The sequence below is a fragment of the Salvia splendens genome, chromosome 2 (assembly GCF_004379255.2).
Source record: "Salvia splendens isolate huo1 chromosome 2, SspV2, whole genome shotgun sequence".
Taxonomy (NCBI): Eukaryota; Viridiplantae; Streptophyta; class Magnoliopsida; order Lamiales; family Lamiaceae; genus Salvia; species Salvia splendens.
This window is the reverse complement of record NC_056033.1, coordinates 32,410,851-32,479,325: the sequence shown is the minus strand read 5'-3', so window position 1 is coordinate 32,479,325 and position 68,475 is coordinate 32,410,851. Positions and strand designations below refer to the sequence as shown.

The 68,475-nt window shown below is 39.7% G+C and overlaps 9 protein-coding genes and 1 long non-coding RNA gene across 12 annotated transcripts; 4 read left to right on the top strand and 6 right to left on the bottom strand.

Annotated features, from left to right (window-relative positions):
- The first annotated feature begins 461 nt into the window (after positions 1–461).
- LOC121792240 (zinc finger protein JACKDAW-like) lies at positions 462–2,315 on the top strand. The gene is made up of 3 exons (XM_042190112.1): positions 462–876; positions 948–1,347; positions 1,430–2,315. The coding sequence occupies exons 1-3, from the start codon at positions 783–785 to the stop codon at positions 2,145–2,147; spliced, it is 1,212 nt and encodes a 403-aa protein (XP_042046046.1). The 5' UTR covers positions 462–782; the 3' UTR covers positions 2,148–2,315.
- A 2,353-nt stretch (positions 2,316–4,668) lies between these two features.
- On the top strand, positions 4,669–9,645 carry LOC121792233 (dnaJ protein P58IPK homolog B-like). 2 transcript variants are annotated; one of them, XM_042190107.1, is made up of 10 exons: positions 4,727–4,864; positions 5,794–5,889; positions 5,976–6,138; positions 6,593–6,794; positions 6,895–7,055; positions 7,164–7,257; positions 7,348–7,560; positions 7,720–7,800; positions 8,565–8,783; positions 9,262–9,645. In XM_042190107.1, the coding sequence occupies exons 3-10, from the start codon at positions 6,032–6,034 to the stop codon at positions 9,433–9,435; spliced, it is 1,251 nt and encodes a 416-aa protein (XP_042046041.1). In that variant the 5' UTR covers positions 4,727–4,864; positions 5,794–5,889; positions 5,976–6,031; the 3' UTR covers positions 9,436–9,645. The 2 variants fall into 2 exon arrangements, with proteins under 2 accessions (XP_042046040.1, XP_042046041.1); XM_042190106.1 differs by lacking the exon at positions 5,794–5,889 and having other exon boundaries at positions 4,669–4,864.
- Positions 9,646–9,694: 49 nt separating this feature from the next.
- LOC121792248 (fasciclin-like arabinogalactan protein 12) lies at positions 9,695–10,697 on the bottom strand. Its single transcript, XM_042190120.1, has one exon. It carries the CDS (start codon positions 10,546–10,548, stop codon positions 9,838–9,840), a length of 711 nt encoding a protein of 236 aa, XP_042046054.1. The 5' UTR covers positions 10,549–10,697; the 3' UTR covers positions 9,695–9,837.
- Positions 10,698–13,315: 2,618 nt separating this feature from the next.
- On the top strand, positions 13,316–19,194 carry LOC121792227 (dystrophia myotonica WD repeat-containing protein-like). The gene is made up of 11 exons (XM_042190099.1): positions 13,316–13,846; positions 14,483–14,797; positions 14,886–14,994; positions 15,083–15,176; positions 15,812–15,899; positions 15,982–16,065; positions 16,908–17,001; positions 17,093–17,180; positions 17,351–17,456; positions 17,839–17,931; positions 18,407–19,194. The coding sequence occupies exons 1-11, from the start codon at positions 13,658–13,660 to the stop codon at positions 18,788–18,790; spliced, it is 1,644 nt and encodes a 547-aa protein (XP_042046033.1). The 5' UTR covers positions 13,316–13,657; the 3' UTR covers positions 18,791–19,194.
- Positions 19,195–19,252: 58 nt separating this feature from the next.
- Positions 19,253–22,185, bottom strand: LOC121792234. The gene is made up of 8 exons (XM_042190108.1): positions 22,009–22,185; positions 21,141–21,575; positions 20,771–20,945; positions 20,217–20,505; positions 20,080–20,152; positions 19,902–19,992; positions 19,747–19,826; positions 19,253–19,649 (listed from the first exon to the last, which is right to left on the bottom strand). The coding sequence occupies exons 1-8, from the start codon at positions 22,081–22,083 to the stop codon at positions 19,443–19,445; spliced, it is 1,425 nt and encodes a 474-aa protein (XP_042046042.1). The 5' UTR covers positions 22,084–22,185; the 3' UTR covers positions 19,253–19,442.
- Positions 22,186–26,465: 4,280 nt separating this feature from the next.
- LOC121792244 (probable E3 ubiquitin-protein ligase LOG2) lies at positions 26,466–29,333 on the bottom strand. Its single transcript, XM_042190116.1, has 3 exons — positions 28,881–29,333; positions 26,858–27,335; positions 26,466–26,772 (listed from the first exon to the last, which is right to left on the bottom strand). The coding sequence occupies exons 1-3, from the start codon at positions 29,171–29,173 to the stop codon at positions 26,656–26,658; spliced, it is 888 nt and encodes a 295-aa protein (XP_042046050.1). The 5' UTR covers positions 29,174–29,333; the 3' UTR covers positions 26,466–26,655.
- Positions 29,334–30,808: 1,475 nt separating this feature from the next.
- LOC121792242 (probable tocopherol O-methyltransferase, chloroplastic) lies at positions 30,809–32,983 on the bottom strand. Its single transcript, XM_042190114.1, has 5 exons — positions 32,345–32,983; positions 31,752–32,026; positions 31,455–31,658; positions 31,280–31,382; positions 30,809–31,208 (listed from the first exon to the last, which is right to left on the bottom strand). The coding sequence occupies exons 1-5, from the start codon at positions 32,730–32,732 to the stop codon at positions 31,099–31,101; spliced, it is 1,080 nt and encodes a 359-aa protein (XP_042046048.1). The 5' UTR covers positions 32,733–32,983; the 3' UTR covers positions 30,809–31,098.
- Positions 32,984–34,200: 1,217 nt separating this feature from the next.
- Positions 34,201–35,183, top strand: LOC121792257. The gene is made up of 2 exons (XR_006048856.1): positions 34,201–34,673; positions 34,809–35,183. It is a non-coding gene; the product is annotated as an uncharacterized LOC121792257 (long non-coding RNA).
- Positions 35,184–35,257: 74 nt separating this feature from the next.
- Positions 35,258–42,148, bottom strand: LOC121792221 (origin of replication complex subunit 3-like). 2 transcript variants are annotated; one of them, XM_042190087.1, is made up of 17 exons: positions 41,991–42,148; positions 41,736–41,903; positions 41,483–41,660; positions 41,208–41,377; positions 40,964–41,094; positions 39,979–40,252; positions 39,790–39,867; positions 39,319–39,392; positions 39,137–39,227; positions 38,543–38,742; positions 38,199–38,268; positions 37,776–37,858; positions 37,265–37,354; positions 36,678–36,753; positions 36,080–36,207; positions 35,614–35,790; positions 35,258–35,521 (listed from the first exon to the last, which is right to left on the bottom strand). In XM_042190087.1, exons 1-17 carry the CDS (start codon positions 42,051–42,053, stop codon positions 35,416–35,418), a joined length of 2,157 nt encoding a protein of 718 aa, XP_042046021.1. In that variant the 5' UTR covers positions 42,054–42,148; the 3' UTR covers positions 35,258–35,415. The 2 variants fall into 2 exon arrangements, with proteins under 2 accessions (XP_042046021.1, XP_042046022.1); XM_042190088.1 differs by having other exon boundaries at positions 41,483–41,612.
- Positions 42,149–46,266: 4,118 nt separating this feature from the next.
- LOC121792246 (aquaporin PIP2-1-like) lies at positions 46,267–47,568 on the bottom strand. Its single transcript, XM_042190119.1, has 2 exons — positions 46,863–47,568; positions 46,267–46,713 (listed from the first exon to the last, which is right to left on the bottom strand). The coding sequence occupies exons 1-2, from the start codon at positions 47,448–47,450 to the stop codon at positions 46,453–46,455; spliced, it is 849 nt and encodes a 282-aa protein (XP_042046053.1). The 5' UTR covers positions 47,451–47,568; the 3' UTR covers positions 46,267–46,452.
- Between the last annotated feature and the right edge of the window lie 20,907 nt (positions 47,569–68,475).

Below are 68,475 nucleotides of genomic sequence, written 5' to 3'. Positions count from 1 at the left end.
TGAGTCAAAGGAGAAAAAAATTGTTGTCCAATATGAGATAGTTTTGGTGACCCTGAAAATAACAAACGATTCACATGCCGCTCCCTTTATACATACACGGAGCATAAATATGACAGCTGAAATGTGAAACAATTCGAAAAAAAAAGTGCACCAATAGTAAGACACTATAATTCAAATATTTTACATATGAATTCGATCTAGCTTGCTATAGTATTCAATTCTTTTTCACTATGTTACAGTGAAATGCGTATCTTTTATTAATTCTTGGGTGTTGGTAATACTAATAATATAATAGAATTGAGCTAGAAAAACTACGGTTGACACAAAGCTCTACACATTCTGATTACAAGCAGCATACAGCCAATGTGTACGTACAATCAATTTGTATGTAGAGAGAGAGATCAGACAGAGCTGGGCCCATCAGCTATTTCTATGGCTGACCGACTTTGAAATTACGAATAGATGATGAGATAGGACTTAGAACCAGAGAGAGAAGAGAGAGGAGTTTGGTTTGTTAGAAGAATAGAGAGGAAATTCAGTGGTATTTTTGGTGTTTTGCTCTTGAAATCAAACAAATCATCCACCAGATTGTATTCTTGTGCTGTTCTCCTCGGATTCAAAACGTTATTAGAAATATACTACTCCTAATTCCTTCTCTCGTGTGTTTTCTTCTGAATATAACACCAAACTATCCATCTGTTTGTATTTGGAAACCTTGTTAGTTTATTTTGTTTTGTACAACTCTTTGTGTTTCCTCCTCACTCCTTCACCCTTGCTATCAAATGATGTCTGGTTCTGCCCCCAATTCCCAAACAAACCCTAACTCCAAACCCCCTTCTTCTGCAAAAAGGCGACGAAATCTTCCCGGCACACCAGGTACCGTATTTATATATATCCAAACATATGTGAGCATATAGGTTGACATATAGATACATATAAACATACAGATCCAGATGCAGAAGTTATCGCTCTTTCTCCAAAGACGCTCATGGCGACCAACCGATTCGTCTGCGAAATCTGCAACAAAGGCTTCCAGCGCGACCAGAATCTCCAGCTGCACAGGAGGGGCCACAATCTGCCATGGAAGCTCAAGCAAAGAGCTAACAAGGATCAAATCAAGAAGAAGGTTTACATCTGCCCGGAGAAGAGCTGCGTCCACCACGAGCCGGGCCGGGCCCTCGGCGACCTCACCGGAATAAAAAAGCACTTCAGCCGCAAGCACGGCGAGAAAAAATGGAAGTGCGAGAAATGTTCTAAGAAATACGCTGTTCAATCCGATTGGAAGGCTCACTCCAAGACGTGTAGTACCAGAGAGTACAAGTGCGACTGTGGAACTCTCTTTTCCAGGTACAAAATGTTTCCTTGCGCTAATGCTCTCGAATTTATTGCCTTCAAATTAATGATTAGCCAATTATCATTTTTATTGCAGAAAAGATAGTTTCATCACGCACCGCGCTTTTTGCGACGCCTTGGCAGAGGAGAGCGCCGCTGCAACCAACAATTCGAACTTGAGAAATGATTTCGGTGGGAATATGATGAATTCCGCCGGAATTCAGCAGATATCGGTGGATCAGAATCAGCAGAAGCCGAGGCTGTCGCTTTGGTTGGATCAAGACAACTCTCAGCTCAATAATTCAATTATGTTCATGCCTTCATCGACAGATTTGACCGACATGATTCAGATGGCGTCGAACGGCCTTCTCGGCTCGAATTCATCGACGATGGCGGATTCTCCCTACTCCGATGGCCAAAGCTCGGGCATGTCGGCGACGGCGCTGCTGCAGAAGGTCGCTCAGATAGGGGCCACGAGGAGCAGCCCGACGTTCTTCGGCAACGCGGTCGGGGTGATGAGCTCGTCTTCGTCATCGGCGTCTTCCACCAACACGTTGCGGTACGGCTCTCCGCAGAGCGAGCTGCATCTGGTGTTTGGGGAGAATCAAGCGGCGGCGATGATGAATTTCAACAACAATCTCGGTACCGCCGCACAGGGGGATAATTCGGTGAGCTTGCATTCGGGATTGCATGGTTTCACGAGGGATTTTCTGGGAATGGGCGGAGACGGCGGGACGTTTTTGCCGCAGGAGCTGGCTAAGTTCGCTTCGATGAGTCCGGCAATGGGGCTCACCCACTTCACTACCAATCAGTAGCGCTTACCTTTCCTTTTTTTTTCCCCTCTTCCTTTTTTTTCCCCTCTTCCTTTATTTTTGTTTTTGAGATTTTGTTTGATACTATCTATTACTACTACCATAATAAGAAATGTTTATACCTCTAAGTAATTACTCTACATAAGTAAAAGTACTAACAAATTAAAATGATTCGCATGGAAAAATGACTCAACCCTTTTAATTATGATTTTAACGTATTTAATGAATTTTAGATTCATTTCCTAAAATTGTAATCCTCCGTAATATTTTTCTTTTAGTGATCAGATCTTTTTTTTTCTGTGAGATACTTTGATTCTTTTGACTATTTTTGCTTCTATTGTGCTTGATTTTCTCCTTCTATCATTTTTTTTATTTTTATATTCAATTGCTTGCACTTTTTTGTTCTTCACTTCTTTGTGGACTATAAATTTTACCTTCGCATATTTGCATCTTGAAGAATATAAAAAATGTATATATGACACTTCGCATATTTGCATCTTGAAGAATATAAAAAATGTATATATGACAATTGACAAGTAAAACTGTATTCATTTTGCCACACTTTCATTAAGATATTTGTTCAAACATTTTAGGATAATAGACAGAGTGATATAAGTACATTCGTCAACCAAATGACTCCCATAATGTATCTACGAAAATTCAAATTGAAATAGGGGGAGAGAATGCAATGGAGCAAGGGAAAACAAAAGTTCACCTTTGAGGTGGACTTCTGGAAGGCAGTGGGTTAGAGACTTAGAGCATCCACAATGAGGCGCTCTATAGCGCGCCACGTCAGCAGTTTTATCCTCTTACCCTCCCACCTGCAATGGGGCACCCTAAGGCGCGCCCTATGGCGCGCCCTATGCATTTTATTTTATTTGAATATTTAAATAACAAAAAATTGGGAAAAAACTTCATTTCATATATAAAAATTAATACATTACAATACGAATTAAAAAAAATACGCAAACTCAACGACGGCGGTTACGGGCTCACACTTCTTCAATCATGTCGTTCATGAGTGTCTGCATCTAAGGCTGCCGAGGTCTCCGAGTGCGAACTACCCTACTCCGATGAGCTAGAACTAGTGGTGTCATCGTCGTGGTTCATTTTGGTATGTGAGATAGGTAGAAATGTGAGAGAGGAGCGAAACGAGAGAGGCGAGATGTTCGTATGAACAAGTGAATGAGAAACGAGGTTTAAATAGAAAATAAAAATAAAAAATGCGTGGCATCGTCCGCCGATCCTGCAATGGGGCGCCCGATGGCGTGGATGATGGCCTATTGTCCGCGCCCATCGCCCGCCGAGCCCACAATGGCGCGGACGATAGGCCATCGTCCGCGCTTCAATCGCGGACGATGCATCGGCGTGGGCGTAGGGCGCGGACGATGGCGGAACGATGCATCGGCGTGGGCGTAGGGCGCGGACGATGGCGGACACCCACAATGGGGCGGATGATGGCTCCCTCGGACGATGGCACGCATCGGGCGTCCCATTGTGGATGCTCTTAGGCCCTCTCCCTTAGTGAGTCACTGCGTACCCTGATTTAACATCCCTCACAATATTGTTGGAACGGGATGTAGGGGGCCCTTAGGGTTGGGGTTTCAACATTTTGTATGAAGGGAAAAGAAAAGTTACACTTTACCCCCACCTTTTTAGGGTATAGTCTTCTAATCATTAATGTCATTAAGGCCATCCTTATTCTCCAACCCTGTCATGGATCCATGCTCCAAGTCCCCACGTCATCATTCCCCTAATTTTCGGTATAATGAATTTGAATACCAATATTATACCTCATTTTAGGTACTATGTTATACTAATTAGGTATACCGGACTTTTAACCCTTGAAAATAGAATGTTTGAGTTTTTAAATATTATTTAGAGTTTATAAATTTTAAAAAATATAGTACTAAATATATTTATATGTAATCATATTCATATTTTACAATAGATATATTAAATATATTTTATATACTGTGTATATGGCGTATACTATATTTTCAGCATATTTCGAACTTTGGTATGTTGTGGTAGACCGCGATATATGATAATATATACCGAAATCTTTCGTTAAGGTATAATACCGTATCGAAAATCACGTCATACCGAAAATTCAGTATTTTTGGTATTTTTTCGATACGATAAGACCGGTATTTGGTATTTCATTATTTTTTCCCCATCCCTAATAATAAGTGTAATTTGGAGGGTTAATTTTAGAGTGGTTGAAACTCAGCCTGCTTCTAAATATGGGTTTTTGTTGGGCTGTTAAATAAAATTCTATAAGTTAGACAGATCTAGGGTAATGTTTTTGAATATAAAGCCCATTTATCTGGGATAATAGAAATAAATCATATGGAGGCCCAATGCGTGAGGTAAGAAATAGGTCCATCCATGTGGCATATGTTGATTGGTAAATGGTCCCGCACGTGGCAAGAGTTTATAGGGTAAAACAACGTGGAATTGGCTATGGATCTTTCTTCTGGCCACGCAGCCAAGCTTACAATATTTTGATAGTAATTAAATTGTAGACTAGCGCTACACATCTTTAGTAGGGATTTGTCACAAATATTGGAGCGGGGGTTGCAACATCGAGGTGTAGATGGGGATGAAGCTCTGTGGTTTTGATTCTGTGGCGCGAAGAGGCTTTGTCTACGCAGCATTGATTCTCAACTTCGTGTTTTGCTGCCACCTTCTCCTCCTCCAACCCCTCGTCGCTGCAGGTTTCTTCAAAAATTCTCTTCTTTTTTTTATTAAATTTACTACTCCATTGATCTGCTTTTATCTGCATAAAATGCATGTTTCATTCCGATGTTGACTTAATATCCAATGAGCCTTAATATCCGCAGTCTATGTCAGAATTAGGTATCTAACTATCTATGAATGTTCTCTGTTTTTACATTTTTGAAAAGATCTTGTTTTACGAATGAATTGATTTTAGGGCTACATTTAGCAACATGAACTCAGGCGTGGTCTGTATTTGATAAATTATGGAACTTTGTTGTTGGGACACACTAACTAGTTGGATACCATCAGGTTTTTTGTTTCACGTGACCTGTCTCAGCTCCAGGGATCCTGAGCTTCAGAGTTAAAATCATGTTATAGAGCCTAGTTAAGTTTATCCGTTCATCTTTCATCATCTTCATGTTCTCTCTCTGCTATTCGATACAAATTTAGTGTCTTTCTATCTTGGATGCACATAGGTCTATGAGAAGGGAAAGTGTAAACCTTGTTGGCCAATCTTTAAGATTCCCTGTTAGGATAGGTATGGTCTTTAACTAGTTTTGGAAGACATAATGGTATCTTGGACCAATGTTATCAAATAGCAGATATGGTGGTGCCATGGCGCTATGGCATGGTGTTCGGTGATGGAAACGCCATAGTACCATGACGCTGCCATAGCACCGCCATATCTGCCATTTGACAACATTGCGTGTGTACTGCATTTAGGAATGGGGCATTATGCAAGAAACATGGAGGTTAGAGTTGTATTTTATGCTTTTTTAATTGTTTTAATAGTTTTAGATGTTATATTTTTATTATTTTCTAATTTTTGAATCATATATAAATATATAAGTATTATTTTATTTATTTAATTATTGACCGCTATATCCACCATACTAATACGCTATATCCCTGTGGCGGTTTTTAGGCGAACCGCCATAAGCCGCCATACGAGATTGATAACATTGTCTTGGACTGAGTCAGAGTGACCAAAGTTACTTGTTCATCAAATGCATAAAGATTGGTAATTTGTGCATTGCTTGATTGTTCTATGATATTGGTTAGAGTACCTCATACTCTAAGCGTATATTTTTTTTACTTAATGAGCAGATGGCCAAGCAGGTGGTGCTTCTCTCTTTGAGAGAGTTTCGCAGAGTGTCAAAGTGATGAAGTATAGTGAGGCTCTCAGTGACCTCAATGCTGCTATAGAGGCAGACCCAGCACTTTCAGAAGCATATTGGCATAAAGCATCAATTCTTCGTCAGCTATGCAGGTCTTTTTAGCAGCTATAGCTAAACTCAATAACTGTACTTGTATGTTGGCTGCTAAACAAATTTTATTGTGTTCTTACATATGCTGACACTTGTATTATCACTCCATCTCTGATATTTCTAAATTCCTTGGTACCTTGAGCATGGCATCTGGTCCTCCCTTGCTTATTCATTTCATCTTTACCTTATACTCACAAAAATTTAAATCTGCTTCTTTTCAGAGCAACAACAAAATGGAACCTTAGCCAAATTTTATTTTGTTCATAGTCATTATACTGTTCGCCTTAATCTGATTATTTGATGTGATTCTTAAGGTTTTTATTCATGTTTACTAGAGACTTAATATACACCATCATGTCACTGGGTGTTGAATAAATGGATGGTCTCAAGTCATTCTTTATTCTTTTGCATCTGATTGGTAAATCATACGATTCAGGAAGTTTTTCGCTGATGTAGATATGAAGAATCAGAGAGAAGTTACAAAAGTTTTCTGGGGATGAAACCTGGAAATTCGGCAGCAGAGAAGGAGCTTTCGCAGTTATATCAAGCTCAGAATGCCTTAAATTCAGCTGATGACCTTTTTGAATCGGGTGATTTTACCAAAGCATTGGAGTATATTTATAAAGTTGTACTTGTTTTTTCTCCAGAATGCTCTAAGGTTTGCTTTTTTACTACATCCTATATGAACAGATGACCAAATTATCTTGTTTTTAGTGTAAACATTTCATATAAGTGTAAGTCCTGTCACTTTATTTCAGGCTAAACTCCTTAAAGTGAGGCTGTTGATAGCAGCTAAAGATTATTCGAAAGCCATATCTGAGACAGGATTCATTCTTAAAGAAGACGAAAATAATTTAGAGGCTTTGCTGTTGCGTGGTCGTGCCTACTATTATTTGGCTGATCATGACATAGCCACTAGGTCTGTCGAAATCATATAACTTATTTTCCTCGCTCACTCGTCCAATTGTAGCGTCACATTTAATTTCTTATATGTTTTTCTTTACTGTTTCACATATTTTTCCCCTAGGCATTACCAGAAAGGTCTTCGTTTGGACCCCGAGCATGGTGAGCTGAAGAAGGCATATTTTGGATTAAAAAACCTCCTAAAAAAGACAAAAAGTGTAATGTCTTGTTCTTTCTTTTTGACTTGTTAATCTGCATTGTTGCAGCAAAATGAGGACCATTCTTAATTCAGTTCATTTTACTTACAGGCCGAAGACAATGCTGGCAAGGGTAAACTCCGCCTGGCAGTGGAGGATTATAAAGCAGCCCTTGCTTTTGACCCAAACCATACTGCACACAATATACACCTTCATCTTGGACTGTGTAAGGTCTACGTGAAGCTTGGTAAGGGAACTGATGCATTAAAGAGCTGCACAGAAGTACTCGAAATTGATGGAGATCAAGTTGAAGCTCTAGTCCAGGTATTAATCTTCCATTGTTTCACATATTGTCTTGTACATGGAAACCTTTCTTGGGAAGGGTATACTTGAACTCTTTTGGCCTGTGTCTAGTGGACTAACTCAATTATTTTTCAAAAAAGAAGTTTATATTATATTTTAACTTCTAACAATATCTTGCAGAGAGGTGAAGCGAAGCTTTTAGTTGAAGACTGGGAGGGAGCTGTGGCTGATATTAAATCAGCTGCTGAAAAGTCACCTCAGGTTAGTTACTTTACTGAGATATTAAGTTTTCTGCTTCAATTATGTGGACATATTTCTGGCCATAAAATATAACAGGTATACTTGCTTTAACTCTTAAAAGATATCTGCAAAATAAAGAATCATGGGGCATCTTCTACAATGTGGGAATGGATGCTTGTTGGAAAGATTAATTTGGAGTTCCATTGAATTCTGAAGATGTTTATTCATGCAACTTAGAATCATTGAAGCTCTTTATTATGTGTTTGAGGGACCCTCTCCTATCTTTCCCCCCCCCCCCCCCAAAAAAAAAGAAGAGAATAGTTAGGGTTTTGTATCTTTGAGATTCGTGCAGAGTTCTGTTGTTGCAATTAGTTGCATCTGAAAACAAATATCCTAACTATCTCTTCTACTCTGCTGATTACAACTTCGGCAAGAATGGATGGCATTTTGTTTTAGATTATGTATCTTCTGAAACTTGGGTGAATGGTTGGATTCTAGTTTGATACAGAAGATTAACACATAAATTCATGTTCTACTCACATACAAGCGTTGCCAACTTTCAGCTTAGTAACTTGGACCTGGTAGTTGTAAGTCACAATAGTCAATTTCAGATTTCTATTATATTTGGTATCCATGAGAAGAAGAGAGCTGATATCATAATTTGCTACTTATATATATTTGTGGAGTTCCTGTAGCAGTTAATACAAAAAAGTTCTGCTCATGAAATGCGATACTAGTATTTTTCCTTAATAACACATGTTCATATAAATGACTACCTTTGATAGGATATGAACATACGTGAAGTGTTAATGAGGGCTGAAAGATCATTGAAGATGAGCCAACGAAAAGACTGGTACAAAATTTTGGGAATTTCAAAACTTGCATCAATATCAGAGATAAAGAAGGCCTACAAGAAGCTCGCATTGCAGTGGCATCCAGATAAGAATGTCGACAATAGAGAAGAAGCAGAAGCTAAATTTCGTGAAATAGCAGCTGCATATGAGGTAATAGCTTCTTCATCTTATCTCGCACCCCGACTCTTTGGTCATTTCTGCAGATTTGTAGTTACCTAATGTATCAGCTGTGATTCTCATTTATCCGTTGTACCAGATTTTTAGAAGTCACTGCCTACTTCCTAGATAACTGCATTTATCTGATCTTCGACTAATGCTTAAAATTTCGTTTGATGACCTTCACCAATGAAGGTTATTGATTTTAGTCTGACAGGTAATGTCAGGAAAACTGCATGGTAGGAAAGGTCAAATTACAAACTAATACTCTAAAACCCACTTTGGCTGCTGTTACCTAGTATAATTTATTGTAGGTTTCTTAGTTTTTCCTTTCAATATTTGTCGGTGCATCTTCATGTACTCTCGTTTTTGTTACTTTTGGTATCTCTTCTTCTCTGTATTTCAGCTTCATCTTTGTGTAACTACTGTAATCTTACTGTTAGAGAACTTGGTGTGTATTTTTTCTCCACAGATACTTGGCGACGAAGATAAACGTACCAGATATGACAGAGGAGAAGATATGGATGATAATGGCATGGGAATGGGGGGAGGAGGATTTAACCCTTTTGGTGGAGGGGGGCAGCAATTTACATTTCACTTTGAAGGAGGCTTTCCTGGAGGGGACTTTGGAGGATATCATTTCTAAACTTGGGGAATTATGAAATGTGATAGCTTTTACCAAGAGAATGACATGGAGCGGTGAGAATAGAATTTTTTGACTAACCGCTTTGTAGGTTCAGTTCATTTTAATCTTATAGTCTGTTGTTAGTGCTTAAGGTTGTACCTTACAAATATGTACAAATTTGATTTGAATAAAAGAAAGGCAGTTGCTCGAATGCTATAAAACTCTTCTATACATGGTGATCCAGTAGAAGAAGTCATTGACAGTGCACCATATGAAAACATTTGCAGATGTAAATATGTAATGATATTGCTCTTTATGTAGGCTGTAATACTTATTTGAAGAAAAAAATATAGCCAAAAAATGACTGGCTTGTGCTACTCAAAAGAAATCTTGTAGCTGAGCATCAAGTTATTAGACTAATCTTCATGCGAATGCCGCCAAGAATAGGATCCCACAGGCGACCATCTTTGTAGAAATAACATTTGCACCGGAGGAATCAGGAGTGGCATCAGCATCAGATCCTGAGGGCGAGTCCGGTGCCTTTCTGTGCGTGGAAGGCGAAGGAGCCGGCGATGGAGTCACGAAAAAGCTGAGAGGAAGCAGCACGTGGTCGACCTGGTAGACGGCGAGCTGGGAATCGGTGTAAACTGTACCTGCCACTGTGGCATTGGTGACGCCGGTGGTTATGTTGACCTGGTTGCCGGACACGGTAACGTTGAGTGGGTAGGAGCCCTGGGAGCCCCCGGCCTGGGTGCTTATGGGGTTGCTGGCGGTCTGGAACTGGGAGGTGGAAAACACGGAAGGGAGGACGTGGAACTGCATGAGCTCCACCTTCTGCTCGTCAGTGAAGGAGTTGAGGGTCCCGGCTTTGAGGTCGGAGAAGGAGCTGTCAGTGGGGGCGAAGAGGGTCACGCCTTGCTTGGAGCTGTTGAGCTGCATGTTTATCTGGTCTGCTACTTTGGTGTTCTGAAGGAGGCGGATGAATGTGCCGAACTGTCCGGCCTTCTCGAGGATGGCTGTCACATTCGTGGGGCCGGCGGGGGCTGGGGCGGGTGCTGGGGACTGCCCCCGTGTCAGGGTGCAGCAGATCGAGACGACGAGAAGGAGAGGGAATGTGGAGAGTAGTGGTTTCATTTCCTTGAGCGTTTTCAACAAGGAGGTAGATTGGATGGGGGGGCTTTGCTTTAAAATGAGTAATGGGATGGGCACTACAATCTCAATTGGTCGATCTTTAGTAGTAGTAGTAGTAGTAGTAGGAAATAAAGAAAATGAGTAGCTTGAAGTGGGGGTGGTGAGTTAGGTGAGGTGAATGAATCGACGCTTTAAGGTGGGAAGATATGTTGTGAAAATGTGGAGGCATCTAACACGGTTGCTTGGTGCGGATGATAAAACATGTCATGCTAAAATATACTTACTACTATATGATTTTTTGCATCGGATTTCCAACATTTCAAGCATTCTGCCAAATGGGTCCATACATATATCATCACATTGGCACTATGTTTTTTTCAAACGAAATAAGTTGCCGAATGCCTCCTGTTTCCATTCACAATTTATATAGGCAAATTAACTGTTTTCTAACTATGTATAAAGCATCTCTAACCATTTGGATTAACTATGTATAATACACCATCTCTAACCATTTGGATTTTACTTCAATTTTTTTTTATGTAAATCTCACATTAAATAAATAGTGACTTTACTCTTAATTATTTACATTAAGCTTAAACTTAAAAGAATATTTTCTATATAAGTACATTTTTTATTCACAAAATTTGAAATTATTTAAGTTTGTTTCAATATAAACCTAAAAATACATATTTTACTTAAAAATAAAAAAAATTAATTGATTTTGGAGTACCATTAAGCTAACTACCTACTTCATTTTAGGTGTCATGTATTGGTCTTAGGCCCTAGATCATGCTTACCACCACTTTCACATATGAAAGAGGGACTTAGCAAGTGACATCAATAAATATTTGTAATTTATGAAACTAAGTCAAGTCATAATTCTTCAGGCAATCTAAACTCTTTCCCTTGCATTAACTAATAGTAGTATAGTATACAATAAAAGCATCTAATAATTCTTCAGGGACATTTCTGAATGAGGAGAGAAGTAAATGATTGAATTTAGCAATTCATTCTTGTATTAGCATAGTGAGCCATAATATTAGGCCTAAATTTGATCCAATTACCATATGAATGGGCTTTCTTAAACTAATTTCCGTTTTTTTCTTAAACTGCCTTTGTAAGTTTAAAATGTAACACAAATTATCTATAAAAAATAAATACTACTCCATATTACTTTTCACATAATATTTTATTGTTCTTGTTTTATTTCATTTTATTTTGAGTTTGTCGAAGTAGTATGGTAAGAAACCAAAAACCAATTCGGATCATCTAGATATTAGTTAAGATTGATTCGTGGTAAAATGAAAGCGAGTCAATTATCTAGTACTAGTAGAATATAGAGAAGTTGACTTCTCAAATAAGTTTTAAAATCTATGATCTAATTTATTTATATATTTAATGTGATTTGTTTAATCATATATTGTGCGCTATTGATAAAATATTTGTTGGCATGAATTTATTTTAAGTTTTGTATTTTAAATTAAAAGGTAATAACAATAATATTTATAAAATATTTAAAAAATTATGTGATTCATTAAAAAGATTATAAATACATGATCAAAATAATATAATGATGATAATTATATAATGAATTAAAAACAACATTTTAGAATACTGAAATCTTAATATACACTAACTAATTAAATTATACTCTACCCGTCCCAAGGTAATTGAGTTATATATTCATTTTCGGCTTAATTCAAAATAGTTGAGTCATTTTTGTTATCACTTTTAATTTACTCTCTCTTTCTCTCTTATACTTTATTATAATGTTTTGTAATCCTTTATTAAAAAAATTTGCATGCGATAAAACAATAATTATGATAAATATAATTTATACTTGTATATTTTATCATTTTATTGGTATTTTGTAAATCTAATTTATTGTGGTATACTTAATTTGTTGACTCGTTGTTATGCACACCCATAGATATAATTATTTATACAATAAAATAATTAATCATATTTTTTTGATATCTATAAAAAATAGTCTCATTCCAAAAATAGAAAAGTTGTCTCTCATTGTTATTTACCTTTTCTATTCTCTTATACTTTATCCATTTTTTTACTTTATCAATTTCTCATTAAAATTTAAATTTTTAAATACTCCGTGTTACACTTAACATGTGAATGTTCTTCTTGTAGAAGTAGATTTATAATCGTGTTATAAGTAATTTATGCGTGTGTTTTTTAGAAAAATGATTTAGTCGTATCTTTTATGTTACACAAATTCTTATTAAGTACTTCATTTATTATATTTTAAATTTATATAATGATAAAATAATGTTAAATTAGTCTTAATTACACATTGTACGAGAGTGAATATTAATTACTAGTATGTTAATAAATTTTAGTACTTGCCTACTAAAACAATAATAATTCCCATGTCACCTCACATCTAATTTAATTTCGGTGGACGGCATGATCCATGGTTTCTTCATCATCCACATCTTATTGTCGTTTCTGAATTTTTTGAATTCTCGAAGGCCCAAAAAATATGATCTACAATGTCCAAACTTTCATACATTAAACTCGTCTAATCTAATATAATCTGACAATTTATATGTGAAACGATATTATATTATCGCTAAATCACTAATAAATAAATAAACATAGTATTGATTATTGAATAACTCTAGCCTACCAACATCTCATCAATTATGAAATTACAAAATTCAGATGTTTTAGATGGCAAAGAGAAAAGTGCATTCCCTAGTTTCCAACTCTTAAAAAAAGTCAATACATTATTAATAAAATCAAATCTCAATCTCAGAGCATTCCTTTCGGTAAACTCACTCTCTCACTCTCAAACTCTCTCTCTCTCTCTCTCTCTCTCTCTCTCTCTCTCAACTCAACGAGGCCAGAGAAATTAAAGAGGCAAAAGAACAAAAAAAAGGGGTTGAAAAACCCTTGATACATACATACAGGCAGAATACAATACGCACAACCCAGAAAACCCAGCTCTCTTTTGTTTTTGTTTTTATTTTTTTAATTAATTACTCTTAGAAAAAGGGTAAAGAATAGATGTACCCTTTTTTGAGTTCATGATCTCGTTCAAATTTTGACTTATCATCGCTATTCCGAGATTTATTAGTGGGTGAGGAGAATAGAGATGATGAACAACAGTGGGGCGAGTAACAATATGATGTCCTCGTCGGCGGCGTCCGCGTCTGGGAACAACGCGCCCGGCCCTGGTTTGAAGACCTATTTCAAGACGCCAGAAGGTAAATATAAGCTCCAGTATGAGAAGACTCATCCCGCCGGTATACTTCACTACGCCCATGGTAAAACAGTCACTCAGGTACCTCAATTTTCATTTTCTCTAATTTAATTTTAGGGCTTATTTTTCCCCAATTTTTTTCATAAATTTCTTGTATAAGGGGCTTCTTCGAGTTTTGCATCGTTCGGGCGGCAATGATTTTGTTAATTGTGAATTTCGAAGAGTTGGGTTTTGGTTTGGTCAGTCTGGTTCTGTTGATTTTCCCGTGATTGAGGTTAAAAGTTGAAGTTTTCAATAGTTTATTTGACAATGTGCGGGTAGGTAGTTGAATCATGCGTGGAAATTGTTTTTTCAATACCTTCTTTGGTTTTTGAGATGTACTGTGACATGCTATAGATATCTTTTGACCGTTAAGGTATTTGACTTTGTGTTGATAAAAACTAGTGGTAACCAGTATATAGATCTGTGACTTGTGTAACTGTAATGGGTATGGTCACTATATGAAGAAGATACAACGTTTTGTTAATTGCCTTTTGGTGATTCAGGCCTTCTTTCTGAAGCTAGTTTAGAATTAAAAATTGTTACGGCATCTGGTATCTACTTCAATCTTCATTCAGTTAAACATCGGGAATGTGTTATTTTTCCTTTGGAGAGCAGAGTGGTATTCATTGTAAAGTTTTTATTGATCATAGTGTGATTTCATTAATTTGTGATCAGGTGACTCTAGCTCATCTCAAGGAAAGGCCAATGCAGGCACAATCACAGTCATCATCTGCTTTAGGTGTAAGCAGTGGTGTGAGGTCTGCAGCAGCTAGGTTCTTAGGTGGTGGTAATGGGAGTCGGGCACTTAGTTTTGTAGGAGGGAATGGTGGAAGCAAGCCTGTGGGTGGCAGCAGTACCAGAATAGGATCATTAGGGGCTTCAAGTTCGAATAATGTGGTTGGTAATCCCAACTTTGATGGAAAAGGGACTTACTTGGTGTTCAATGTTGGGGATGCAATTTTTGTCAGCGACTTAAATTCTCAAGATAAGGTACATCTGGTTTTCTGCACTTAACCTTTCATTCTCATTTAGTCGTTTCTAAATGAATTGATATCAAGAGGTTTTTTGTGCTGCATAGGATCCTATAAAGTCTATACATTTTAGTAATTCAAATCCTGTTTGCCACGCATATGATCCTGATGCTAAAGATGGGCATGATTTGCTTATTGGTTTAAACTCTGGAGATGGTATGCCTTTATTCTCAGAATGTTAATTAGAACTAGTATTTATATCTTACATTTTTTATTCAGTATGTTATGCTTTTGTTTTTTGTAGTTTATTCTGTGTCTCTTAGACAACAATTACAAGACGTTGGGAAGAAGCTTGTGGGGGCCCAACACTATAATAAAGATGGTTCTATTAATAATAGGCAAGGAACTGACTTTTCTCTTTCCTTTCCTTTCCTTTCATTTTGTTTTGCCGTTGATGTACTTGTGTCTTATCTTTCATGTAATTTCTTGTTTCTTTAATCATATAATGGTGTTCTACTTGATTTATTAAGATTATTGCTTCGATCATTTATTTAGTTTCCAATTACACAATCTTGCTTATCATGTAATCCGTGGTGGTTCTTAAAGCAGCTAAATTCTTTGAAGCTTTATACTCCATGATTTACTGAAAAGTATTGTCTGCATATTTGTCAAACCTGACATTGTGAATGAAAATTTCCTTTGCAGTCCTTGGAATGTGTGAAAAATAGGATTCTAAATTTCTAATAAGAAAAGGATTAGAAAAGGGCATTGAAACTTATCAACTTGCAAGAAAAGTCTATCTTGAGAGAGAGAGAGAAAGTTATGTTTATTACTTAATAGACCAGTCCGGTTGCCTTTTGTTTGCAATGCTTCATATATATTACTACCATTAGTAAGCGGTATAGTCTGTTCCAAGTTCAACTAATTTAACAAATTAACGATGCCCATCAGCCCATTAAAACTCCCTATCTACTGACTACAGAATTCAGATCTGTAAATTTGTTTCATCAATTGCTTTATTTTCTTTTAACAGTCGCTGTACTTGTATTGCGTGGATCCCCAATGGAGATGGCTCATTTGTGGTATCTCATGCAGATGGAAATATGTATGCATATGAAAAGGCAAGTTTTGGACTTTATTTTGAATGAAATTGAATATTTGCAATTCTGTTGTTTTACTGATATGCCCTCATCTACTTTTTAGAACAAAGATGGCTCTGGTGATCCTTCGTTTCCTGTAATCAAGGATCAGACTCAATTTTCTGTATCACATGCCCGGTATAGTAAGGTATTCACAATTTTTATGTCCTTTTTTAGTTGTTGAATATCTCCGGGGGGGGGAGGTGATCTAGTGCTATTTGTCGTGAACTTTATGGTTTTTGGACCAAATATTTTGTTAAATTGACCAGATTTGTTAGTCTCAACTATATTGAGAAGATTAGAATTTTGGTGTGTGAACTATAGGTAGATAAAATTCATAATTTCGTTATCCTGCAAGGTAGTTGGTCTCTAACTTCCTTCATATATTGGTCTTTTGCTTCGGTTTCATATATTTGGTCCGTGACGCTTGTTATAAGCAGTGAACCATCAAGCACTGATGGATGTCTGTAATGATGTCATTTAAATTTTATGAAATGCCATTCTTTCATTGTCTGCATGCTTACATTATCATTTTTGTCTGTCACCTTTAGGAGTTCTGGCATTTTATCCACATCTATATTGACAAAAAATATCAATTCATAGTTTATGCAGCATACTTTCTTTCCGACATCGTTTTCTTGATTAAAGTATTGCTGTTGTGTTGCATATCATCAGGTGATCAGTGAAACGTCAGTAACTGGAAGGGGAAATAGTACTTGTGTAAAGGGCCAGTGAGGATTTTAAGTCTGCTAGCATGTTGACTTTATGATTTAAGACTATAGCTTTAGACGAACAAGCTCTTTATTTCATATCATAACGAAATTCTTTGACTACCAATGGAGATTTATCTCATGGAATTGGAAGCAATTGCTATGCATGGACTTGCCACAGTTTTGTTACATTTTAACTGTTAATTTTTTTCCTTGTATGCTCTTGTTAAACATCCACATTCTAAATTTCTTTTATCTAATCTCATTCAATTATTTGCAGAACCCAGTTGCTAGGTGGCATATTTGTCAAGGTTCAGTAAATGGAATTGCCTTCTCAGCTGATGGTGCTTATATAGCCACCGTAGGGAGGGATGGTATTGTCATATTCCATTATCTTTTCCATTTTCATGTTGCCCCTGTTTTTCCATCTCTGTTTATTTGGATGATAGCAATTTTTGGTTACAGGTTACTTGCGAGTCTTTGACTATAAAACCGAACAGCTTATATGTGGTGGAAAAAGTTATTACGGAGCTCTTTTATGTTGTGCTTGGAGGTGTGTTTACTTTCTTGTCTTTTATTGCTGGGTTGGGAGATGTGCTACTTAATTCAGTTCCAAAGTTGCGTTATTTTGCTTTATCATTATCATTGAAGTCAGAGTCTCCAGAATTAAATTAGTTTGTGTCAGTGTTATATGAAGTTAGCTAATGTCTAGTCAAACAACAGCATGGATGGAAAATACATTTTGACTGGAGGCGAGGATGACCTTGTGCAAGTTTGGAGTATGGAGGATCGAAAGATTGTAGCATGGGGAGAAGGACACAACTCATGGGTGAGTTTCAATGTTATTGAATAAATTGTTATGATTGAGAAGAATTCCTTGATATTACTAGCAAGAATTTAGTACAGTTGTTTCTGTGGGTAATATCATTATATCTGTTGATTTTGATACTTGGAAACTGGGCATTAACATGTTCTTACATGAACATAAATACATTATGCTCTTTGTGTGTGTTGGCCTAGTGGTGAGTGGTTAATTCCTGATGCCAAACGTCTCGGGTTTGAGTCCATAGTGACGGTGCCTTCAAATTTTTGTTCATTTGTCAATGAAAAAAATACATTATTTCACCGAAATAGCCCTGAAATAGTATTGATTTTTAGTTTATCATGTTGCCGTGGGTGATTCTTTTATTTCATGCTCAAAACTTTGGCAGGTTAGTGGAGTAGCATTTGATTCATATTGGCTTGCTCCAAATTCAGATGGTGTTGGGGAAAACATAGTCTATCGGTTTGGTTCTGTTGGTCAGGTATCTAAACAGTATATTTATCTATTTGATAAATTTGGTTCTATGAAACTGAGTCGTGATAATTTATCTTCTGGCAGTCTTAGATTTTTGGTTTCTTTTGAAATTCAACACCTAACAACTTATACGTTGTAGCCCAGACATTCCATTCACATATTGGAACTTTAATGTACCATACCCCAGGGAAAAGCTCATAGATTTTCTCAACTTAGTAGCCGCATCTCTGCCCTCTGGCTCTGTGAACACTTAATGAAATGATTCTATTGATTGATATGAATTTAAAAATGTAATGGTGATGGAAATCACTCTAGCATGACATTTCATAATGTCAATGGAATGAGAATGGAACGGATTATCATTCTTTAGTTTATTAACATTTCAATTAAAGTGAGCACCAAGATTTTGAGTAAGAAAAATAATTAATAACCAGTTGATAGACTGATTGATGTCTACTGAAATGAAGTCAACATTCCTGCAGGACACACAATTGCTCTTATGGGATCTAGAAATGGATGAGCTTGTAGTGCCAGTTCGCCGTGCCCCCGGTGGGTCTCCAACTTTCAGTACGGGAAGCCAGTCGTCTCACTGGGACAGTGCTTGCCCTGTGGGAACCTTGCAACCATCTCCAAGCATGCGAGATGTTCCGAAGCTCTCCCCACTGGTAGCTCATCGTGTCCACACAGAGCCTCTCTCTGGTTTGCTATTCACTCAAAAATCCGTCCTAACAGTATGCCGTGAGGGTCACATAAAAATCTGGATGAGGCCAGGCTCTGCCGAAACCCAATCAACCAACTCGGATACCTTCATGAGCACAAGCTTGAAAGAAAAAGCGGCAATAGCTGGGAAGGGAGGCAGACAATGATTCAAGATTGAGATTGTGTTGTGCATAAAGCTTTCGCCGGAAAAGATGATGCTGCTTTTGCCATTTGCACAGTTTTTTATTTCACTGAAATGAGAAAGCATATGATAAAAATTCATTTGCTGTAAGATTAACTGAGAAGAGCAATGTATAGGCAGAGAGGGCTTTTGGAGTCGGCCATGATATTGTTGAGATAGAAAAGCGCAGCCAAGTTTGTAAGTAGGAGAGAGCCATGAAAATAATTCAAGTTGCGCCCTTGGAAATTTCTCTCCTGTTTTTTTTTTTTGTTTTGCATGGCCAATTTTGCCACACGATATAGCTGGTCGGTCAATTGCTATCATTTCTTTGATTGGCCACTACGCTAATTTGTTATGAATGTTTTCTTTTTCATCACAGTTTATGCATCATGACTCAGCTTGCCATTTTCTTTTCTTTATTGCGTATCTTGTCAAAGCATAATGGAAATATTGAAATATGATCACTTGCTATATATACTATATATGTTTCTTAGATCAACAAATTGAATCATGTCTCCACCTAATATCCAAATCTATACATTTGCTTTGACAACTCTTAACCAAGATAAAAGGAAAATAACCAATGATGGTGAATACCAAAGGTATAATATTTACAAGGATATGAGAGCAACTGCGTGTCAGTTGTGTTGACCATTTCCATCAACCCTGTTTGGGGGTGCATCAGTAGTCTCTGAAGCTTGAGCAGCATCGTGTTGGGAAGCCGGCCAATTGCTCCATGTTCTTCTCCACTTGAGTATCTCGAAAAGGATGGAAGTGCCACACATAGCACCTCCAAAACCAGCAAACGTCGCAAGCAGAACAGAGAGAACTGCTTGCACATGAAGCTGTATAAACAAAAAGATTATATTAACATCTTCAAGGTCAATGGAGGAATGCAGTTAGCAGAGTCATCTAACACATTGTGTAGGTGAATGTACTTACCACTGAGTAAAAGATATGCGCGAAAATAACCACCATTGTAAACTGAATCGTAGCATACAGCCAAGCATATTTCCTCCTCACTACCCAAAGACAGCAAAACAAAAGAATGAGTTGAAAAGAGAAGTTGCTTAATTTTGACTAGTAAAATGGCATACCCATGGTAGTCGAGGTCATTGATGCGAGGAGACCTAATATACACGAAAAGGGCAACGATATGGCAATTGCACTTGATCCCATTTTCTTGACCTGCGTGTGAAAAAATGTAGAATCTTGACCTACATTTGTAACGAATACACAACCTACATATAAGAATAAATTATACTCATCACTCACCAAAAGTTGCTCTAGAAAACAAAAATATGCAAGCATGCTGACAATCACAAGAACCGGAACATCCTGCCACACCCTATATATGGTTGCAATTGTTAGTTCTCTTAATTATTTCCGCTCTTGAAACTCATAATACTTGCCTGTATCGAGTTATTTCAGGTGGTCGAGTTCCATACCCTCGAGTTTGATTGGTCTGAATGCGTAAGAGCGTGACAGATAAATTTTTGACCTCTTGCTTGCAGATATCACAAGTCTTGTTCCCTTTTATGCTAAACCATTTAATAGCACATTCCTGGTGGGCTAGAGCAAGTTCACCTTTACAGCTGCATTCCATCTTCAGTGTGTCTGAGCCCTCACCCAGCTCAACAAAGCAGATTCTACACACAGCCTCTTCCTGAGGGATGTCCTCAGCATAATCATTCTTCTCATCTGAACACGATTACTCAGATAAGTCAATGTGTTTGGAATCACAAGTATGAAAAAGTAAGATCAATAAGCATGGTCGGACTAGAACTTTCGTCCCAAAGTCGCTTTAACTTTCAACGAAGTAGTTCACAGACCAAAAGTAAACAAATTTAAAGTCTAAGAGCAACAGGCAACCACACTACTAAGCTGTAAGACTTAAAACTAGAAGGGAAAAACAAGTAGATGGTTAATTAGCTTAAGATGGAGTCATTTGGCATGATATATGTACCTGCACCAATTGTTCCAACAGGTGGAGATGCTGCAGAAGTCTGTTCGGTAACCCTTGGAGCAGTAGGCACCACACGATATACACTGCCCAAAGAGTCAATCTGTTTTATACTTCCCTCTTTGTTTAAAACAGGTACAGAGCGTGAGCGATGCATTGGTAGCTGGCACCCGCCTTTCTGCATAATGACTATATCTGTAAGATCCATTGAGAAATGAGGTCGAAATTTGATGAATATTGTTCCCATCCAACAGATGGAATTATTCGATTTCACCAAGGTAGTAATAGTATGACAATTGAGACTAGAGATGAAAAAGGACCAAGTGTTCCTATTATTTTTACAAATGAAACTGTAAAGAGAAGAAGTACTCACAGCTGCAACACCGGTAAATCCTCCATGCGCAGACTCGGGATTTGAGTGGAGAATAGGAGAAGTTGGTAGAGATGATGTCCTATCCATCTTTGGTGTAAAAAGCTTGGAAAGAGAGAAAGTCCTAGGAATCGAAGTCGAAGGCATCTCAGGGGAAACTTGCAGTGCTATGATAGCAGCCTTTTCAATATCTGAGTTTGTATTCCGGAATTTGAAGCTGAGTCTAGGAAGAAGATTTTTGATGGAGGATTTTGGTTTGGTTGAAGGAGATGGAGATCCATTAAGCTTGAGTCTATTAGGACTAGGTAAGGGGGAGAAGTTAACTCTTTTGGGAGTAGGAATTGGGGAAGGGGGCATGTTTATTGCCACAGACACAGAGTCCTCATTCTGCTCCCTGATTACAGCCTCCTCAATCACTATTTCACTCCATTCTCCAACCTATTACCAATAATGATAAACTCAAATCAGTTTTTAATGATGTGAAGATAACAAAGAGAAACGAACTCAAAGACAACACTAATCTTTCACGAATTTTCTTGTACCAACATTTAGAGAAGTAATTTCATAATCAATATCATCCCAACCAAGAACAGAGTCCAATCACAAAATACATCAATACACATTACTTTTCAATTCTTGTTTAGCGAATATTTTCAAGAATCTAAAGCTCGTTATTCGACTTTTTTTTGAACGAGCTCCAAGAGTTGAATTCAGTATTACAGTTGATGAATTGGTTTAAAGTTACAATCTTTGCACTGCATCAATACTGGAATTCAATAATACAAGCAAAATCAGACCAGAAAGAGAGAAATGCCATGATTACATTTGCAGATAAAGAAAAACATAAATTCTTTCAGAAAAAAAAAGATACCTTTGGGTTTAGGAGTAGAGGGTGAGGGGGTGATAAATTAGAGCAGCCTTCTTTAATTTCTTTGGCAGACTCCATGATTGAGAATAAAGTTATTCTTCCAACTACACAACAGAAAGAAATAAGTACCTGAAAACAAGGAGGAGAGAGAGAGAGAGAGAGAGAGAGAGAGAGCTGCAACTAAAAGTAGTAGAACGCGTGTTAGTAACTGAAACCTTAATATGTGACAAGCGACATGTCGATAAGGTTCCTCAGTTCTGCAGCAGCAGCTGTTAATTTTGATTTCACTATAATAATAATCTTTCCTTTTTTTTGGTATATGCCTCTATCAAAATTTGTCTGTCTTCATTTTGTCCTAGATTATCCACATAAATTATAAATACAATATGTTTACAACTGTTTCTCAAATCTATTTTCAATTAAATTTGTGGGAGAAGACTCCATCAATGTATAATTGTTTAGATTGAAACTATGGACTATGGAATCTCTAGTTTCAATTCCAGCCACTTAAATGCCGCACAATAATAATTATAGGATTATTTTTTTTCCTAGTGTAAAGTTTATAATATTAATAAAGTTGTCAACGGCCTTTTTATATGGGGGAGTTGAAATTGGGGTTATGCATTTCACCTACATTTGATGGAGGCATAGAAAAATACAGTACAAAGTTAGCATTATTTGAGGTTATAGAACTATAATATGTGCTCACTTTTAAAGGGTTAGTCAGCTGTGATCCACTACATTGTATATATACATTGGTTATCTTAATCAATACATAGTTAATCCAATTAAGACATCATAATCACCTATCACGCAAATAAGTTATATTATACCTTAATGTCAAGTTAGTGTTCCTGCTTTTTTTTAATTCAATTTCTCAATGACTATTATACTATTTTCCTACTACTACTTATTGAGAAATTTTCCTACCCATTTTTCGACAATTAATCGGTTAGCCATGCTCGATTCAACAAGTAGCCGACTAAAAATCAATTAGATGTCAAGTTGGGATAATTGATCCAACTTGTTTTGATGTATGCAATTGCAATCAAAGTCAGAGTCAATTTCCAATGATTACTTAGCCATTGTGCTTTCTAAGAGAATGAATAACCCCGTCCCCAGTTCCGGCCCCAAGTCCCCTCCACGTCATCATTCCTTTATAGTTGCGGCCCGGCCCCAAAAGCCTCTAACCCTGCAGGCCGTAACTCAGGCCGCAACTAATAAATGACACTATTCACAACTTCAACATATTTAACTCGTAAACGCAATTCGTTGAACAATTAAAACCGGGAAAATGCATTGTTCATTAGAAATTAACATTACATTACTAGACGAAGCATATTTAAAATACAAGAAACCCGGACCACGACTACTACTTCTTCGTTTGGGCGCGAAGGTAGGCGATCATCTCACGGTGCAACTCGAGCTCCTCGTCCGATATCTTCGATGTATCCCTCGATGTCAACTCCGTCAGCTGGCTCATCCGCCATGTAATATTCATCTCCGCCAAAGTGTCGGACATCTTATCCAGAGACAGATTGGTCGACGCCATAGCGGAGTTGCTCGCAGTTGCCTTCCCCTTTGCTTTCCTCTTGACCGCCTTTGTTCTCATCGGGCGGCTCTGAATGCTAGGAGAGGAGACGAAGACGTCGTCGTCCGTCACGTTGAGGTCGATTGCCGGACCTCCTTCGCTCGAAGAGTAGTTTCCGGAGGCAGAAACTTTGGTTCTCTTCGCCGCCCCAGTTGCCGCCGGCTCGGCACCGCTGGTGAACTTCGGGCTCTTCTCGACAAGCTTCCAAACCTCGTAGTACTTGAAGGCCTTCTTCCCATCAGTGAAGAACGCATCCTTCGCCTTCTCGACGAGGTCCGCCTCGCTGTGCCCGCTCGGCCACATCCGAACTACGTTGGCCCACTTTCCGTTCCACTTGCTCATATCCGCCTGGACCCGACCCCAATGCTTGCGCAGCTTCACGTAGCTACGCTCGATCAGCGTTATACTTCTGAGCAATTCACTCCTAGAAAGCCTTGCCAGTCTGCTAGTTGTCGATGATAGGATCCTCGGCCACGTCGATGTAGTTCCTCGCAAGCCACATTGTCTCATGCGGAGTGTACTTCTTCGGCCCATCCTCCTCGCTGACCTTCTCCTTGCCCCGCTCTTGTGCGGGCTCCATCTCACTGAATTCGAACTCTTCCGTGTTGACCGGCGAGGTTATGTCGACGTTGCTACCGACTCCCGGACTAGGCGTCGACTGCGATGGTTGCGACCCCGGTATGTACCAATTGTTCGAGTTAACGAACTCCTCCATCTCACGTTCATCGCTGTTGAACCAATCCATTGATGCCGATTCAAAGTGTATAATAGAGATTGAAATGGAATGCACGTAAGATTGATGCACAAATGGAATGCTCGTATTTATAGACACAAAATAAAAATAAAAATAAAAAAATATTGGCGTTGCGGCCCGGCCCGAGACCCGTGTAACGCTGGGCAGGGACTCGCCGGTGCGGCACGGCGCGCGATTAACGCCGTCCCAGGCCGGACCGCGGGACGGGCTCCAGGCCGGGAATGCGGCCCCGGGACCGGCCTGAGCCGCGGCTTGCCTCCGTCTAACGCGCGGGACGGGCCGGGACTCGCGAATTGCGGCCCGGCCAGCCGCGTTATTTATGCTCTAACGACAGCATGAAATGTATGATGTACACAATATAAATTCTGATTGCGGAATAATAAAGATAGTAGTATATCACATACTAATTGTTAGGTAAATGGAAAAAGGAAATAAGAAAAAAGTGTAATGGAAGTCTCTATCTTATTTTACTAATTATATATTAATTAAACTCATATTGAACTAATTATTTATACTTTTTAGAGATGAAGGGGGATGAATGGAGTATAATTTTAAAAGAAAATCACTTATGATAGTTAAGACAAAAATTTAAACTTCATAATTTTAAAAATGGTTTAAAAATAATTCAGAGGCTGTATTTTATAATTTATTTGATTAATTTACTGTTTCATTAATTAGGGGGTGATAGGTTGAATTAGAACCACAAGTCCACAAGGCGTGCTCCACCAAATTAAAGTTGACAATTTATATGACATGTGCATAATCTAACAATTGAATTACTATAAATGAACAGAATTCGCTTAATCCCTATTTGGATTTGAGTCTCTTCTTTGTATCAGTTGGGTTGGGAACATAAAAAGGGATTATAAGCGGAACATAAAATGTGCCTTTTCAAACTTACAAAGGCCAATTACAATATCATCTGACTTCTTTTTTCTAAGAAGAAAATATGCAGATGATTTTAGTACCAATAATTATGTGGATAATCATTACTTACACATATGTCAAACGCTCTTCAACTTAATCCTCTCCACCTACCCGAATTAAACATTGAAACAGCCTAATTTATAATCAAGATGAATATTTCATTTTGGATCTTTGTATGGATCTTATCCTAACCCCTAATTACTCATGATACATTGAAAAACATATATTCAGCACAAATAAATGGAGGACATTAGATCACATGCTCGTTTTATTCTTTTTTTTTATAATTCAAATAATGGATTAGATCATTTAATAAGTCTCTGGTTTCAAAATCTAATCTAATCTAATCTTCTGTAACTTGATCGGAAGCAACACCAATAAAATCAAACTTAATTATTACTAAAAAATCGTGTGTGCTGACTCAAGTGTAATACTAATAAGCACTTAAATGGCCTCTTTAACTTTTGTGCAATCATGAAACCGACTCAATTTTAATTTATTTTATTCTTTGCTTTTAAATTATTTGAGTTAGACTAACATTGGTTTTAGGCAATATATAAACTGCTAGTCTCTATCAATGTATAATGATCCCAAAATGTGATAATAGTAATGTCAACTAACTTTGAGTTGAAGATTAGTGAATGGCATGCCCATCATATATTCTTTGCTAGTCTTGTGGCTATGAATTCATCTGATACAACAATATTTCTTTTTAGAAATTGTATTTTCTAAATTTTGAAGTTAAAATTCAAGAATGCATTTTTCTGGTATAGTGATAAAGCTTATACACTTTAATAATTTGAACACTGAATATTTGTTGATATATAAAAATGTAAAAGAAAGACAAACGAGATTTGCTTACTTTATTTGGGCTCTGTCCATATGTTCTGTCGTGATCCATAAACAGCCTTCATCAATCATATGTCTGCAAAATAGTAAATTATGGTTTTCCGTTTAGTTTTTAGATTTCTGTCTTTTGAAATAAATCTTACTACTACGATTAAATATTTAAATCAATTTACTTTCCATACATGTTACTGTTAATTAGAATGAAAGTTGCCGATCAGATGTTTAATTAAAGTAATTATATATACTTTCTTTTCTTTATTGTCTAATATTTTCATCACCTATTTAAGCTTGAATTTGTGGTACAAATTCAGCAGCTAGAAACAGAGGGTGTTAAATATGTTAGTACAAATCAAAAGATGGAGGCTTATTGAAATAAGTCGCATCAAATTTACAAAATGAGGACAAAAATCACGATGGTATCCAACTAAACAAACTGAATATTTAGGATGGAAGCCAAGACCAAGACCTATCTCTTTACAATAGAGGAGGTTCACCAGATACTCTATATGCAGTGAAAGTTGGATTTTCTTCATTCATCACTCCCATTGCTCACCTTGATCTCCAAGAGGCGCTCAATCGGCTGCCGGCATATTGGACATCTGTTTGTTTGAAACCTCAAAACTTTCGCACACTCCCCGCACATGCACTGCATCAATCACACAATCTTATTACTCAAAAAGTTGCTAACAATAGCCAGCCTTATTCGTAGAAATCAAGGAGAGGGAGGTTACCATATGTCGACATGGAAGGACAGTGGTGTCTCGCGGTTCTGAAAGACATACCACACATTCTTTTCCAGGGTCATTCTCATCGAATTCATGCTCGAGTGAATTTCCAATCCCGAATATCTCCTGCAATTCATACCTCATGCCATTCACCCATAATATTTGTTTGGCAACTTTAACCTTATATTCTTCTCTGTCCTTCTCGAACAGGGCCAGAGTGATCTGGGAGTTTGTGGACCTGCTATCCGTGTCTCCACCCGATGAGGCCTCTGCCTTAATTGCTAGAGGGTACACGCCCGAGTCAGTGTCGTTTGCCAGTCCTTCCTCTTGAAAACTTGACAGGTCTATCCCAGTTCCAGAGGGTTGTTTAAACTTCTGCGACAAACCTTTTTCAAACTTCACGGTAATGGTCTGATACAAGCTTTCTTTCATTGGAGTCAAGTGACAATCTTCACCCACCTTAGCGCAGAACATTAATGTTAAGCTGCATTACAAGTCAGATTTTTGTCATGATGCAGTAAAAGAGGCAGCAGAGACTGGCATAATACTTGCACATGATTATTGAATATAAACAACAATGAACTTGATGAAATGGATTAAAAGATCACTCTCCTTGCTCCTCCCCATCCCAAAACAAAACCAGGGGGGGCAAAAGTTAATTATAATGACCTTGATCTTCCTACCTCTTTGTAGTTACATTTACATTAGTGATCACGGAAGATGATATGGCTCCTCCCATCTCTCAATCGTTTCCTAACTTTATCTCCCTATCTTTTCACTGATCACTTGTCCCAGAAAACAAGGTAAAGCATCATTCACATTTTATTCAAAGTACTATTAAACCTTTTACAAGTTTCAGCTAAGCAAAGGTCAGACTATAGATATCCAATTGCAGTAAATAGGAATTGTATGTCCAATTACAGTAAATAGGAATTGTATGTCCAGTTACAGTAATTAGGAATTGTATTGAAACGCTAAAATAAGGTCCATACATACAAAAGGAAGATAATACACAGATGATGGTTACTTAAAAGTTACCATTAGCTGTCCACTCCAACTAAATCAAAAGGACAAACAAAACCTACAAATGGGGAAAAAGCATGTAATGCATCGAGTCTTTTAGAAAACGCTGATCACCACATTCACACATTAAAAAATTATTTAATCACAGGACTGCACTATGATATACTATAAAAACTCAAACCAAAACAATGTCACATACACTTCAGTGTCACCAGCCGGGCTTCACTGACGAATGAATCTCCATAAATGCAATCCATCAAAGAAACAATCTAGAGTTAATCTAGCTAACATGAAAGATCACCAAATACCAGCTAGGAAACAGTAATGAGGTCCAAACTTGCTAAGGTGCATACTGCATACAAAAGAAGGTAATATACAAGTGATGGTTCCTTATTAGTTACCATTAGCCATCCACTCCAACTAATTGACAAGGATACAAAAACTGCAAATGGGGGAGAAGCATGTAACACATCGAGACTTTTAGAAAACGGTGATCACCACATTCACACATTATAAAAATTATAGAATCATGGCACTGCACTCTTATATCACAAAACTCTAACCAAAACAATGTCATACATAGTTCAGCATCACAGGCTGGGCTTTAACGACGAATTAATCTCCATAAATCCAATCCATCAAAGAAACAATCTAGAGTTAACCTAGCTAACATAAAAGATCACCAGATAGGCAGATACCAGCTAGGAAACAGCAATGAGGTCCAAACATACTAATTTATCAATCAAGGTAAGCTTTAAGGAGATTCTAATCAAATCAGACCAGTCAAATTTACAGAAGCAAGCAAATCTCAGTAGGCCATAATTGATTCAGTTAAATCAATCAAAACTAAACAAGCTATTTAACAGGCCGAATAAAGCAGGAAACAAGCTATATCCACTCGATTCATCAACAGGTACAACTGTTCTTATCAAAGTTCCAATAGATTAAATACAAACTCAGCAGACAACAATTTGATAAGAAAAGCAAATAGAGAGTGAATTAGCACCTCCCCTCCACCGTGGCGTCGAAGGAGAAGGCGACGAGGAACTTTCCAGAATGGGCTTCATCGGGCTCGAGTCTGAACGTCTCCTTGTTGAGATTGACATCGTTCCGAATGGTGACGGCCTTCTGATGCTCGACGGCGGGTTGAGGCGGAAGAATCGGATACCGGGCACCGGCCAAATTGGCATGTGGCACTCGATGAGGGTAGAAAGCCGGGTACTGGGGATAGGGCGTCGAAGGCGCGAAAACATTGTGCGGAGGCGGGGGATTGGAGCTTCTGCTACTGCTGTTGCCCATCCTGGTGATTAATCAACAAGAAATTCGGAGGAGAGAGAGAGAGAGAGAGAGAGAGAGAGAGGAGAGGGGTTAAGAGTTTGGGTTTGAGCTGAATTAAAATTATGGTTTTTTCCTAAATCGGAGAATCAAAGGAAGAGAGGTCACCTCTCGTGTATTATTGTGGTTGGGGGATCAGGGTAAAGACAAGTAGGACAAAAACAAATTATCTACTTTTTCTACTTTAATACTCCTAGATTGGCCTAAAATAGAATTACTGTAATTTTAGGTAGAAAACTATTTTTAGTCTTACTTTATAAGAGTACTCCCTCGTCCTTTAAATTTTATCACAATTTGACGTTTTAAGAAATATAATAGAAAGTCAGTTGAAAAAGTTAGTGGAGAGTGACTCCTACTTTTATATATTAGTTAAATTAATTTAATAATAAAATGTGAGTTAGAATTAATTCCACTATCAAAATTGGTAAAAACTGAAATGTGATAAATTTTATGGACGGAAGAAAATGAAAAAATGTGACAAAATTTAAAGGATGAACGGAGTATAATTTTATTTGCAATTTTCATACTTCCAGAAATATATTTTTACATTTTTAAATTTTGATGTAATGTCTCTAGAATGATTCTTAGGCTTATTTCTTATTTGAGAAAAACGTGTCATGGATTCGCATCTTTAGTCCCGCATAACAGCTTTGTGTGTTCACTCGTGCATGTGTTCGGTCGTGCGTTTGAATCTGTATTTTCAGGCGTGTGTTTTCAATCACGCATAATATATATGGCGCTTTTACCTTTACTTTATTTACCTTTAACTATTTATTATCATGTTTATTAAACGAGTGCAGAAAAGTGAATGTGACAGTTAATGCGGGAATGAGGTAGCATTTCATTGTTGAAGCCCAATGCAGATCATAAACCTCAAAACTGCACAATGAAGCCATGAAAGTGATGCAATGCTTGTGTTGGTATTTCTGAACCAGATACCTTGTGGCTTGCAGCCAGCAAATAACCATAGTTGTTTCACTTTAAACAACTATAATCAAATGCCGGTCGCCCGGATTTACTAACGTTACGAAGCTGTCTTTATGAGAGAGAGAGAGAGCTAGCCTGATAAAATGAAGGGATTAGGAAATACTGGTTGATTATAGCCTACAAGAGAAACTGCATTACATATATGATTTACATACGAGCAGTGGTGAAGCTAGAATCTTAATGTTGGGGGCCCAATTTACTATTCAGTTGTGAGGTAATTTTGATTTCGTCATTGTCAAAAACTAATGCAACCTAAGTAAGGACTACGAGAAAGATGAATAATATGTGCAAAATAATTTTTTCACCTTTTCATCTATTCATAACTATATAAGTACTATATTTCCCTAAATTATGTCGGTTCATCATATTGCTTCATGATGAAATTTGGTTTAATTGATAAATAAATACATTAAAAATAAAATTTTGGTGATATATTGGATAACTTGAAAAATAAATTTAGTGATATTATATGTTTAATTACACATTTATAGAACAAAATCTAAGGATCAAATAAACAAAAGAAACTTTGTGAAACTAAAAAAACAATACATATAAACTAGAACTGAACATTATGAAACTAAAAAACAAAATGTATACTAAAACCAATACAGATGGGATTCGAACACCATGCCTGATGGAGGAAAGATATATTAAGCAACCATATGTGCCAAGGATCAGTACAATACAAAGATGTATGCATAATATACTAAACAGTGAAATTGGTGGGGGGATCCATGGGCCCCCGGGCCCTCAAGTAGCTTCGCCACTGCCTACGAGGATGAGCATTAAGAATTGATGGTATCTTCAAATGTTCATATATGACAAGAAGTGCCACTGTAGTGTAACCATCTATCACCGTGTCACAACATTGGCTTATTTCATTAAAATAACACGAGAAAGATTTAGGGCGTATTTGGCTTTCTGCAAGTAATGATAGCAAATTTGATGAGACCCTTGTTGTATCCTTGGATCATCAATGGCATGACGAGCGCTCCCCTTATAGTCTTCCACCCTGAGGCGAAAAACGAGATAAGTCGAGAAGAAAGGTGAGGAATAGTTATTGAGAAGGGAGATCCAAGTTACCACTGGTTAGCAATGAGGTGATGCCTTTCCATGTCAATGCTGATTTAATAACAGCAGGCCAAAATGGAGCAACGTTGTCGGACCAGTCTGCTGACTTAACATCCTGCACAACCATAACATTTGTTATGATATGATTTTCCATTTGAATGGAATGAGAAGCAAGATGAAGCAGCACCTCCATGGATAGGGAGGTGAGCAGGCTGACATAATCAGCAGTGGAGCACCATTCTGGGAGATAAAAAGCACGGCATATTCTGTCTAGCAAGTTTTTCTCCTCTGGCAGCAGAGACTCCTCCGAAGGAGATAGGTCTCTGTGGCACCATGTCACGATGATTATTGTTCCGCCAGGAGCAGCCACACGCACCAGCTCGTTCACAAACTACAACCATCACAAAATGAATGGCATATACTACTTCATATATGTATGTTGGTATACAAGGAGGATATATGTGGGGAGTGAGGCAATTAATACCTTCTTCTTGTCAGGCATGTGCTCTCCACTCTCCATGGACCAAACTAGATCGAACTGGCCGTCGGGGAAGGGTTGGTTCAAGGCGTCAGCGACTTCAAATAAAACCTGGGCGTTGAGTCCTTGAGCATCAGCAAGCTGTTGAGCTCTCTGTGCTTGGACAGGGCTGAGAGTAATGCCTTTGCATTTAGCCCCAAATTTTCTTGCCAGATATCGAGAACTGCCTCCTATGCCACATCCAACATCAACAATACTCTTTGGTTTCTGGTTCGACTCATCTGCCAATTTTTTTATCCCACGTTATACAATCAGATAATCATTATTCTCATGATCTACAATCCTAAATTCTAGGAGACTTGAACAATAGAGAAGCATTAGTTACAGCTGCGAGTTTGATCCATGTTTTCGTTGGTGAATATACCAATTCCTCATGAATATCTATTAATCATGTCTATAACTTGATTGTGAAATTACTATCATTAACATACTACAACAAAAACCAACCACAAACATTCATTTCAGCTAAAAATTACTAGTAGATTAAAACAAAGGCGAGTCAGTCAGTAGTGAGTGGAGATGGAGAGAGAGAGAGGTACCGGAGAGAGAGGCGAAGGCGAGGGAGTGATCGATCATGCGGATCTGGGCGGCGCGGTGGTCGGAGATGGAGACATCGGAGGCCGCCGGATCGTAGAAGCCGTGGTGCATGTGGTCGCCCCAAATGTCCTCCCAGACACCAGAGGATTCGTCGTAGAACTCGGCGATGCCTTTCCGCAAGACATCCGGTGCCGTGGATGCGGCTCTGACGGTCATGTTGTTCCGGCGGGGTCTACCACGTGTCGAGAGGGAGTTGGTGGCGTTTTCCCCAATGCGCAGGGCTAGGGCAGGCTTTATAGGAAGAGTGGGAGAGGACGTGGCGAGGTGGCCCAGGGCGTATACGTGGCTGCCCCATCCGCCGATGCAGATTCCTTCCACCAACATGTACATGGTCGTCGCACGCCGATTATTTTAATTCACAATTTGAAAACTAGAATGTTAGTATAACTGTGTTTTTATCTAACGGCACAATTATTCTAGTAGTATCACTGTATGAGTACTCATAACAATATTGGTGTATGTATGAAGATGAAGATGAAGATGAAGATGAAGATGAAGATGAAGATGAAGATGAAGATGAAGAGGATGGTGGTGATAAACTGCTAGGATGGTATTCGTTCACGAGGAGCACCTCTATATAAAAATAAATAAATCATGGGTTTTACTCCAATCACGTAGCCAAGTCCTTTTGTAAGCTGTCAATTTCATGTCTAGGTATGCTACTAGTATTTTACTCCATATTTGTTGCTCTCAGAATAGATATCATCAATAAAGTTATTTGGAGTGTCGTATTTCCACAGATTTCCACACCAATCACTTTCTGAGTTTCATATTTCCGCAGGTTGCAGTAACTCATGCACCAATCAATTTCTGTCAACACAAGTGGGAAGTTAATTTAGCTTGCTTGAGTTCATGTTGGGCTTTGCGAATAGAGTGAAAAAATCGGGGAATCTGTTGACATGTGGTAGACCGGACCCACATAACAGCGAATAAAATTATTACAATCAAACAGCACTCCCTCCGCTACACTAAATAACACATTTCTTATTGGTATTTGTATTTAGTTGGACAATAAAAAAAATCTTATTTGGAACTAACTTAAAACATTTTATAAAATGTGACGAGTAAAAAAAAATATAAATGCAGCTGGATTCAAGATTAGGGTGACACGCCTTGTGCTTGCCTCCAATATATCCCCCTCTTACTTAAGCTATATATTACTCTATTTGATGTGTAAATTATTGGTCAGTAATAAATTTCCCTCGGCAAATATGATGAAGCATTTGGTTCCAAAGTTCAGTATTCCACACTGAATATATAGGATTGAAATAATAGAGCTACAAAACAACATCCATAGAATAGACAAAACCTTACACTGAAGATATTATTGTATAGGATAGGAGCTCAGTTACAAATGTGTCCATAAACAACAAATTAAGACCAGAAATCGAGCTTTGTCACTGCGAGTACAACCAATGGCCTTGTGTTGTGCATATCAACTTGCTCATAGAGGCGCAATTGCACATTTTCAACCTATGGTCAAGTAAATCTAAGATTTATACACATACTAAATTAAATCGAGCATTGAATATGTTCTAGGTATTCGGTTCGACATGAGTTTTAATACATTATTGGTAAAGTAAGAGAGAGATACATAGAGAAAGTTTTTTAAGTATTGTTAGTAGAGAATGAGTCACACTTCATTAGAGGGAAGATAGTTTTCAAAATTGAAAATTCATACTCTTTAGGGGACGGAGGGAGTAATTACTACAAGAGTGCGGAAAATGTCAGAAACCCATGTGTTTTTGCAAAGTTCAAAGAGACATGTAACTTACTAGAAATCAAATGCATTCAATAATCACCTAGGCAATCAATCAAGTCTTGTCTGTGGGTGAAACCCTCTTTCCAAAGTAATCACTTTCAAAACAGTTTTGTGTGAGTGTTTGTACCCCAATTTATCTCAGCAAGACAAGACGTGTGATTTTGACTGACAGACACATATGCTCCCCCTTCACTCTCCAACTTGCTATTGAATATGGTGGTGGTGGGAGTGAGTGGAACCGAGGGCATGGAGTATTTGTAGGATGGTTGTAACCGAAAGCCTGCTGGGCTGATTGTTCTGCACCAAGGCAGGGTGTATTAATTGCGGTTGTACATCCCTATTTGTTGTCTTATTGCAACTCATTTATAAAGTTCGTTTTTCTTGGCAATGGCAGGTGCAAAAAGGAGAGTACGAGCTGCCAAATGCTGGGATTGCAGCCGCTGGTTGGATATGCGAGCTGGGCACGGCTGGAATGCAGATTTCTGCACTACTGCAGCAACCTTATTTGGGTGAGTCCCTCCCATTGTCTCTGAAAAGGTCCCGCTGTCCATTTCCTTTGGTTATGCAGCCTGTTTCCCCCTTTTACTTAGTCTATTTGTTATCTTATTGAACCTTGCTGCAACTCAGGAGTTTCCATGTTGTAGGTTTTGGAGGCAATAGTCTACCTCTTGGTCTCAAACCCTCTCGGTCCAAAGGCTTGATGCGTAGCGTGTTTCAAAGGGGTAATCGAGTCCTTCTTCGCCTTTCCCATGTATATACTTCCTTTTGTGGGCACAAATGCCTAAGCTTATGTAATACATCCTTTCAGAGAGGATACATACTTAAGTCTTGTAATAGTTTCTTTAGAAAAGTCAAGCTCCTTAGTATTTTCTTGTATTAGTGTGTATTGTAATATAGTAATTAGTTAGCGAGGAACTTATGTTCTACATTTCCCTTCTTGTATGGATTTGATACGTTCACTTTGGAAAGAAATTAAAGAGCGTGCGTAATTTTTTATTTCGTTCGTTTTACACCTTAAATTTCATCCCTTCTTTTTTTTTGAATTAGTAACATTTCTCGTTCACGAAAATAAATACTTCCGTTCATAATTCAATTTAGAAAATTTGAAATTTATTTATCCGACTTCAATAATCGTCTAACGGGTATGTATGAAAAGGAGTGGTCATTACACTGCTTCTACACCAAAACTTTCTGGAGAGATACAGATAAGGATTAAGACAAAGGAACTAACAACATACTTATCCAATTCTTTTAAAGTCCAAAAGCCACTCTCTGCACATAATCGGGGCGCCTTTTGGTGGGCATCCGAAGCAGCCCTGTGATCTGTAGCTCTGTTACTGCCCTGCAAAACTCGGCTCTTCAACCCACAAGTTAAGGACTACTTATATAAAACAATTTATTAATAACTTGGCAGAAAATGTAGTAATTAAGATCAGAGGCAAAGGATACTGTATTGATGCATCAGTTTTGGTCCGAGCTTCTTTAGAGTCTTTCCGTTTTTTAGGTGATGGGGACATTCTCAATTTTTTCTTGGCTTGTAAAGGTGGATTTGAAATGACTGCCATGAAGGAGTGAAACCATTCATGAACATTGATGAGATCACCATGTTCTTGCACCAGCGTGTACCTACACCAAGCGGATTAAAAGTTTAACCAACTGGCAATCGAACTTTTGGTCACAGAACTATGGTGGAACAGCAATGAAAGATCAAGACTTACTGATCCAATGAAGGCATACAGAGTGAAATGCGAATTGTAAAATCACTCAAAAAAAAAAGAAGTAATCCAATGTAGGCAAACTAAGTGAAAGGTGCTCTTCCAACCTTTTTTTTATAAATGATAATCCTATTGAGAAAGAGGATGGAAGATCTAATTGAAAAGATGAAATGTCAGCCAGAAAAGGCATGTACACTTACATTATAGAGGTATCATGCATCGATGGTACTAGGACACCATCATTCTTGCTGCAGCAAGAACACTTGAGGAATTTTCTTGACTCCAACAGGTCAGCTTGGATTCTTCTTCTAGGATCTCCAATCAAAGCCTGATATGATAAAAAAAAAAAAAAAGAATGTTATCAACCAAAAGTTGCATGCAAGAATTTCAGTCACTTGCCAAAATGCTTAAACAAAATATAGTTGTCCTGACAAACCTTATCCAAAATTTGAAGGCATAAGATTTTAGATAATCTCTGTCCCATAAAAATAGACACTTTTGGGACGACATGAGTTTAAATGCACGATTGGTATAGTATGAGAGAGATATAAAGAAAAAGTTATTGGAGTATTGTTACTGCGAAGGGGCCCAACTCATTAAAAAGAAAAGGTTACCAAAAATATAAGTGGATTATTTTTATGGACAGACCAAAATGGAAAAGGTGTCTATTTTCATGGGACTGATGGAGTAATGTAAATTAGCTTGATGAACAAATAAAAGGAACTCTGCATTCATTATAAAAACAATGCAGAAAGCTCGATAAAATTACTGAATGGAAGATTTTCCACAATACTTAGCTGTATTGAGATTGTCAACATTATCAAAGAAGATTATTTCATGAAGAGGTATACTCTCAATGGTCTGAATATATTCCCTGTAATGAAATCAAACAGAAAAAAGTTGGAAACTATTGAATGGAAACGGAAATAAAGTAGGAGTATAAAGATCAGATAATTTTAAAATACGGACAACAAGATAAGCATGATATCTTATACCAACAAATAGATAGATAGATAGATAGATAGATAGATAGATAGAAGCTATCAGTCAGATTTTCAGTAACTTTCGGTATCAACCTATTGAGTTTAATTAGTTTGAAAATATTCATATCTAATGCAAACCATTACATGTGACGTCACAAAGCATAATGCACGATGCTTATATTTGAGATTACACAAGGTAAAAAGTTACTCTGTTACTACTTTTCATTCAGGTCAAGCTATTTGAAATCCCACCTGTCCACTCATGACTACACTGTTCTTGAGTTTGTATTGCACTTGAAATTCAGTTGCAATGATACCGTTCAAAAAATAAAAATACCACATGATTCTTGTTCGCTTACAGTTCTATTAGAGGTTTAGGATATACAGACTTAAAACTGGTACCTGAACATAGATTGTAGGAATGAGGCAACTTTTTCATTGATTGTGGAATTACTTGTCTTGTCATTTTTGTAAGTCCTGGCTGTAGGTCTCCTGATAATAAAACAGCAATGAGGTTGATAGTTATTTTATTAAACTATGACCTGTGCAATCAACATGTCCAGAAAAAAATAAGTAGATAAAGAGATCTGATGTGTCCTATATGCTTCAATATACCAAAATTTTAGGATATCAATGAAGCATCTAGTCATAGAGACATAGACCAACTTGTGTCAAGTAGGCTGGACATATATTTAGTTATCATACCAATATCACCCAATGAACAACCAGAAGATGCATTGATGAAGTCTAAATGTCACCATGACGTGGAAGAGCAAATATCAGGTCACAAATGATCTAATAGCCTCAATAACTTTAATTTTTTCATTTTATGCAAGTCCATGTCAAGAGGGACCACACAAAAGAGTTAACCAGATCATGTCATTAAGTAATAAAAAAAGGCATTGAGAAATACTTAGATTCCTTTCGCAAATCATGTCTTGACCGCTTCTCCTCCAATGTTATTTGGGATTGTAGTTCCTTTACTTTTTCATGAATCTGGAAAGATCAATGTTCAAGTGGGATCAGATACATATTCGCCACTAAATGGGTAAATCATCAATCTGGAATCTACTGAAGTAAAATCAATAACATAAAAGGGGGGAAATATGCATTCTGTATGTAAAGCAGAATCAGGGGAGACATGAAGCCAACAGAGCAAACTGTAACTAGTCAGTTGAAACAAAAGCTTTTGTAAAAAGTAACAATTTACACCATAGGAGCATTTATGTCCTCTTCTTCTGCAGCTCCATACAATCTATTCAGGATTGAAATTTTAAAAACTAAGCATTCATAATATAGTATACCAGCCGGCAACCCCGAGAAAAATAAACCATACCTTTTCAATGCCTCTAGTAAGCATTTCCCACCTGTCCAGTATTTTGCACAGCTCCATAGCTGACAAATCCCTGCACAAACCAAAGTCACACTGTTTGTTTCCTTTTTTGAGGAAATGAAAGGGACGTGACATATGTTTAATATTACTATGATTCCTTATGGATATCCATGGTTTCTAATATTAAAAGTTCAGAAAATTAAACCATTTCCAATACATTATTATAAAATAATTCCTCCTTAAATATAGCTCTTAATATCAATCTAATTGTAGGTTATGCGTGTGCAAGGAGAATGAGTGGCAATATGAAATATATTTAACAAAATGTGAAAATGTGAAATTATTACCTCAACATCTGAAATGCCCGAACAATGTAACCTTTATCTAGTAAGCAGCCAGGTGATTGATAATTATGAACTGAGGTTGAATAATCTTTTTCCACTAGATTGAGATCATTAGCACCAAAATTCTGCTGCTTAAGCTTGAGCATCTCACAGTATAAATCTAAAAGGGAGATTTTGCGGTATCTTCCAATTTCATACAGGCACTGCAACATGTGAATATCAAAAGTACTAAATCATCTCTTTGGTTAGTTTCTGTACGTGACTAAGTGACATTTTCAGCAAACTATTCAAAACAGAATGCGCTAGTCCGTCTAGAAGTTCAGGAATGTAGTAGAACCTACGAAGGCAATAAAGTACGAGGGTCCCATAGTACTGCAGAAATAATGTGGTCTCCAGGAAAGATAAATCAAATTACCAAGAAAAAAACAGAACAAAAAAGATCATAGCATTTCCCCAACAAATATACAGTCACTTTATATAACAAAAACTAGAAGGGGGTTTTACTATAAGTTGAAGGAAATAATCAAGATTTCCAGAGCAAACTACATTCCACTTGAAAACTTATGGAATGTTGTAGTTTTTCATTTGAATTCTTACCATAACTAAAGAGCTCCAAAGCTGATGTAGTCTTTTCAGTTCAGACAAAGCAGAGACCCAATCAATGCTGTTGCCACTAGTCTCCCAAAACCTATCATGAATTGGGTAAAGCATCATTGGAAACCTATGCAACTCACTGTTAATATGTTTATTAAAATAAAAGACGTTTATTGATTGAGAACCTTTGTAAGGATGGAAGTTCAAGAGCTCGCTTCATAGCAGGTTCTCTGAGTAAAATATTGTCCCCATCTAATCCCTGAAATATTAAATAATGTGTATCTGGTTGGAGCAGACTTTTCCTCAATTATAAATCAGATATTTATATAGGAATTAAAAGAAAGGAAGAAATGACATGGAAGTGTTTTCAATCACAGTTAAAGAAGTTTACGAAACATGGAAGCATCCCCTACTAATTATATTCTAGGGCAAATTCCAAGAGAAAACCCTGATCTAGGGCGGAAAACAGAATCCATGTAATGAAGACATAATTATCTATGATGAAAGTTTCATTTCTAAATCACTTTAATTTGCTGTCCTCAGATTTGAGAATGAAATCTCAAACTTCAAGAAGTACAAAGCAGTTTAACAGATCACAAACAAAGCAGTTCAATCAGATGGTACACGAATAAAAAAAACAGAAAGGTTAATCTTGCCTCAGTGCCTTCTTCATTAACTAGTTTCCTTAGAACGAAGCTTAAAGGTTCAGAGAAGACTTGCTGTGCCGTAACAATCTGGAAACAGTTGTTACAAACAATAATTATGTGAAGTGAAGTTGTGAAAATAGGATAAGCTGATTACCCGATACAAAGATAGAGCAAAAATAACTATAGCCTGTTACTAACCTTTAGAGCTTTAACAAATAAGGTTAGTGTTCCATCATGTCTTAAGAAGTAGTTTCTTAGGAAAGTTGCTACATGTTTCCCAATATTGAAGCTCTGACAACTTCTGAGGAGAACAGCCTCAATGACAGCATCCATCCTTTCTGCTGGGGTTCCCAAATTGAACTCGCAAACGGATAGATACAAGCATGCACTTGAGCACAGAATGTTCCTTAGAGCATCAACACTTGTTGCAACTCCTAGTACCAATATTATTGGGACCTTTATCACCCATTCCCTGTCAATAGCAAGGTTTTTCCATTTGCAGGTAAGAGAATATTGAAGCCTCAAACCAGCACTTACAAAAGCATATAAAATAATGAGTGAAATAAATATAGGCATATTGTGGATGGTAGTTAGCAAAAAGGGCAGTCTGTCGTTCGGATCGTGCCTTCTTCAAGGGTGCCTGATCCTTATAGTTATAGAACATTCATAGTCTAACAACAACAATTTTTATTACTTTAGTCCTAAAAGATGAATGGTTAGTCCTCATTTCATATTTGAAGAACTAGATACATTGAGAACAGCCAAATTCACCTATGCACTACAAAGTTTCTCTTCCCTTCCTCCTGCATCCTCCTAGAGTAGCCCTCCCCCAAACCATTCAAAGACATATCATGATCAATGGGGAATGCTTTCTGACGGTCTTACGGAAAAAATATACCCATAACTGAACCTATGATTATAAAACTATTTATATAGATGGTTCAGGGATAAGGAATTCTTTCTAGTATGGAGTATCAAAGCTGGTCACGTTATGGCTAGGTTGATTGATGTAACTATTCTATAGTATGCTGTCCAACAACCAACTGAAGATGATATCACAGGGTAGGAGGAGAAAATTTGAACTCACAAGTAAATAAACCTAGTATATGTATGATTAGAAGAAACGAAAAATTCAAATCAACACTATGAAGATGTCACATTTAAAAGCAAAAATCTGTTATACCTCAGCATTAAGATGAAATCGTTTAACACAGAACTGCTGCATCTTTCCACATCATCAATTATAACAATTAGCGGTTTGTCATAGTTCTCTTGTTCATTATACCATGATGCCAGAATGGACATCTCAGGTGCCTAATAAAGCAAGAAGAATTGTGAGCTCTATAAACAATTTCACAGCACATAAAAACACCCCCCCCCCCCACCCCCCGGGTAAATTAAGGCAAAAAGTTAGCTGACATGCTTACATCAATGCCGGCCAACAGGAACTGTCTTAGCAAAGTTTTAAGACAACCACCAACTCCATTCTTGGCAGAGAAGTCAATCGATGTAAGATTTGCTACTAAACATCCACTCGATCTCATATGTGCACCAAGGTCAGCAAATGTCGATATGTCATCAACAGATTCCACATTTTCTGCAAATCCCTTCGATTTAGACAACCAAGATGATATTTTCATAAAACGAGGTAGAGTAATTCGGTTGAATAGAAATCTTCAATTTCGCAGGAAGCAGGAATTACTTGTAAAAAGCAATGCGGTGAAGATTTGTGCGCCAATAGGAACGTTATTTGGAATAGGGTACATAGACATGGCTGTAGTGAAGTCAGGAGTTCGACAGGCGCGAATTGCATCGAAGGACGCGTGAACCCACTTATCAATTCCATCAAACACGGTAGTGTTGAGATTTTTCAAGACGTCCTAAAATTAAAAATGCAAAGTCGAGAATATCTGGGCAATTAATAAAGTAGGGATGCTGCAGGTAGAGAGGAAAACCTTAATAATGGATTCGGTGTTGGACCATAGGAGTTTAAAGGTCTCAAATCGCGAGTTGTCATTGTATTCCTGCGCAGAAGCATCGGAAGCTTTGGGCGAGAGGTCGATTCTCCGTCTGGTTTTAGAGGAGGGTTTCCTCGAAGCGGCTTTGTGGAGAAGGAAGAAAGGCTGCAGAGGAGGCGCGAATTCAACCAATTTGTTTCTACCAATTATCAGCGATATAATCCGAAAAATACGATTAACCAGGAAACATACCTGGAGATCAGTATTGGAGGTGGAAATAGACGGCGATGTCTCTGGATCGGCTGACGGCGCCATCCTGATTTTACTTTGTTTCTCTTCTCTCAACTCGCCGACGGGAAATGTGCAGGGTTTGGAAACCGCTTTCTTTGGCGGGAAATGTGCAGGGTGAGAATTAGTAACCACATCCTACCTCCACTAATTTAAAGTTTAAACTTAACTGCTAATTTATAATATAAATAAAAGAGTCAACTACGTCAAGTCCCTAACGTTTCTATTTGTGACATTGCAGGCCCCTAACAAAAAAAATATCATCAGACAACCCTAACCTTAAACCTAATCACATATCGTGTTTTTGTAGCCATTTTTCGGACCAAAATGCCCAAATCCCTTCAGGGGCATTTTAGTAATCTTACCTTTAACGAGGGGACATCACTGCAGACCTACTCTGGCGTGGCAGACCTACTCTCTGTACTCGCACAGTCAGTCCATAACGCATTTTGTTTCTCACACTTTACATTTCATTTCACACTGCAATTGACCGACGATATATACAAATTGTAAGGCACAAATTCTCCCATTTTGAATTCTCATCTTCATTCCTGCAGTCATTCCTTGCACTCATCTCTGCACTCGCTACTGAGGGGGTTAATTCTTCGATTTCGCTGAGTTTCACATCAGCATTTAGGTAAGCTCTTCCACTGTGACCGGTAAAATGTGAAATGATTTTTGTGAGTTCCTACGACTGACTTTGGTTGTGTACAATTTAGTGTGCTTTCATCCCAATAGCTGAGTTTCACCTTGCAATTTAGGTAATTTCTTCCACTGTGACCGGTAAAATGTAGGATGTTGTTTGTGAGGTCCCGCGGCTGATTTTGGCTGTGTTCAATTTAGGGTGTTTTCATTCCTATTGCTGAGTTCCACATCGCAATTTAGGTCATTTCCACTGTTACCGGATAACTGTATGAAGCTTGTTGTGAATTCCTGCGGTTGATTTTGGTTGTGTTGAGTGTATGGTTTGTGGGTGTCGTTCCAATTTTTGGGCTATGTCATTCCAATTCTTGGGGAGTGGTCCGACAAATAATAGCGTATAAGGTGTGAAACTCAGTTTGGTTTTACTTTTCAATTCAGGTCCTTGTTGCAATGTCGTCCTCTAGTTCTCAATCTTTCGGCTTAAGTTTCAACTGGGATTGGCCTCGTCCACAGATTGTGTACTATAAGCATGATCTTGAGGCTGAGCTCGTGATATCTAGGACGACAGCTAATCCTAGGTGACGTTATTATCGTTGTCCAATATGGAAGGAAGATGATTGCAGATTCTTTCGTTGGTTTGATGCGGGTGTATCGCCAAGCCAAGACACTTACTTTCAAAGGATCAAGCTCGAACGAGACAAGTTTGAAGAACAACTCCGTTGCAAGAATACTGAGGTGTGCGTTCTCGAAGATAAATTGCGGATGAAAAGTGATGAATGTGAAGAGCTGAAGTTAAAGCTGAGCACGAAGAGTGAGGAGTGTGTAAGTCTTCATGTAGAAGTTGTCAAAAGGGCTAAAATGTCGCAAAATATGAAGATTGTAATATTGTTGTTGTGTGTTGTAATTTTTTTCCTAATATAATTGTAACACTTTTCTTCTCTTCTTCTCCAATTAATACATAGCAGGAGCTTAAGTACTAAACGTTTTAAGTTTCACTGTACTTATAAGGTAGGTAAATAAGATACGCTTTAACTATTATACACGATTAAGTATTACATACCTCTCAAGTGTACACGATTGTACACGATTTAAGTATTACATACCTCGTAAGTGAGTTCCCGCCGCAAATTTTATAATAACGACCGAAGTACCCTTCTTTTGGTGAAATACCATCATCCGTACAAAACGTTTTGTTGAATAACACCCGAAGTACCCATGTTTTGGTGAAATACCACCATGCGTACAAAACGTTTTGTTGAATAACACCCGAAGTACCCATGTTTTGGTGAAATACCACCATGCGTACAAAACGTTTTGTGAAATAACATCCTATGTACAAACTTAAAACATGCAGTGCTCATTAATAACATATGTATATGTAGTTATCGAGACACAAGAAGGGCCTTCTCCTATAACGGATACACAAAAGTATAGTACAAAAATACAGACAAAAAATACAGTTAACCACCCATTAAGCATAATATTTGTCAAAAGGAATAATGTTTGTCAAAAGGCTTTCAACTGCATACGTTAGCACTAACAAAAAACCAACAACATTTTCAGAGTTTTCAGGTTCCCAAACTCAATCCCCGCGATTATTCAATCCTGATCCCCGCGACGGCCACAACATTGCGGCTGAGCCCTGGTGCGACGTGTGCTAGTCCTTGAACTAGTGGGATTGGTCTACAACAAACAAGACACCGGTCAAATTGAGTATCATTGGTCAGGAAATGAAAAGGGCAAAATTGACACCACCCACTACCTCTTCGTTTCTCCGTGTAGACCGACGTGTGCGGGGTCGTCCCCGACGAGGCAGATTGGTCTGTAACAAACAAACCATTAAAATACAGGGCAAGAAAAGTCAAAAATTGATACCGGATACTACCTCTTGATTTTGCGACATGGTAGACGACTCAGCCCTGACCCCGCCATCCGTCGTGGGTGGCTCTAAATCCTAAATTACATAACAGAACTTCTGTCTTCTGACTTCTGACAACCTGAGCAATGGAATAAAATCGAACCAAGCCATAAACCCTAAATTACCAAAATGTATAAATTTCGGAGCCCTAAATCACAAACAGAGACTATCAAGCAGTGAAATTATCACAAACTGAGACTACTACCAGTGAAATTGTAAATTGCAATTTTCAAGCGTAACTTACTGTATTCTTCTTCGGGATAGAAAAAATTCAGATCAGGATCGCGGACATCCCATGTTTCTGTGTCCACAACAATGACCTCCGGTTCACGTCTATGTGGTCGTGGTGGCGATGGTGATGGTGATGGCGGTGGTGCTGGATGTTTTTTTCGCCGATGCCCCCCTCGCGAGGAGGAGGCACAAGAGGACCCAGCCCGCTTACGTTTTGGAGCCATTCATGCAAGAACCGTCAATGGCGATAGGAGGTTACTGAGAGGGGTGTGAGAATTAAGTGGTGTGGAGGGAAGTGTAGAGTAGAATTGTGAATTATTTGAAAAAGTTTCAAATACCCGCTGAGGCCCCAAGTGTTTTCTCTCACCGAATACGTAACGGCTGCATTCTATGTCACATCGTCGGCCAACCAACCCATCAATTACGTCAGGCACAGTAACCGCAACAACATGCAGGCCAGGGTCCATGTCAGAAATTGCACTGGACTGACCGAAATACCCTTTCAGGGCTAAGAGGCAGTATAGTCACAAAAAACACGATATGTGATTAGGTTTAAGGTTAGGGTTGTCTGGCGATATTTTTTTTTGTTAGGGCCCTGCAATGTCACAAATGGAAACGTTAGGGACTTTTGACGTAGTTCACTCTAAATAAACAATACAATATAGTATACTAATACAATTAGATTTTATTTACTTTTATTTTAGAATATTGTAATAAATGTAAAAAATTCATATCTTTGGATTTAAAAAAAATATTATACACAACCAAAATATATGAAAATTTGTGTTTTTACCGTTCCTAAACATTAAATTCTTTTTGGAATAAATTCACAAAATAAAATCCTTTTTTTATTTATTGACATTGCCCTATAACATAGTAATGTCTTTGGCATTGATTAATTTATTTATTATACTAGCACATAGTAGTTTAAGGTGAGACAGTTTTGATTCATAATAAATTCAACTATTTCTATCAACACTCACGTGACATTGGTCTATGTTTATTGTTTATAATGGATGGAGTCAAATTAACCTTTAATTTATTCCTTAGAGCGATCAATCGGCAATGTGGTGAGTTGGAGCTTTGTACTACTGTATTTGAAGAACATATCATTTTTCTAAATTTATGCGAAAGTATTGTAAAAAGGTTCCAATAACCCCATATGAACTGTTAGGCGTTAAGGGCGACAGCTTTGATTTGCCATTTTTTGTGATTTGAAATGTGGTCAAGTAAACATTGGGCTGTATAAACCATCATGCTAGTTACCATTGCTACCATTCTCACCAGGCCCATAACTAATTATGCAAGATCACATTTTCTACATAACACGCACCGCCAACTCTGTTTATCTTGAAAACTATCGACAAAAATATCCCACAAAAAAAGAACTCATGTTTGTCCAACTCCACATTGATTCATTGTTGTTTTTCATAAGAAAGTAAATCCAAATGGGTGAAACAACAAACTTTATTGCTTTGATGCATAAAAGCACTATATTTAGTGCTAAAGTGGGAAAGAGGAGAATCCAGGAAAGAAAGAAAGAAAGAAAGAAAGACAGACGGCACTCTTTTTAAAATAAGTGCGAAATTTTAAAGTACTAGCTTTGCACACACTAAATTAAAAGAGTCTGAGTCCTTAATTGTAGGAAGAGCTTCGGAATGATCCCAGAGCTTTGACCGCTCCAGCCCTCAATACGAACTGGTGGTAGATCGCAGCAATGGCTGCCCCCACGAACGGTCCCACCCAGAATATCCACTGGTCGTCCCATGCCTTGTCTTTGCCGTATATCACCGCCGCTCCGAAGCTCCGGGCAGGGTTGATGCCCGTGCCGGTCACCGGGATTGTGGCCAAGTGAACCATGAACACCGCAAATCCAATTGGAAGTGGCGCCAAAACCTACAATAATTAGAGTTTAAATTAATTATGATTAGCTTAAATTAGAGTCTATTATGGATAAATTGTTTCTATTTTTAGTAGTGAGTTGACACAAACTAAAAGACCGAAGAAAATATTTAAAATAAATTGAATTAGGAAGATGTTCTTACGGGGACATGAGAGTCTCTGGCATTTCTCTTGGGGTCAGTGGCGGAGAAGACGGTGTAGACGAGAACGAACGTGCCGATGATCTCGGCGGCCACACCGGTGCCGGTGCTGTAGCCGTCGCTGAGCTCGTTGGCGCCGCCGCCGTACTGGACGTAGTAGGACTTCTGGAAAGCCTTGACGAAGCCACAGCCGCAGATGGCTCCTAAGCACTGCGCCACAATGTAGAGCACGGCCCTGACCAGCGACACCTTCCGGGCCAGGAGCAGCCCGAACGTGACGGCCGGGTTGATGTGGCCCCCTGAGATGCCGGCGGTGCAGTAGACGAGGACGAAGATCATGCCGCCGAAGGCCCAGGCGATGCCGAGGATGCCGACGCCGCCGCACTGGTCGGCGGCGCTCTGGCTCTTGTAGCCGATGACGGTGAGGACGGTGACGTAGAGGAAGAGGAGGGTGGCGATGAATTCGGCGATGGCGGCTCTGTACAGTGACCATTGGCCAAGCTCCTCCATGTCGATGAGCGGCGCCGGAGGCGGGTCTTGGTAGTCCTTGACGCCATAGTCGTGGCCGCCGACCTCTACGTCCTTGGTCATTTTTCTTGATTAATTCTCTTTGGTAATTAAACAGAGGAAATGATTCTTTGTTGTTGATGATGAGAGTGATTGGGATTTGGGGATATTTATACGAGGAGAACTCAACTCATAAGAGCTGGAATGAATGATTGATTGGATTGAATTTCGCCGCCCCATTTTGTCATCTTAATCCCTTTTCTTTTCACTCGACCCTACCACTCATCATCAACAACCTCGCCTTTGTTTTTTTTTTTAATTAAAAATAGAGTGGTAAACATGCGAAATGCATACATACAGCACTCTATTAATTAATAATTGTTCGCCAACATAATTTCCACTAAATTTAAACAAATCTCTCGCTCTACGTACACTAAACGTAAAATAATTGTGATGTCGATGAATTAGTTTAATGGGATGTGCCGAATATTATTTTCAAACGCATAGTAAAACTGTTACATACTCAATTCCTTACAGACTCAATTCTCATGTCAGTTATGAGAACAACTGGGGTGAGATATATAAATTAAATCGGCTTTCTCTATCTTTTAGTATTAGTTCTCCTATTTAGTCTGTATCAAAAAGTGTTATGCTTTCCTATTATGCAAGCAGATGGACAATTTGTGTAGTGTATTTCCGCTTGAAGCTTCTGGATTTGTAGCATTAGTCCATCCCTTATTTCCCCACCAATATTTAAGTGTGTGATGAACATTTAAGTGAACCCTTTATCCATGTTCAAAACTCTCTGTCCTTTTATATTTGTTCTGATATATACTAGAATCGTAGCAAGTCCTTATTGGTGAAATTAACAAAAATTTTAAATGAATATAATTTCTAAAAATATAAATTGTAGACATTATTCTTGTACAAATAGATTTGCTATATATACTGTATCCTGCAAGGATGCAAAATAATTTCGAATTCGATAAAATATCATCAATTCAATCACTAGGGTGTGTGAAGGCAAATAAAAAAAATCAAGGGAATGAATAGGAACAATCAAAACATATGTTACATGTGTATAACAAAAACCTGATTGAAAGTTGAAACTCATATCATATACAATGAATATTGAGGGCTTATCAATTGATAACAGTGGTAGTGTGACAGAACCGACCATGAATTATCAAGGTAAAAATGGAAGAATGGAGAGCGTCATTGTCAGCACCACCGCCCCCTGGCCCACCACTATCATCCCAACCACTAGATTCCCGCCACCTCACTCCAACAATCATTTAAGCTAAACACCCAATCAACAATATCCGCTGTTTAACTGCCACGTGTCTAGAGGATAGTGGTACTGTCTAATACGTTTAAACTGTTCAAATTTTTATTTTATAGATGTGGACTACCTTACTTGGTCGGCCGACGGTAGTAAAGTACTCCAATCCTGCGACTTTGCACCACGTTATGCCATCCACTGCGTTGTCTCTATACCATCCCTTAAATTACTATTTAAGGATCTCACTGTCCTTTTTTATTCTATCCCTTAGCTAAGGGACGGAACCTGCAACACTTCATCCCTTAACCGTCTCTTAAATTACTATTCATTCAATTTCATTTTTTTTATTTTTTCCCACAAATTCAATTAAAAAAACACACTTCATTAAAATTAAAACAAAATTACAACTTAAAATTCAAAAAAATAGAAAAAAGACATAATTAAAATCCTAAAAAATTAAAAATGACATAATTTAATTTTCTCCGCCAAAGTTTTCCCAAATGTACTCAATTAGATCCTCTTGGAGTTGGGCGTGGGCGCTAGAGTCGCGTGTCCTTGCCCGAATAGAGAGGATTTAGAGAGGATTTGAGTGGATTTGAGATGGAAATTGGAGTGGATATAGAGAGGATTTGAGGGGAATAGATATGTGTTTGTGTGTGAAATGAGTATGAAATATGAGTATTTATATAGTAAAGAAATAAAAAAAAATTAAAAAAAATTGAAAACGGCAAAAAAAACGGTAACATTACCGTTTGAAAAATAATTTTTTATTTATTAAAATTTGAATTTAAAAAAAATGAATTATTGCGTCATCGTGATGACGCCCACTCGCGGGCCAGCGAGTGGGCATCACGCATGCATCGGGAGCTCGCCACGTCGCCGAGGCGCGTGGCGCGATGTCGCGTCCCGCGTCTCGTGGTCGCGGGCTACGGGACGGCCTGGAGACGGGCTAGGGACGGAACGCGTCGCTGCAACGCGTCCCGCAGCAGTTCCGTCCCTCCGGAACGAAACGCGCGCCCGTCACGGGACGCTTAGTGGATGGTCTAAATGACATCTCCATCTTGTGTAAACGAAACTAAATGAAGCCGTATTCCACTTGTTTAATTATCATGAAAGTAATGTTATTAAAATTATTGTACCGTTTTTAATTTTTATCTTATAAAATTCACATTTTTCTACTTAAGTCTACTTTTATTTTATTTTTTAATAGTAACTTTTTTCTCTATAATGAAGTGAGCTTTATTTTAATTTTTTTTAATCTTTATCTTATTGTACCAATTATACACTTCCTATCTTACAGTCTAATTGAGACGTTTCATTTTTGCATTTGTTTTTAGGAAAATCATGATAAATAGTTAAAATAGAGATAAAATTTAGTCAGAGAGAGAATAATGTTAAAAAGTGTAATTATTATATTACAAGATAAATAATCACTCACTCCGTTCCACCTTATTGGGGCTTTTGTTGTTGCACATAAATTAAGAAATGAGTTGTAAACGATAAGTGAATATTATAATTAAGTAGGAAACTAAAATAAAGTAAGAGAAAGAATATAATTTTTTTCAAACAAAGAAACGACCCAACTACCTTGGAACGATCCAAAAAGTAATACGTCTCAACTACCGTGCAGAGGAAGTATAATATAGGATTTGTAGCTGTAGGCCTTATTTGGTATGGTCCTGGGCCTAAGCTGTGTGTAGGCTTGGATGGTCTAAGCCAAGCTTGGGCTAGTTTTCTAATAATGGTCCTAGTCCTGACCTGGTTTTGTATTTGAAAAATGGCTCCGTTGGGGCTCATATCAACCTAGATTTGAACAATTTTGATTATTTTATGTAAAATATGTTCTTAAATTGTACTCACTGCTTCCCATAATAAGAGTCCGATTTTGTCATTTCAGTCTGTCCCACAATAAGAATCATATTTTACATTTACCATAAATGACATATTCCACCAACTTATTCCACACACATTTTATTATAAAATTAATATAGATATATAAGTGAGACTCATATTCCACTAAACTAACTTATTCAACTCACTTTTCTTTAAATTTCTTAAAACCTGTTCCATAACTAAATAGGACTCCTATTGCGGGACAGAGGGAGTAGTATTTGTACTATTTATTATTTTGACGTGTTTTGTGAGAAAATTGCAAAATAGACTTAAAAAATGGCAGAAAAAGGTTGAAATTAAAGCCCGGAGGAACTGACCCATCATGTCAGCGGTCCGAGAATTTGTGCGGTGGGTGTAGTTTGCCCTATTTCTCTCCAAAATTTACCTTTTCCAGCCTAAATTGTTGTCATGTTGAAGAAAATGCCCTGGACTTTATAAATACATTCCATAACGCATCATTAAGGGGAACTCGATTTAGATTTGACAATTCATTATCCAAGATATTCATCCATGTATTCCACAATCAATCACCCTCATTCCGCACTTGGAGATTGGAGAAAGACAAGAAAAGTAGATCAAAGACTTCAAGATTTAACTTTTAGATTTTATCTTTGTTGTTTTAAATGTTTTCATGCTTGACTATGAATTTTGTTACCTCGTCTATGGGTAACTAATTTGTTGAATTCTAAGGATTTGAGAGTAACTCTTTATGTTTATTTGATTCCAATTTTCATATCCATGACTTATATTTATTTCGTTCAATTATGTTCAATAATGGTTCTAATTGCGTGACACAACTTGTATGATTTACTGGCATGTGGGGGAATCAAGAGATGATCCATATGTTAAATTAAGATTGATGACACTATAGTCAATATCCTAAAAAAGGTAAACCTAAGAGTGAGTAATTTTTAAGGTCTAATCAATCTATTGTGAGTTATTAGCTAAGAGAAACAATCTTAATGCAAGTAATCAACGTTGTTCGGTCAATGGCAGTGATTAGGTGACTCTGCCTAGTAACCTTGAAGTCATTGTTTGGATATCATATTGTGTTTCGAATAAGCTAAAATAGTAAAATCTTATCATATCCTTGGAATTCCTTGTTTCCACTATTTTCTCATCAATTTGATCTTCGATCTAGTTTAATTGTTTTTGTTTACTTATTTAATTGCTTTAGCTAGTTTAATCTCTCAATCAAACATCGTTTCTCCAATTAGTGTATGAAGTTGAATGTTTGGCATCTCCAAATAGTGTATGAAGCTGAATGTTTGGCAGACATTGTGTAAAACTATTTCATGTATTCAATTCCATGTGCTTAGTTTTAGCTATAGTATTTTTGTGTTGTATACTCGGAGATTGTTTTAGTAATAATAAATTGTGCATTGATGGGGTACGAACTAAACAACTAAACCCTAATGGCGAGCCCAATAGCAGTGACGGCCCATTAGCCCAAAACCCAAGAAAGAGTATCAGTTCGGCACGACCAAAGAGTTCAGTTCGGTTCGGCACAACCAAAGAGTTCGGTCGCAGCCTACAGCTCGGTAAAAGCCAACCAATCAAGCTCTACTCTCAGATCGGCAAAAGAACCAATCAAGCTCTACTCTCAGATCGGCAAAAGCTGATCGGCAAAGTTCAGCAGTTCGGTCTCAGTATTCGACCGAACAAGGAGATAGTGGACCCATGCAGGACCTCCACGACCTCCACTACACCCACGATCTATCTAGTGGTATGAAGCAGTTGTCAACCTGCAAGCCACGATCTTGGTTCAAATGTATAAATAGAACTTAGATCAGATAGACAAGGGTTAAGCTCTCTAGATATCGAATCTCATATAGCAAGTCAGTATTGTAAGCTGTAATCCAGATCAAGCAATACAAATTTGCCCTCCTTTCTTCCCGTGGACGTAGATTTACCTCAGTAAATCGAACCACGTAACTTTCTGTGTCGTGATCTATATTTATTACCTGCATTTATTACCATCAAAAATTCGTCAATCATCACTGGCGCCGTCTGTGGGAACCAGAGAACCAAATCTGTGATAAAAGCGAGTTTTTGATCCTCTTCCACCAAAAAAATGCATACCAGATCACATAATACCCGTGCTTCCGTCCGTGATAACCATGAGGAAGCTAGTCCAGCCCGTCGGTCTGGAAAACAGCCTCGTGAGAAATCTGTCTCCAGTCCTCACGGTGAAGGAACAAGCCACTCCAGAAGTCGTCGCATCGAGTCTTCCCAGCAGCCCGATTTGAACGAGGCTGTCAAGTTGTTTTTGGCCGAGAAGCAGGATGAATTCTTAACATTCCTGCAAACAGGCCAAAAGCCGGAGACGAAAACGGCGGATTCTCCCTCTCCATCCAGACATGAAAGTCACTACCGCAGTAGTGTCGCATCTCCCCGGAGAAAGAATCCTCACCACCGACATGTTCCTCTTCCTCCTCGTTACCGGAATCACAGGAGAACTCCATCTCCACCATACCGAAGAGATGTCGGGTTCGCCATGTATGGAGCGCTGAAGACTCCATTCTCGGATGATATCACCCGAACTCCGTTGCCGCAGAATTACCGAACTCCGTCAATGACTTATGACGGGTTAGTGGATCCTCATGATTTCTTGGGACGCTATCAGTATAATATGGCGAACCAAGGTCTCAATGAGGTTCACATGTGTAAGCTGTTTCCCGAGCTGCTCATCGGGAACGCAAGGAGGTGGTTTGATAGCCTCCCTCAAGGCAGCATTAGATCTTACAGAGATCTAATGGATGCTTTTCATAGGAGATTCTTCCAGAAAGCGGAAGCCCGAATCACTTCGGCTCAGCTGCTTTCTATTCGTCAAGGTCGCGATGAAAAAATTAGCGACTTCATGACGAGGTTCCACAAGGAATGCCTACAAGTAGATGATCTCAATGATCTACTTGTCATTTCGGCATTCCAAAATGGAATACTGCCAGGAGCTCTCTACAGGAAGCTCGTTGAATGCAGTCCGCAAACAGCTCAAGAGATGTGGGACATTGCGGACCAGTTTTCTCGTGCCGATGAGGCAGACCGTCGAAAACGGTCTTTAGACAGCTCATCTAGAGGAGACAAAAAGAAGCCCGATCATAGCGATCAGAGGCTTCCTCGCCGAACTCCTTTTGAAAGAATTCAAAGGGCACCGGTACAAGGCAGATTGGGACCACGTCTCGATCTTGAGAAACCGCCCGCTCAGTTCGTACCATTGAACAAGTCGAGAGCGGAAATTTTCGAACTGCATTCCGATATGTTCGAAAAGCCAAAGCGGATGACGAAATCGGCCGCGCGCCGAAGTCAGGATAATTATTGCTCCTTCCATCAAGACCACGGTCACAATACCGAGGAGTGCCGACATTTGGCTGCAGGTATTGATGTTCTTGTGAAAGCAGGGACGTTAAAAAAATACCAAAGCAAGCAGCCGAAAAAGAACAAGAAGCAGAGAGGTGCGAACTGCGCTCCTCAGGATCCGAAAAGGCAACAGGATCCCGAAGACGATGACGAGCCGCAATATGATGGAGTAATCCAGACTATTGACGCTCTCCCAGCCGGGAAGACTAAATCGTCCCTGAAGTCAGAGCGCAGAGGCTTCAATCGAGAGGAGCCAACGCATAAAAGGCTGAAGCAGGACGAAGTGATTACATTTTCAGATGCCGATCCCGTCCCGGCCATCTCTCCTCATCAAGACGCCATTGTCATTCAAGCCGGAGTGGCAAACAAACTGATCCACAGAGTGTTCGTGGATACAGGAGCGTCAGTTAGCATTCTTTTTAAAGAATGTTTCGATAAACTGGAAGTGGATCCAGCTCGGCTCAGTCCGGCTCCGCTTCCTCTGAAAAGTTTCGCCCAGGAGGACACCCGCCCTGAAGGTATTATCAGCCTTCCGATTACGGTGGGAAGAGCGCCTACAAGCTCCAGTACGATGATCGAGTTCTTTGTGGTAAAAGCTCGGTCCCCGTACAACATTATACTGGGAAAAGACTGGCTCAACACAGTTCGGGCCATTTGCTCTACTTATCACCTCACCATCAAGATCCCCACTAAAGGAGGGATAGCGGTCATCCGAGGTGATCAAAAGAGAGCAAAAGAGTGTTTGCAGATTGCGCTTAAAAGTGCCGAGCAATCAGATCGGCACCATCAAGCATAGCAATCACAGCAGCCGGAGTCAGAGGCAGGCGAAATGACCGAAGTCACACCGGAGCCGAACTCGATGGAAGTTCGGTTATATGAAGATGATCCATCCAGAACGGTGAAGATCGGTTTCGCGGGAACACCTCTACTCCGGGAAAAGACCATCCAGCTCCTCAAAGAGTACAAAGACGTCTTTGCGTGGTCGCCGTTGGACATGACCGGAGTGCCCCCCGAGGTAATTACACATCGGTTAAATATTGATCCTTCAGTCCGGCCTATAAAACAGAAGCAAAGACTCTTTGCGGCAGAAAGAAGTCAAGTCATCCATGACGAAGTCCGCCAATTACTGAAAGCGGATGTGTTATTTGAAGTGAAATATCCTTCTTGGGTGGCCAACCCTGTGATGATCAAGAAAAAAGAGGGAGGATGGCGGATGTGCATAGATTTTACCGATCTAAACAAGCACTGTCCTAAAGATTGCTATCCCCTTCCGAACATAGATAAAAAAGTAGAAGCTTTGATAGGCTTCGAAATTTTTTGTTTTCTTGATTTATACAAAGGATATCACCAAGTTTTAATGGATGAGAGTGATGCTTCAAAAACGGCTTTCATTACTGAATTCGGCATTTTTGCTTACAAAAAGATGCCATTCGGTTTAAAGAATGCCGGAGCCACATATCAAAGGATGGTTGACAAGCTATTTCGGCACCTAATCGGAAAAGAGGTTGAAGTGTATGTTGACGACATAGTCGTTAAAAGCAGAAGCACTTCGGAGTACGAAGACAATCTCAAGTCCACTCTCGACGTGCTCCGAAAAGCCAACCTCAAACTCAATCCCCAAAAATGTACCTTTTTGGTAGATTCGGGAAAGTTTCTAGGTTGTTGGGTTTCAAAGGAAGGACTCAAGGCAAATCCGCTAAAAGTTCAAGTTGTTCAGAACATGGCAACGCCGAAGTCCATACATGATGTGCAAAGGCTAACTGGATGTCTAGCCGCACTGAATAGATTCCTTTCCCAAGCAGCCGAAAAGCAAATGCCGTTCTTCAATGTGTTGAAGAAGGCACCAAAGTTTGAGTGGGGAGTCGAGCAGAAAAAGGCTTTTGACGAGCTCAAAAGTTATTTAGCCGAGCTTCCTATTCTCTCTGCTCCAACAGATGCCGAAGTGATATTCTTATACTTAGCGGCATCAGATCAAACCATTAGCGCGGTGCTTGTACGAGAAGAACGCCTAAAGCAGCTTCCCATCTACTTTACAAGCCGAGCATTAAGAGGTCCAGAAACAAGGTATCAACCTCTGGAAAAAATTGCTCTGGCATTAGTAAATGCAGCAAGGAGACTGCGGCCATATTTCTATGCTTACAAGGTATGCGTCTTAACCGATCTTCCACTTCGGCAAGTTTTGACTAAGCCTGAAGCATCAGGCAGAATTGCCAAGTGGGCCATAGAGCTGGGAGAACACTCAATAGAATATCTACCTCGGAAAGCCATCAAGGGACAAGCCTTGGCAGATTTTCTTGCAGAGGCAAAGTTCGATCAAGCAATCCCTGTTATTGCCGAACAGAAAAATCCTGCCAATGACGAACTAACACAGCCCCAGGAATCCGAAGTAGAGCCGCCGGACTGCTGGAGTGGATTCGTAGATGGAGCTTCGAATAAGACGGGAAGTGGAGCTGGTATTCTACTTATCGCTCCCGACGGACACGAGGTAACTTATTCACTTCGGTTCTTATTCCCAACTACTAATAACGAAGCCGAATACGAAGCCCTCCTTGCCGGACTTCAATTAGCGCAAAGTCTATTTGTCAAATCTCTCAAAATCCATTGTGATTCACAAGTCATAGTGAATCACATGCTGGGTACAAGTGAATCCCGAGAGGAGAGGATGAAAAAATACTTGGACAAAGCGCAAAGCATTAGCCGAAGTTTCTCTTATTTTCGGATAATCCGCATTCCCAGAGCGGAAAACAGCCGAGCAGATACTTTAAGTAAGTTGGCCTCATATCCGAGCTCAAAGGTGGAGGAATTACTACACCGAAGCATTGATGAAGCTGAGGTACATTCAGTAACCAGCTCGCCGAACTGGATGACGCCGATCTTACAGTATCTAGATCAAGGACAACTGCCCGAGGATAAGAGAGAAGCTCGGAAAATCACATGCCGAGCACTTCGGTATGAACTTCATAAAGGAGTCCTATACAGAAAGTCCTACCTTCAACCGTTATTGCGATGTGTAGGACCAGAAGAGACGGACTACATCCTTAGAGAAGTTCATGAAGGATCTTGCGGTAGCCACATCGGAGCTAGAGCTTTAGCTAAAAAAGTTCTGAGATGGGGATATTATTGGCCAACTTTGGTACAAGAAGCAGTGCAGCTCGTCAAGACATGTACGAAGTGCCAAATCCATGCAAATATCCCAAGGATGCCGCAGACCGATCTATGTGCTATGCAAAGCCCTTGGCCTTTTATGCAATGGGGCATAGACATAGTAGGACCACTACCACAAGCTCCTCGGCAAATGAAATTCCTTATCGTTGCCGTGGATTACTTCACGAAGTGGGTGGAGGCTGAACCATTAGCTACGATAACGAGCTCGAAGGCATTGGATTTTGTCTGGAAGAACATAGTTTGCCGATTTGGCATACCCCATATCCTCATTTCGGATAATGGGACTCAGTTCACCGACAAGACATTCAAGAACTGGTGCCAAGAGCTGAATATTCAACAGCGGTTCACTTCGGTCTCTCACCCACAAGCAAACGGACAAACGGAAGTAACAAACCGTATTCTGGTGAAAGGTTTAAAAGCTCGGTTAGAACAAGCCAAAGGACAATGGGTAGAAAATCTTCCTCAAGTCCTATGGTCTTACCGAACTACACCAAAAACCTCAAACGGTGAAACTCCGTACAGTCTGGTGTACGGCACTGAAGCCGTGATTCTGGTTGAGATCGGCATACCCAGTCCCCGAACTCTTAATTTCTCAGCAGAACTGAATGAGGACGGACTGAGAGCCGAACTAGATCTTGCCGAAGAAAGAAGAGAATTGGCCTGCATAAAAGCAGCCAAGTACAAGGAGCAAGTAGCCCGGTATTATAACCAAAGGGTGAAAAAGCTGCAATTTCAAGTGGGAGATCTCGTCTTGAGAAACAATGAAGTAAGCCGAGCAGAAAAGCTGGGCAAACTCGAACCCACATGGGAAGGTCCATATCGGGTGTCAGAAGTCCTCGGCAAAGGGTCTTATAAATTGACTCACATGTCAGGAGAACAAGTACCCCGAACATGGCACATTTCCAACCTCAAGAAGTTCCATTTGTAAGAGACAGTCCGGTCAGTCAGTCTTGTGTCTAGTTCGGTCCTAGGGGTATGTGCTTTCTTTGTTTTTTACTTGTTTTTCATGCTTGTCGTTTTATAAAAGTTTAAAACCTTTTTCGTCTTTTTTATTTGTCTTTATGTGCGTTGTCTCTCTATGTGCGTGTCGTCTCTTACAAATGTTACTGAGGTATCTTGTTCTTTAAAGGCTGATCCCCTTTTTAGAACATGTATTAAAGACAATTGTGAGTCCAAGCTTCTCAGGAAGATACAAGACTCCACAATTCAGCTTAAGAAACAAGCAGTTCGTCTGAAACGAACTGCAAAAAGGGAAAGTCCGATCCGAGCGATAAAACTCGCCAAATTAGGACAAAGGGAAAGTCCGATCCGAGCGATAAAACTCGCCAAATTAGGACACAAACCAAGTCCGGTCAAAGAAGATTTTACTTCATAAGACCACTTCGGTTAACAAAGGGAAAGTCCGATCCAAGCGATAAAACTCGCCAAATTAGGACACAAACCAAGTCCGGTCAAAGAAGTTTATTTCATAAGACCGAGGACTAAGTCCGGTCAAGGAAGTTTACTTCATAAGACCAAGGACGAGTCCGGTCAAAGAAGTTCACTTCATAAGACCAAAGACGAGTCCGGTCAAAGAAGTTTACTTCATAAGACCGAGGACGAGTCCGGTCAAAGAAGTTTACTTCATAAGACCGAGGACGAGTACAATAAATGAAATAAAAAATCGCTGAACTGTAAGTACGCAGTGATAGAAGCGAAATAAAATCGCTGAACTGTAAGTACGCAGTGATAGAAGCGAAATGAAAAAAAATTTCATTTATTAAGTCTTGTTCGGCATACAACTCCGCTGCCCTACGAGAAGGCGTTACGCTATTACAAAGGACTATTCTACTGTCCACGGTTGCTAAAGTTGAGCCACCTATTCAAAAAATCCTCGTGAAGCCGAGTTCGGGCGTTCCGGGCAGCTGAAGAATAAGCAGGTCGACGAGATGCTCTGATCGACCTACCGCCTCTTCCCTGAGTCCGGGAAGTTCTGGCACCTCGGCGGCGAAGAGTCTCTTCACGAAGCATTTGTTGATCTTGCTCACTCATAATCACAGCTCCTCTACGAACTTCAGTCCGTCCTTGTCTTGACGTTTCCGGTTGCTCCTGAGTCCGTTCTCGTCTTGACGTTTCCGGTTGCTCCTGAGTTCGTTGCTGATTTGGAGTAGGATTTTGAGCAAGTGGATCAGAGGTTTGAGCTGGAGTGTGAGCATCTGTTGGCGGGAAATGCCTAAGGAATCTCTCGATTGAAGGACGCCGGGAAAGAATGATGTCGTACCGAGAAGCCCAGCGCCGCAATGATTTCACAACTTGTTGGCAAGCCGAGCTCTCCAGCGCATTGTTCCTCCGGAGTACATGAAGCTCCTCCCACAGTTCATCAACTTGATTCTGAACTTCAGATATGCTCATTCCCCCGCGTCCGCAGATGAAATCCTCATATGCAGTCCTCTCAGCGACGACAATATCCAGCTCGGCCTCCAGATCCTTCCTTATGGACTCTAAGTCCTTATTGTCGGACTCCAGCTCCACTGAACGAGCCAAGAGTTCGTCATACTTCATCTGGTCCTCTATGGCTTTTTTCTCAGCTTCGTTTAAAGCCGAAGAGTATAGCCGCTTCCAGTGAGGTACCTCCAGCTCCTTAGAGTTAAAGAATACAAAGCAGCTAGGTCAGTTCGGCATTTCAGCTTACCGAGCAGGCAGTAAACCACAACAGGAGTAAAAGAGATCAAGAAAAGCCATACGAAGACACGAGTGTAGAAAGAAAATTTTTTCATTCATAAGAAAATTTTTTTTTTACACGAGGGCTTCAAGGCCATTTTACAAGAAGGAAGAAAGAAACTAAACTAAGAGAAGGGAGATGAAATCATACTCCGCCAGTTTCATCTCCGGCTCCCCTCCGGGTTTCAGCTTCTCCCTCCTTGTCCACCTCGGCTTCAGCCTCAGCCTCCCTACTCCCCCCAGCCTGCTCGGCGCCCCCATAGCCGATCTGCTGCACCTCCTGCTCGGCCTGCCCGTCGCCGGTCTGCCGATCCGGCTGCTCGGTCTCCTTGCCGGCCTCGTTTTCCTGCTCACCCTCTCCTTGGAAAATTGGAGCGGGTGAAACAGGTCCCAAGGAGGCAAAGATGGCCTCCATGTTCTCGTCCCGGTCAGCTCGGCAATTACGGACTCGGTCAGCAGAAAGCAGGACCGAGGAAGACGCGAGCTCGTCAAGGAGCGGCAGACTCTGGAGACGAGCTGCAATTTCTCGGCCATACAGCGGCAGGACGACTTCGGGTCCCTGCTCAGCATTATCGGTCATCAGTTTCAGCAGATCACCGACAAAGGCCGAAAATTGATTGCTCAAAAGAGTTTCTCCGCGAAAGCACGGAGAGCCTCCCCTTGGGCAACCACGGCAGCAGCCTCCCTCTGTTTCGACTGCTCTCTCTGGATAATGAGCTCGTTTTTTGCCCGCTGTGCCTCATCCTGAGCCGAGATCCTAGCAGCCCTTGCCTTCTCAAAGTCTGCCCTAGCCTGTTCGGCCTGGTGACGAGCAGCAGTCAACTTCCTCTGCATCTCAGCATAGTCGCTGGACGCTTTAGAGAGTTCAACTGCGACGAGCTTGCTGAGCATATCGTTCCTCTGAAAATGGAAAAAGGAAAAAGTCAACCGAGGGGCCACAAAAAATACAGGAAAAAAGCAAGGCCAGAAAATCAAGAAGAGAATTCACCTCGGCGAAGTCCGTGGGCCATAAAAAGGGCTCACAGATATGTTCCGAAGGAGGCGCCAGGACCACGTCTTTCTCTGGCGCTCTTGGGGGCTTCTGAAGCTTCGCCTTCCCCTTTGCCGAAGTCGACTCCGGCTTCTTTGGATCCGAAGAGGTCTTTTGCCTCTTCGGATTCTTCTCGGCATCAGACGCCGAGCTGGTGGTTTTCGGCCTCTCCGGTTCCTTAGATTCGGAGGATTTGCGACCGAGCTTGTTTAGCAAGTTCACTGCCAAAAAGCAAGAAAACAAGGTTAGTTTTCGTCGTCAAGGCAGTAATGCATAAAAAAGAAATCCTCACCCTCAGTCTCGTCGTCCGAAGACGAGGAGCCGAACACGAAGTCGCCCTTGACGAGCTCAGACTCCAAGTACTGCTTCCTAATCATGGGAATCTTATTGAGCTCGGCCTCGAGCTCGTCCAACGGTTCTACCCGAGGATGAGGAATAACGGACTTCGGCCCTCTCCAGGAAAAGTCCGAAGCCGAAGTCCTATTATAAAAAAAGAAACGATTTTGCCATTTCGGCCATTTGGTTTTACAAAAGGCTCTAAAGGGCTGTAAAGGGATCAAGTAAAACCAAGATCCCTTCCTCTTAAACTGGAAGAAATTAAGGATTGCCCTCAGAGACAGATCCTTATCTAGCCTACGCAGTTCGGCAGCAAAGGCCGATAAGTGCCTCCAAGAATTCGGAGTCACCTGACCTAAAGGGAGTTGGAAAAAATCAAGAAGCTCTACAAAAGGTGGGGGAAGAGGGAAACGAAGCCCGCATTCTAAGCAGGCTTCGTAAACGGTGGCATAACCCTCCGGCGGCGAGTTAGCCCTATGATCGTCGTCGGGAATCACCACCTTCCCCCCGGGAAGAAGATATTTTCCGTGTAGGGATATCACAGTGTCCTTACTCAAGATGCTGTGAAAGTATTCTACGGTCTTCTCCCCGGACTCTTTCCGGCTAGAAGATCCCTTACCCCCTTTCCTACCGCTACCTGACTCAGAAGAAGAAGAAGAAGACATGATTCTTACTCTTTGAAAGTCTGAAGAAGTTCTGAAGAAATTCTTGAAGGAGCGGAAGGAAATTTTGCGCAAAAGAGAGAGAATGCAGAAGAAACAATAGCAAAAGTGTTCCAATGATGGAAAATGGTAATATTTATCAGATTCACAGAAGCATTTCAAATCCGTAGCGCCGTTTCAAATCCCCCTTTTTCTGGATTCAACGGCCGGATTTGCTATCGCATTTAATGCAGACACGCGCATGGCACGTCCCCTGACGTCAGCCTCCCCCTTACACTCATCCAAAATGCCGAAGTGATTCACTTCGCTTTTCGGGGGGGTAGTGATGGGGTACGAACTAAACAACTAAACCCTAATGGCGAGCCCAATAGCAGTGACGGCCCATTAGCCCAAAACCCAAGAAAGAGTATCAGTTCGGCACGACCAAAGAGTTCAGTTCGGTTCGGCACAACCAAAGAGTTCGGTCGCAGCCTACAGCTCGGTAAAAGCCAACCAATCAAGCTCTACTCTCAGATCGGCAAAAGAATCAATCAAGCTCTACTCTCAGATCGGCAAAAGCTGATCGGCAAAGTTCAGCAGTTCGGTCTCAGTATTCGACCGAACAAGGAGATAGTGGACCCATGCAGGACCTCCACGACCTCCACTACACCCACGATCTATCTAGTGGTATGAAGCAGTTGTCAACCTGCAAGCCACGATCTTGGTTCAAATGTATAAATAGAACTTAGATCAGATAGACAAGGGTTAAGCTCTCTAGATATCGAATCTCATATAGCAAGTCAGTATTGTAAGCTGTAATCCAGATCAAGCAATACAAATTTGCCCTCCTTTCTTCCCGTGGACGTAGATTTACCTCAGTAAATCGAACCACGTAACTTTCTGTGTCGTGATCTATATTTATTACCTGCATTTATTACCATCAAAAATTCGCCAATCATCATGCATCAAATACTAAATTGTTTCACTTCAAAAGGGAGTTCACAACCCTAGTCTATTCTTTCCCTTCTTCTCAATTGGTTGAATAGTTCACTAAGGATCTTCAACTATTATTGAAACGACGTTGTTTGCTTCTCCGACTCCCCACGCACTTTTGAAAGTTCGCCATGCATCACTATCTACATTCTCTCTTACACGCCAATCATACACTCAATCCTAACTTGCTTGCGCATCTCTTGTACTCATCGCTCAACCTCGTAAGTTCTAACGTCGGCGGAGCCTGCAACTGCAGAGGTGGACGAGCTGGCAGCAAAAGGAAAATATATACTCATTGCTTGTCCAATATCGGGGATCTGATTTCTCTTCTTCAAAGGGAAGTTGACATCATAATCCAGATCTTCCACTCCATAAACCTGTAATGCTTCAGCCTCTGCAATAACTTGCTCCTTCAAACAAACAAACACATACTCACTTCGTCCCAGTTCTTTCTGTTGTTTCTACAAATGAAACACAATTGCTGTTGTTGTAAGTTCCAGGGGCCGTCTTCTAGCATTGCTTGCAGTTTTCAGAGTATCTTTTAAACGCTTCAATATGATCAAGTGTCTTTCATGCATTGGAGTAATCATTTCACAAATCATCAGTGAAATTGGCTGATTTCTTCTTCTTCTTCTTCCATTTCAAATTATAGATAAAATTACCATATCTAATTCTATATTTCTATCAAAAGCAAGCTTGTAGAAGTTTTGATCATCAACCTCTATGTTAGCATGTTTATGAAAAAAAATAACAATGATCGTCGGTTTATCTAAAGTGTTTATGCATGTAAACTGTTCAATTCATTTCAACTTATTTCAAGTGTAACAAATATTTTAGAGTTTATAAGGTCATAACCATAATAGAAAAATATGCAGATATTACATCTCTTTCCTACACCGGTGATTATTATTCTTAAAGATGGTAATCGAGAGAGGTATAACAAGATTGGTAAGGCATATTAGAAGATAGAAGTAGAGATATATTTCTTATGCAAATGTTTGTTATATTTGAACTACTCATCCCCCTAGTATTTATAGGGATATTGAGACTCTTCAAATACATACTTGGAACTCTACTTTGCTAGGAACAATACAACATTGAATGTACTCTAGGAACTTCCACAATAATAAGTAGTGGGCGGCCATTTATGTTTTGTATTTCCAACACTCCCCCTCAAGTTGAGCAACGGTATCTCCGATACTCAACTTGCCAAGAAATTCTTTGAAAACTTTTGGACTGAGTGCCTTGGTCAGTATATCTGCTAGTTGTTCCTCAGATCGGACGAACGGGAATTCGACAATTCCTCCTTCAAGTTTTTCTTTGATGAAGTGACGATCGACTTCGACATGTTTAGTTCTGTCATGCTGGACGGGATTCTCTGAGATGCTGATAGCTGCTTTGTTGTCACAAAAAAGTTGACTTTTCCGAGTAGGTAGAAAGCCAATTTCTGTTAACAACGTTCTTAACCATAATATCTCCATTAGACCACTTTTAATCCCTCGAAATTCGGCTTCAACGCTAGATAGGGCTACAACCTTTTGCTTCTTACTCCTCCAAGTGACTAAGTTACCTCCAACAAAGGTAAAATATCCTCCAGTAGATTTTCTGTCAACTGGATTGCTTGCCCAATCAGCATCGGTGTACCCATCAATTTCTAAGTTTTCCTTTTTTTCCAAGAAGACCCCGTAACTGGCTGTACCCTTAAGATACCTTACTATTCTCATGGCAGCGTCCATATGGTCTTCTTGAGGCTGATGCATGAATTGACTGACAACTCCAACTGCATATGTGATATCCGGTCTAGTGTGAGAAAGATAAAGAAGTTTTCCTACTAACCGTTGATATATTTCTCGGTCTGTAGGCTTAGCTCCATCCACAATCTGCAGTCTATGGTTGGGCACCATTGGAGTTTCGGCGGGCTTGCAGTCTAGTAGACCTGTTTCCGCTAGCATGTCCAATACATACTTTTTCTGTCTTAGAAATATTCCGTGCTTTGACCTCAACACTTCAATTCCTAGGAAGTACTTCAGATCTCCCAAGTCCTTCATTTCAAATTCCTTGGAAAGATTCTCTTTCAGGTTTTGGATTTCTTCGGCATCATCTCCAGTTATGATCATGTCGTCAACGTATATGATTAGACATGTCATTTTTCCGTTCCTCTTCTTTAGGAATAGCGTGTGGTCTGAATGACTCTGTTTGAATCCTTGGTTGACCATTGCTTGACAAAATCTTCCGAACCACACCCTGGGGGATTGCTTTAACCCATATAGGGTTTTTCTTAGTCTGCACACCTGCCCTTTCCCAAAGTCTTCGTGAAAGCCCGGGGGAACCTCCATGTATACTTCCTTATTTTTCTCAAGTTCTCCATGTAGAAAGGCATTTGTAACATCAAACTGATATAATGGTCATTCCTTACATGCAGCAACAGATAGAAGAGCTCTTACAGTGTTTAGTTTGGCCACCGGGGAGAAAGTTTCTTCATAGTCTACTCCATATACTTGAGTATATCCCTTAGCAACCAATCTTGCCTTGTATCTCTCGATTGAACCATCTGCACGTCTTTTTATGGTGAAGATCCAACGACATCCTACTGGTTTCTTTCCTGGAGGTAGAGTGCACTTTTCCCATGTTTCATTTTTTATCAAGGCATCAATCTCTTTCTTCATGGCTTCTCTCCAATGTTTGTGTTTCATCGCCATCTCGAAGGACTGAGGAATTTCTTCTTCTTCATAAAGTGCCGCCTCAAATGCCCTTGCCATTTCAGTGAGATGCCCTTGTGTTAGGTTTGCAACAGAGTACCGAGATTTCCGTCCTTTCCAGTCTGGCGAATATCTTTTTGGAGGAACACCTCTCGTGTTTCTATGGGGTAATTCAGAGTGCCATGTCTTTTGTTCTGTACACAACTCATCTGCATGGCTCATGTCATTGTTAGATGTTTCAATTGCATTACCAATTTCGGGATTTGAAAGAATTACCTCAGGATTCAAAGACTGGTCAGATAGTTCGGTAGTGTCTTGAAGCGGCGTGTTCTGTTCTAGGGAGTCTGACGGCCCGGTGGTACCGCTAACTTCCTCTGTTGGACCGACTTCTGTGACAGGGTTCTGGCCAGGCATGTCAGTTTGTGTATTTTCCCTCTCCCCCTGAATGGTTTCTCCCCAAAGAGGTAGCCAATTTAGGGCGTCACATCCCGAATTTTCCGATTCACTCCCCCCCTGACCGCTAGATTGGCTATAGAAATATTCACTCTCAACAAAGTCGCAATTCATAGTGGTATACATGCGATCTGTTAAGGGGTCATAACAACGATAACCTTTCTGATTTTTTCCATATCCCAAGAAGACACATTTGACTGCACAAGGTGATAATTTATCACGATCATGTTTGGGAATATGAACAAACACTGTACAACCAAAGATTTTTGGATCGAGATGTACGGAGGACGGAACCGAGTTTATGGAAGAGAATATGTCTAGGGGAGTTTTGAAGTTGAGTATTCCTGTGGGAAGACGATTTAGGAGGTAAACAGCGGTAGCGATGGCTTCTGGCCAAAAGGATTTTCGGATATTGGATTCGATTAAGAGAGCTCGGGTGATTTCAAGAATATATCGATTTTTTCGCTCGGCTACCCCATTTTGTTCTGGTGTATATGCACAAGAGGTTGGTGGACAAGACCTTTGTCGGAGAGAAGAAAGATTGCATCTTAGAATTCACATATTCCCTCCCATTATCGGATCTAAGGATTTGAATTTTGGAGTTATACTGGGTTTGAACAAGATTGTAAAACTCAGTGAATTCGTCAAAAACTTCTGATTTAGTTTTCAAAAAATAAATCCAAGTCATACGAGAGAAATCATCAATAAATAACAAAAAATACCGAAACCCTTGTCCCCCAGTAACCGGGGCAGGTCCCCACACGTCAGAGTGAATTAAGGCAAAAGGAGATTTTTCCCTAGTGTTGTTCAACTTAAAAGAATGTCTACGACTTTTGGCCAAAACACAAGTTTCGCAATTCAAGACACGCGAAGATGAAACTAACTCAGGAAAGAGTAGGCGAAGATAACCTATAGATGGGTGTCCTAACCGGCGATGCAAGAGCCAAATCTGTCTGTCAGTCAGTCCGTGAGTCAGCATCGCAGTACTCTGTTAGGCTATCTCATCCACATAGTACAGTCCATGCCGCTCAGTGCCACGCCCAACTATCGTCCCCGTTTTGATATCCTGTAACATGCAAAACCGAGGCTGCATTAGTAATTTGCAATTAAGGTCTTTTGTGACATGACTGACAGATAAGAGTTTGTGGGATAATGACGGAACATAAAGACAGTTTGAGATGCGAAGAGTTGGTGAGACAGTGATAGTGCCCTTCCCCTGCACAGGTGCTAACTCTCCATTGGCTGTTTGGACATATCGTTTTGTGGATTGGGTAATTTCAAGGAAATCCGACTCATCAAAGGACATAGTGTCGGTTGCCCCACAATCAAAGATCCAGTAATAGTCTTTGGGTCCTATGTTGGAGGATGAAGAGTACGCAAGGGCTTGGAAAGTGTTTGCACAAGTAATTGAGGGCTGGAATTCAAAATTTGGGTTTTGTTTTCAGAATTTTCGAGACTTGGGGATGTTACTTGGGTCTTTTGGACAAATGCGGGTTTTTTGTATAATATTTCGGACAATTGGGGTGAGTTAGCAAATTTCTGAAATTGCTTAGGTGGCTTTGACTTTTTCAGATTTTTTTGAGGGAAATTTTGTGAGAAATGTTTGGAGTGGGGTCGGATCTGGGAGAGTGTATAAGTTTGGGGGGTTTTTTGCAAAAGGTGGAGGGGGTTTTTAGAAAATCCCACACAAGACTCTTCATCAGCGGCTCTTCCCCCACATTTCTTTCTTCTTCTCCCAAATTTCTTTCTCCACTGCTCATCCGACGCCGCCGCCTCCGCCTCTGCGGCTGCCGCCTCCGCCGCTGCCCCAGTCACCGCTGCCTCCGACGCGGCTTCAGGAGCAGCCGCTGCCTCCGCCTCAGACGCTGCCTCCGCCTCTGCTTCAGCTGTCGTCGCTGCTCTAGCCGCTGCTGCCGCCGCTTCAGCCGGAGGCTGCTCACCCAGCGACGCTGCTTCAGATGGATTCTGCTGCCGATGTCGACGCCGGCTGATGTTGCTGTTTTCGCCGCCGTCGTCGACGACGCTGCTGTCTGTGACGGGTGGAGCTGCAGACACGTTACTCCTTCGGTTGTTCGCCTGTGTTGCAGCAGTGCGTTTCAATCCTTCGCTGAGGTTATTCGGTAGGTAGAAATTTTGGCTTTGGTTTGTGTTGGATTTGTACAAATCAATTAGATTTGAGATTGTCTCGATCAACAGCTCGAGAGTGGATATTTGGTTTCCTTCCATTGGAGGTTTTTTGTTGGTTTCCTGCTCTGATACCGTCTTAAAGATGGTAATCGAGAGAGGTATAACAAGATTGGTAAAGCATATTAGAAGATAGAAGTAGAGATATATTTCTTATGCAAATGTTTGTTATATTTGAACTACTCATCCCCCTAGTATTTATAGGGATATTGAGACTCTTCAAATACATACTTGGAACTCTACTTTGCTAGGAACAATACAACATTGAATGTACTCTAGGAACTTCCACAATAATAAGTAGTGGGCGGCCATTTATGTTTTGTATTTCCAACAATTATCGAGAAACCTCTAATGATAATCAAACCAAGTGGTTTTC

Coding starts and splice junctions, on each gene's coding strand:
- LOC121792227 (XM_042190099.1), top strand. CDS start 13,658: ATGATGAACAACAGTGGGGCGAGTAACAATATGATGTCCTCGTCGGCG. Junction 15,177..15,811: donor GATGGTTCTATTAATAATAG/GCAAGGAACTGA, acceptor TTCTTTTAACAG/TCGCTGTACTTGTATTGCGT. Junction 16,066..16,907: donor CACATGCCCGGTATAGTAAG/GTATTCACAATT, acceptor AATTATTTGCAG/AACCCAGTTGCTAGGTGGCA.
- LOC121792242 (XM_042190114.1), bottom strand. CDS start 32,732: ATGTACATGTTGGTGGAAGGAATCTGCATCGGCGGATGGGGCAGCCAC. Junction 32,027..32,344: donor CGCCTTCGCCTCTCTCTCCG/GTACCTCTCTCT, acceptor AAAAATTGGCAG/ATGAGTCGAACCAGAAACCA. Junction 31,383..31,454: donor TCACCTCCCTATCCATGGAG/GTGCTGCTTCAT, acceptor ATGGTTGTGCAG/GATGTTAAGTCAGCAGACTG.
- LOC121792240 (XM_042190112.1), top strand. CDS start 783: ATGATGTCTGGTTCTGCCCCCAATTCCCAAACAAACCCTAACTCCAAA. Junction 877..947: donor AAATCTTCCCGGCACACCAG/GTACCGTATTTA, acceptor ATAAACATACAG/ATCCAGATGCAGAAGTTATC. Junction 1,348..1,429: donor TGTGGAACTCTCTTTTCCAG/GTACAAAATGTT, acceptor TTTTTATTGCAG/AAAAGATAGTTTCATCACGC.
- LOC121792244 (XM_042190116.1), bottom strand. CDS start 29,173: ATGGGCAACAGCAGTAGCAGAAGCTCCAATCCCCCGCCTCCGCACAAT. Junction 27,336..28,880: donor GACGCCACGGTGGAGGGGAG/GTGCTAATTCAC, acceptor CTTGTAATGCAG/CTTAACATTAATGTTCTGCG. Junction 26,773..26,857: donor TCCTTCCATGTCGACATATG/GTAACCTCCCTC, acceptor TGATTGATGCAG/TGCATGTGCGGGGAGTGTGC.
- LOC121792221 (XM_042190087.1), bottom strand. CDS start 42,053: ATGGCGCCGTCAGCCGATCCAGAGACATCGCCGTCTATTTCCACCTCC. Junction 41,378..41,482: donor CACCGCATTGCTTTTTACAA/GTAATTCCTGCT, acceptor AGGGATTTGCAG/AAAATGTGGAATCTGTTGAT. Junction 38,743..39,136: donor TTTGGAGCTCTTTAGTTATG/GTAAGAATTCAA, acceptor CACATGTTGCAG/TGCCTGTATGAAATTGGAAG.
- LOC121792233 (XM_042190106.1), top strand. CDS start 4,744: ATGGGGATGAAGCTCTGTGGTTTTGATTCTGTGGCGCGAAGAGGCTTT. Junction 7,056..7,163: donor GATCATGACATAGCCACTAG/GTCTGTCGAAAT, acceptor TTTTTCCCCTAG/GCATTACCAGAAAGGTCTTC. Junction 7,258..7,347: donor TCCTAAAAAAGACAAAAAGT/GTAATGTCTTGT, acceptor TTTTACTTACAG/GCCGAAGACAATGCTGGCAA.
- LOC121792246 (XM_042190119.1), bottom strand. CDS start 47,450: ATGACCAAGGACGTAGAGGTCGGCGGCCACGACTATGGCGTCAAGGAC. Junction 46,714..46,862: donor CCAGAGACTCTCATGTCCCC/GTAAGAACATCT, acceptor TAATTATTGTAG/GTTTTGGCGCCACTTCCAAT.
- LOC121792248 (XM_042190120.1), bottom strand. CDS start 10,548: ATGAAACCACTACTCTCCACATTCCCTCTCCTTCTCGTCGTCTCGATC.
- LOC121792234 (XM_042190108.1), bottom strand. CDS start 22,083: ATGGAGTCTGCCAAAGAAATTAAAGAAGGCTGCTCTAATTTATCACCC. Junction 20,946..21,140: donor GATTTACCGGTGTTGCAGCT/GTGAGTACTTCT, acceptor GTCATTATGCAG/AAAGGCGGGTGCCAGCTACC. Junction 19,827..19,901: donor AATGACCTCGACTACCATGG/GTATGCCATTTT, acceptor GTCTTTGGGTAG/TGAGGAGGAAATATGCTTGG.